General features: G+C 39.8%; 2 protein-coding genes across 4 annotated transcripts; both read right to left on the bottom strand.

The window, feature by feature from the left end:
* Positions 1–857: 857 nt before the first annotated feature.
* LOC148044902 (pro-opiomelanocortin A-like) lies at positions 858–6,656 on the bottom strand. The gene is given in 4 exon segments (XM_087717411.1): positions 858–1,289; positions 1,291–1,427; positions 3,189–3,585; positions 6,525–6,656. Coding segments are annotated over 4 exon segments (714 nt in total). The 3' UTR covers positions 858–1,241.
* A 21,931-nt stretch (positions 6,657–28,587) lies between these two features.
* Positions 28,588–46,554, bottom strand: POMC (proopiomelanocortin). Of its 3 annotated transcripts, none has more exons than XM_087719094.1 (3): positions 46,431–46,554; positions 32,669–32,825; positions 28,588–29,619 (listed from the first exon to the last, which is right to left on the bottom strand). In XM_087719094.1, exons 2-3 carry the CDS (start codon positions 32,798–32,800, stop codon positions 28,960–28,962), a joined length of 792 nt encoding a protein of 263 aa, XP_087575220.1. In that variant the 5' UTR covers positions 32,801–32,825; positions 46,431–46,554; the 3' UTR covers positions 28,588–28,959. The 3 variants fall into 3 exon arrangements, with proteins under 3 accessions (XP_087575220.1, XP_087575221.1, XP_013912782.1); XM_087719095.1 differs by having other exon boundaries at positions 32,669–32,822; positions 46,431–46,548; XM_014057307.2 differs by lacking the exon at positions 46,431–46,554 and adding an exon at positions 36,905–37,059.
* Between the last annotated feature and the right edge of the window lie 14,394 nt (positions 46,555–60,948).

The raw sequence follows: 60,948 nt of genomic DNA, 5'->3' as shown, positions 1-60,948 counted from the left end.
TCATTACTAGAGTGGAACACACAAAATTATGCTGATCATAATCATGTCCCTGGACCAATAAATTTTAAGTTGGGATATTTTTCTGTTAGTTCAAGCAGTAGTGAATAGGAATTTAATTCAGCCATTAGGAAGAACCCAAAGTCTCTGCACCAAAGAGTAAAATGACAAAGCTTGAATTTGGGACAAACTATAGAAACTATACACCACCCTCACTCATTCTGATACTGTGAAGTCTGCTATTCTCTATCTCTCATCTGCTGTAAAGTTAGACACACCCCCTCCCCCAAAGAAATAACAGAATATTACTATTATTATTATACTTAAAATGGTTATTAGGGCAGAAAACCGGTTGCTAAATTATTTGAATGGTTCTCCTTGTTGTACTCCATTTTCTGTATCAGCCTCTCCTTGGCAGTTTTGATGAAATTGTTGATAGATTTTTATGAAACCAAGGAGTCAAAACTTGTTATGTGGTTCTTTTGCTTGGTTCTCAAGCACATCCTCTTTTTCAGTCAAATTGTGTCCAGGTGGTGTATTCACAGAACGGTTCCCCACCACATTTAATAACCAATATAATGGAGGTGGTAGGGGGGAAGATAAATATTTAGAGATGGCATCTTAAAGAGATGGCATCCCTCGAGATATGTACCTAAAGGTAATTTGGCTTTGCCTGCTTTTTGGTCTACTCACTTCTGGACTAACTCCTGGCTTACAAAGACAAGTCCAAATATAGTTTTCCCCCTCCAAAAATAAGCCTTCTCTTAATTTGTCATTCTTTTTTTAATGATGAAAATTGCACTTCAAGTGACCAAAAGACAACTTCAGAGACTTGGTTAGTTTGCAAAAAGAATGTATTAGTAGTAGTATTTTATAACTTTAATCCTTTCATTTACAGTATTGTACAGCTGGTTTAAAATATAAAAATAATCTGTCCCTCTGAAAGATAACTACTCCTTTAGCTCTTCTTCCTGCTTACTTGCACACAATGGCAGATGTCCCCTTAAAGATCTGCCAACCACGCTCCCCACCAATTATTGGTATATTCAAAACCAGAAGGCAAACGCGAAAGTGTCTCCTAAGCAGTGAGTTTCTTATTTAATAAGTAGGAACAATGAAAATAAATGATATCCGTTAATAATATTATCATGAAATATGTCAGAGAAATTCCTATGTGAGGTGCCCAGACCTTTTTCCCCATGGCTACAATGCCAGGGTGGGGTTGGTCCTCATCTCCCTCACCCTTACTGGCCTTTCTTATAAGCAGTTTTGATGATGGCATTCTTAAAAAAAATTCACTAGAGGAGTGTGACTGTGCTCTGAGGTCATGAAGCCGCCGTAGCGCTTCTTCTTGGACAGGGCTGGGGCGTTCCACCGAAAGTGGTGCATCTTGTAGGCAGCATTATCGTTTTTAATTTTTCTCAACAGCGACAGCTCCCGAGGGACATAATTATATATTTTTCCACAAAAGAATCCAGAAACGCGATTATGCAAAAATTTCATAATAATAGTTTGAGAGTTGATGGCCAGGATCTGATTGTCTTTAAAGAAATACCATTTCAAATGTTAAAGGCAAGAAGAGACTATACCTTTCTAACTAAAGTGCTTAGAAATTATCAGATTCAATATAAATGGGAGGCTCCAGCTGGTATTACGGTTACATTTGAGAATCAAAGATTTCGTCTCAACTCTGTTTCGGAGGCTCGAGATTTCTATTACAAGACCTTGAAGGCGGGGCTTCCTGACTCACTTGGAAAAGAGGAGAGACAAGCCGAAGGAGAAGGCAAGCAACAGACCACATGGCTGCAAGATGGAGGGGGTAGCTTTTTCTCCCTCGGAGAAGCAGAAAAGCGGAGATCGAGGATTTAGACATTCTAAAATATTCGCCAAAGTTGTGGGGGTTTGCGACCTCTCTCCGGTAGAAAAAGCGGAATTTATTGGTGGGGTGATACTGAATGCATATATGTAAAATGAATGCAGAATGATATATGTTGTTTAAATTCTGTTAGAAGGGAAAGTTGGATGAGATTATTATAAAACAGAAGGTAAACTGATTCTTGTTGAAAGTATTATTTGAATATGTGGAATGATCCATGCTATTTAATTTTTATTAGAAGGGAAAGCTTGGTGAAATTATTTTGAGCTAGATTTTAAACTAATGTCTGCATATTTTGAATTACTGTTTGAAATTAAGGTTAAGAAAGATTATTTACGCTGTTTAAATCCTATTAGAAGGGAAAGTTTGATTATTCTTCTGTAAAGTAATATTTGAATATGTGGAATGATCCACGCTGCTTAAATTTTACTAGAAGGGATTATTTTTGAGCTAGATTGTATATTGATGTCTATATAAATTTGGATAAATGTTTATCTGAATACAAGGTTAAGGAAGAGGAACGGGAGAGTCTACAGGAGGTCGGGGTAGATAACAAAGAAGCAAGAGACGAGAATAAAATATAGATAGAATGACTTACACTATTTAAGCATAGATAAAGATGGGGGGCTGAGCTTAACACAAAGAGTTCTTTTTTTTTCTTTTTTCCTTTTTCTTTTTTTTTTGTTTTTCTTTCCTTCAATATATTACTTTTATTTTTAATCCATACGAACATAAGATACTTTAGATAGAAGGCATTGCCAGGTGTGGGCCCTGGGAAGTCGGGAGGATTAGGGATGGGGATTTATGGGGGGTGGGTGGGTGGGTATTAACATAGTCTCAATAAAAACAAGAATGCACTTATATACGGTTGTTTTTTTTTCCTTTTTTTTCTCTTTTCTTTCTTTATATTTTTTTCCCTTGGTTTATTTTATTTTTTATCAGATTATAATAAACAACACTTGAATAAAGGAATACACCAAGGAGGGAGGTAGAGGGAAAGAGGAGGGAGGAGTAAGGAAGGAGTAAGGGGAATGTAAGGAGGGCGTGTTGGGAGTAAGGGGAGAAGGAAGGTTTGAGGGGAAAGGGAAGTAGGAGGGGAGTGTTAGAGGGAGGAAAGGAAAGTTGGAGGGGGTAGATGGGGTGTATGGAGGATGGAAGTGTCAGGTGGGGTTGTGAATGATGAGTTGTGTTTTCTTTTTTATTTTGTTTTAATTTTTTTTTCTTATAGCAAATACTCTGTATATAAGTGATTGTAAAATGGAATGTGAAAATGAATAAAATATATATTCAAATTTTTCTCAGCTGCTTTTCTTAATGGTTTCACTGCTCTCATTTTCCTCCGGGGAGTCAAGTTCGGGATAACTCTCCTTGGATTCAACTGCTGTCCCATTTAGATAGACTCTGATGGGTCGCCTCTTTCTGCCCACTGGCTTTCCCCATCGGAAGTGCTCCATTCTATAGGACCTCTTGCCTTTTTGCTTTTCACGGGACTCTTGGTGGCTTTCTGAGTCTCCTTCCCAGCTCTCTTGGGTTTCTGAAGAAGCCGAGAAGAGATCTGCACCAGAGTCACCGGAAGGGTTCTTTATTTTGTTGCCTAAGCTGTTACGCTTCCCAAATTTCTTCCAGGGGATTTTCTTCTGCTGCATTTGACCATTTCCTGGATATACTGGAGACTCATTTGAGAGGCCCGTTGTGCAGGCCCTGAGGCACTCCTGCAATGGAAACAGGTGATAGGAAGGGAGATATTGACTTCAAAACTAACCCAGATTCCAGGACTGGCCCATGTTCCTCCCCAACCTCCCCACTGTCCAACTCTATTGCGAGCTCCACAGGCCGCTAGTGGACCACAACAGATACTGACTTCAAAACTACTGTACAAAGTTTCAATTCAGCCTAAAGCTCCTTCCTCCTTTTCTCAGGGTTAGTGCCTCAACAATGAGAGTCAGGCTCACCAGCAAATCTGCCAGGTGTTTGTTAATTTGCAGGCAAGTTTTTCTAAAGCTGAACTGTTTGTATTTAAATTTAATTCAGTCGTATTTAAAATCTTATTAGTGCATGGATTATGTGTTCCTTTAAAGTAGGAAGCAATTTGGGAGAAGGCTTTCATCTAAGAAGAGTTGGCACTTCCAAAAAGTTGACTGACTCTCACCTAGCCAGTCAAACCACTTTTTTCATATCTACTTTTGCATCCTGCCACCAAAGGAATTTCCCATGTGTTTCACTTGGTCAGGAACCAGCAAAAACTGCTTTTCTAAGTGATGATAGGTGGCCAAAAAAAGGGAAACTTTTTTTGGTTTTCTATTTCCCACTTACGAATTTCCAGCCATTGTTGGAAATTGGATCCTAGACTAGGTGAGATAAATGGTTTGAAATCATAAATGAAGTTAGATAGCAAGACAGAATTACTCCTGTCAATGCTTTACATCTCCACTGGATTCACAACCTGCTTTTGCTTCTTAAAGAACGTTCAGAATGTGGTCCTTCTCTCCTCTGTGAACATCCTGAGCTTCCAGACATCCCTTTCAGACTTACCAGCAGTTTCCACATTGCTGAAGCCCTCCCACCTCTAATCCATTATAAATGCCTCATGCCCCCACTATTTTCCCCAGCAAGAAATAGTTATTTTGATCTTTCAAATCTGCACAATTACTGACTTTGCTACTACATCAAGAAGCTCAGCCTTCCTGTAATTCAGGTCAGGGTTCTGTTTTCCTTTGGGAGGGTATTCTCATCATATACCTCCTCTTTCCGTGCTCAGTTTAACTATTTCATTTCCATGGGGAAAAAAGTCAGATGCAGTTTCAGCAATCAGTTTCCAATGTTCTAGTGTTGGGGGGGGGGGTAGCACTGCCTGACACCACCAGTTCGTTACGAGCTTCCCATAGGTTGCCATTTGGAAAGATTTTGCCACCATTCTGCTAACATTTGGGGTGTCCCTTGAGGTTTTCAAATACATGCAGGCTTGCCGCCATGCTGACCACAAGGGTACCCTTCCCTTCCCAGCATTTCTATCAGCTCTCAGATGTTTTTGTTGTTGCAAACCACCAAATATACACAACAATGTGGTAGAAGAGCAATATTTTTCTTTTAGCTGGAGACGAGGGACTTCAACTGATTTGTTCAGGTTCAGGAGGCAAGGTTCAGTTATCAGCAATCAAAAAAGGTGTCAATTATTGACATTTATTGGTTGGCATCTCGATGAGCTCTAGACATACAAAGATATGGATCTGCTGCGCATACTGACATAGGTCTGAAAAAGCTAATTTTTTCAGCATTTTTTGGCTTTAATTTTAAAATGCATTATAAATGCTTAATAAATGGAAAGATTGGTGGTCTGGAAAAGAAGATCAAAGATAATACAATAGGGAAATTAAAATCCTATTTATCAGCTATTCGGTGGGTAACTCAGCCTAGCTTGCTTCTGGTACACTCTTCTTCCATAGTCCCTTACATCAGTGGGTTTCCCCTCTGTAGCTGGATTATATCATCTGTACCCATGGACTACATTCCCCAATGAAAGGGGAAGATTTCTGGAAGAGTGGGGCTAAAACAGATGGATTAAACTTCAGCACAGCTTACCATTTTGCCTCAAATGAAAACAGAAATGAAATAAAAACAAGAGATGGAAAGTGTGTTCCCCCTCTCCTAATGAAGTATCACAGCACTCTCAGACTTCATGCACAGAGAAAGAGAAATGATAGCAGCAGCAGCAGCAGGAGGAGGAAAGATTAGATAGGTAGATAGATAGATAGATAGATAGATAGATAGATAGATAGATAGATAGATAGATAGATAGATAGATAGATAGATAGATGATAGAGTGAGTGAGTGAGTGAGTGAGTGAGTGAGTGAGTGAGTGAGTGAGTGAGTGAGTGAGTGAGTGAGTGAGTGAGTGAGTGAGTGAGTGAGTGAGTGGAGGGGGGGCAGGCAGGCAGGCAGAGAAACAGACATGGAATATGGTCTCTGACTGCAAAAAGTTTCCTTGTACTGCTAAGGATCTTTTCAAGCAAACATATTGCATCATCACAGTTCCCAATTTCACAACATTTTTAGAGACAGCAGGAGTGAAGACAAAAGAAAATGCTAAGAAGATGTACTAAGAATGGGGACAAAAGGAGATGCTCTCCACATGCCAGCCATCATTGCTGGTAAAATGTCAGGAGATCTGTTGTCTAGTTTAGGTCAGTAAACTCTGAAGCTCAACATTGCACTACAGATACTGGCCAGGGAAGTCTAGATCAGTATATAGATAATAAAGCATGATTTTTAAAAATATTATTTGATTTTAATTATGTAATGTGCCCTCAATCAGTTTTTTTTTAATAGCATACATGGCTCTCTATGAGCTTGGTTCTTTTCTTGCAGATGTTTCATTATCCTAACTAGTTAACATCATCAGTGCACTGGTGAAGTTACCTAATTTGGGTAAAGAAATGTCTTCAAGACAATAACCAAACTCGGAGAGCAGCAAGGACAATAATCTCCATACAAACATTAATAATCAAATTCCATACAAACATTACAAGGCATTTTCTTGGGAAAACCTGAATTTAATTGACAACCTTTTCATTGGATGGTCTAAGTTCTGTACCATCTCTTCCAAATACAGCCATCTAAGAAAAAGAGGGACCTAGGTGAACAGTCCACTTACCTTCATTTTTACTTCCGTGTCCATGTCCCAACACCAACTGTCATCCAAACAGCGGCTATGCACTCCTGCCACTGAATGGATGAGGAGAACTCCCATAATGGCCCAAAGACTACTCCACTGGGAGTTCAGCATCTTCACAGAAAGAAGACTGTTTCTGCTGAGACAAAAATATTGGCCACCAAAGAAAGCAAAGTAATATAGATTAAGGAGAGCCAGTCTGATGTAGCAGTTAAAGCATCACGCTAGAGATTGTGAGATTGTGAGACTGTGAATCTTTGTCCCGCCTTAGACACAAATCCAGTTGAGTAACTTTGAGCCAGTCACTTTCTCTCAGCCCTTTGCAGAAACTGCAAAATCCTAATTCCCTCCCGACTCTCAAAATTTCCACTACGGGTTCTCCAGAACCGGTCAGAACTGGCTGAATACCACCTCTGGTTTCCTAGAATATTTTTGCGTATTTGCTGCCTTGCCATGAATAGAGGTACAACCTTCATGAAAGAAGGAAGATCACTTGGTATGTTATTTTATCCAAAACCCAAGTCCCAATGGCTGAAATAAACGATTACTATGGTTTATGATACTATAACTATGTCCAGTACCCAACCACCCCCCCACCACTAAACCAGCTGCTAATTCTACAGAAACACAAAAATGAAATTTATTATAAAAGAAAAAGGGATGGAGCTAATCTTCTTGGGCAGTAGGCTACCTTCCCTAGACTATTTGTACTATTCCACCATCACCCTGTCACCTTCTACAAGTTATCTATAAGCCTATTTTCTACTTACATTTCTATGCACATTAAAAATTATTACAAATCTCCTCCAGATGTTGGGCAAGACTGTGTCATTATTCTTAGCAGGTATTTTCAAGAATGTTCCTATAAATAAACACATATGGTGCAAGGGAAAAGTGGTTTTGATTTTTTCCCCCTCTCTCATTTCAACATTTACATTTCAACTTTTCCCCTCCATTATTTCAAGGTCTGCTGAAACTTTCATAGAGCCATGTGGCTCCAAACAGAAAATGACTAGGCTGCTCTCCAGGGATGTCTGTCCTTCTACTACCAAGTTAGTTTGCTAGTTCATTCTAGAAGATTAATATTACAATAACAGAATGCCCGTTAAAAACTGAAATCTGAAGAACTTGATTGTATTCTGGAAGGAATTGTCTATTTGTGAGGTGTTCTTAGTGCATGCACGTAACTCTGAAATTTGTGAAGATGCTGTGGGAGAAACTTAAGTATGCCGGATCCGATGTGGGTCGGTCATTGGGACCAGAGATTTAATCTTCTGAATTTTCGGACTTTTGCTGGAGCTCCTCAGAGAACTCCTCTCTCATTCAAAAGTGTTCTCATCAGAATACAATCTTGTGAGAGAGAAATTCCCTGGGGATGGGCTCCAACATGAGCATAAAACTTGGAAGATTAAGAGCAGCCTAAGACTGACTCAGATTGGCTCCTGCAACATTATCCTGGGACATGTATATTTGCCTCCATTCGTGAGCTGTAAGGATCTTGGCAATTGAAGGAGATGCTGTCTTGAAGCTGTATAATTAAGAAATGAATAAGAAACTTACAGGATCAGTATCTGGAGAATTAAAGTGCAGCTAAGGGAAGAGTATTACTTACCTGTTGCTGCCACGAGAGTTCTCCCTCTTCTCTCCCTCTCTTCCTCTCTCGGTCTCTCTCCCTTTCTTCCTCTTAACAACTGCAAGGTTTCAGCTGCAACCCCAGCCCCTTTTTATACCACACAAGCTAGTCTTTAGTGCCAGAGTAACCTTCCGGACAGACCTTTTGAAGCAACAATAAAAGGGGAGGTGACCAGGAAAGCTCCAGGTGTACAAGAATGGGAGAGATTAGCAGGCATCCACCAAGATGTAACGTAGGGACAGGCTCACGAAAGACAGCTGGAGGTGGAGGGAGGATTAGCACCCCAATGTGAAGAGGACTACCAGAATTAGGCAGAGGAAAACTTCCCCCATTTTAGCCCCTTAAATTGGTTGTGCAGATCAGGAGTAGACAGGTGATTTTTTAATTAAAAACCAGATACCCCTTAGTAATAATGGTGCATTGGTTCATGGAAGTTTAACACACTTTTGCATGCATATTGCACACATCTGTTCAATACTATCTCTCCTTTTTTCCCCTCCCTTTCAAAATTGCATTTTGTAAAGTTCCTTTGCTCAGCTTGGCAAAAAAAAGAGAGCCTCAACTGGTGGTCCATATGGTAACGTTTGTGTACCACTCTGGTCAGATAGATTTCAGATGACATGACAGTAGGATGCCATGTCTCTCCAGCTACAGTCATCTTAAGCAATCCCCTCTAAAATTCCCTAGTTTTTAAATGATGCCTCCATCCCCCAAATTATAACTGCAATCAGCTCTAAAGAACTTTATGGATTTCCCTTCCTATTCATCTAAGGGTTTCCAACTTTTATTTTAGATTTCCTCAATAATCTAAAAGCACATTTCACTAAATGTTTAACCAAATTAGAGGGGTCTTTGTTTAGAAAACACCTAAAGAATTTTTAAGGAATATGAAAGAATATGAAAGATGCCTTTTTGCACATGAGCTAAATGGTCACTCGGGACAAAACAAATCCCCCAAAATCTTGCTTAAACTGAAATTTGAGGAATAACAAAGGACAACCCACCATGTTTACAAATATTTGTGAACTATTTTAGCATATCTATGTTAGAATAGTTTAAATTATTTAGAGTAATTTAATTTAAAAAAAACCATAAAAAGAAAACATCTACCTAATGCTTGGGTTGACAAAAATAAATATGATGATGATGATGATGATACCAACTAGCCTACAAGGAAGACCAAATGAAAAACAGGAAAAAAAACATGGCAAGGCAAACTGTTATGTAGTCAATACATAAATACTAGGCAAAACAGATAACAACATATCCTGGCAATGGCTAAGAGTAGAAAATTTGAAGAAAAGGGCCAAGGGGCTAATTCTGGCTACACAAGATGAATCCTGTAGAAAAAATGCATACAAAGTCAGAATTGAGGAGGCAACAGATGCCAAACACTGCCTCTGCAAAGACCCTGAAGAAACACTGGATCACCTAGTTTATCTGCGGCAAAAAGATCACACAAACTGACCCCAAACAAGAATATGTCAAAGTAGCAACAATGGTGCATTGGAAAATCTGTTAGAAATACCACTTGCCTGCAGGCAAGGACTGCTGGGACCATAAAATAGGCAAAGTAATGGAAAATGAAAAAACTAACATGCTCTGGGATCTCCAAATTCAAACAGACAAGCACCCTTTCACGTAACACCCCAGATTTAACAACTGTCAATAAGAAAGAGGAAAAAACCTGGATTAGTGGACATTGCAGAATCAAGAGACAGCAGAATAGAACAGAAAGAAATGGAGAAAAATCCAGAAAATAAAGACCTACAAATAGAAGTAGAATGACTGCAGCAAAAGAAAGCAAAGGTATTACCAATAGTGATTGGCATCTTGGGTTCAATCCCAAAACATCTGGAGCTTCTCTTGAACACCACTGGCATCTGGCTGACTGTGCAACCAATCACAATAATGTTAGGTTTACGATCTGGTTCTGATACTAATGGATTAATTGTGTAATCATAAGCTTGCCACACAGCCCAAACATTTGGCTCCCCAGTGTGAAGTATATCCTTTCCATTTTATCTCAAAACACTAGCAAAAGCTAGGGGTATTTTTTGTTTTCATTTTAGCAATTGAATGATGTATTTAATTGTCCTTTATTTAAAGTAGATTTAATTTTAATTTTAAATTGCTGGCCAGCATTGCTAAACAGTGACACATCGGCAAACATGGGTGGTGTGGGGAGTGTATCCCTCTATCATTCTTTTATCATTTTATGTATCTTCCAGAATAGGGATATTGTGTTCCCTACAAAGATGCATTTAGTGAGAAAAAAGGAGATGCCAGTTGCTTTGAGTAAATAGAAATGGGAAAGTGCAGAGATTCCAGAATGAGAGGATCCTCATAGAAGAAAAGAAGATTTAAGTGTGTCATTTATAGAGGGGTGAATTAAAAAGGATGTTGAAGGAACATCCTTCAACACAAAAAGGATTGCTAGGTCTATACGACTATAGATTTAGGTTAGAATAGGGACAGAAAGTTTGAAGTGTTGCATTTTGGAAATCTAAAGTAAACTGAGAGAAAAAAATAGGAGGTAGATCATTCATTAACAGAAGATGACAAGGATTTTTTTTTACTATGGCCCCATACAGTAAACTCTGTCAAATAGGCTTCATTGATGGAATATGGGGAGAATACATTTGGTTGAAACTTAGTAAAACTTAAGAATATTTCATTAATGGAACTATTTTGTTTGTTTGTTTGTTTCTTTGTTTGTTTGTTTTGTCAAATATACAAGATAACAGTTATAAGTATAAACATGAACATGAACAAAGGAAATGAATACAGATAAATTAGGACAGCAAGATTAAAAGGCGGTTGTACTTTAATCACACTCACAACCTGACTTTTCAAACTGCCCCCAGGCTGCTTGCAGATAACTGGCAGTAAAATACAAGAGGAGGCCAATTTTGTATATGTGATTTCACTTGTAAAGTTGCTTATTAGTCATCTTTTATCTTAAAATACATGAGTCATAAAAATGCTAACATATGGCTAAGACTCTTGCAGGCTATTATCACTGCTATTATCACGAAAGCTATCTGTAGGGAATTTATGCTAGTGGAAGATTCCATGCCAGCATTAGGGGCTTCCAATTTTAGCAGTCTGAACTATCTTGGGAAACTTTATGCTTTGATGGAAGGCTAGTCAAAATGGGCCCAATCAAAGGCCAAGCTATTGTCTTGACTTTTACCTTTGCACATCTCAACAGAAAGTAGTTTGGGTGTCTAACTGGTAGTAACAAATCAGTTTGAAGATCCAAGGTGGCGCAGTGGTTAAATGCAGCACTAAAGGCTACTTCAGCTGACTGCAGTTCTGCAGTTCGGCTGTTCAAATCTCACTGGCTCAGGGTTGACTCAGCCTTCCATCCTTCTGAGGTGGATAAAATGAGGACCCAGATTGTTTTGGGGGGCAATATGCTGACTCTGTAAACCGCTTAGAGAGGACTGAAAGCCCTATGAAGCAATATATAAGTCTAACTGCTATTGCTATTGCTAGTTTCACAAGGATGACATTCAGAGCAATAAAGAATGTGGATAAGGGAATGCAGAGATAGAGAACCACGTTTTAACCACTACGACAGTCTCTGTGCAAATTGTGTTCCTGCTATCCTGCTTTTCTTTTCTATCCTGCTTTAGCTTTTCTATTTCTGCCAAAGTTGAATAAACTGTTGAACCAAGAATATTGCATTAGAATTTAAATTTCTGTTGTTATGTGCCTTTAGCTGGCAGTTCTATATTTTTTCTTACAAATTAGCAAATTGTATTTTAAATCTGTCTTTCAATACATCTCAGAGTACACTTGGAATATTGTACCCAGTTTTTGTTGTTACAATACAAAAAGATATTGAGATTCTAGACAGAGTGCAGAGAAGAGCAACAAAGATGAACAAAAAACATATGAGGAACAATTGCAGGAATTGGGCATGTCTACTTTAACAAAAAGAAGAACTAAAAGTGACATGATAGTGTTCCAATATCTGAGGGGCTGCCTAACTCTTCTATTGGTCAGCTAGAGGAAGAGTGCATACTAGTTCAAGGTCTTCCAAAGTTAAGTGTAGCAAAGTTGGTGATATATTTCTGTCAGAAACTTTTTCCCCCAAGGATGTGGTTGGAAGATTGTGGCTTGAAAACCTTCTTAGTAATCATATCCTAGTCATGTTGGCTGTTGCTGATAATTGCAGCCAGCATTCAAAATGTTTATCTTCCCCTTGTCTAATAGCCCATCGAAACTGGTTCAGCATAAAAGCTAAATGGAGCAAGTAGGTACACAGGTTTCTGAACAGGAATGGTTAGGAGAAGAGTAATTGTTCCCACCCATTCCTCAGCTCATATATCTCAAAACATTCATTTGGTCCCATATGAAATTGTCTTCGGGATTAGAGCAGCCCTTTATCCCATTCTCTAGTATAAAATATGACTCACTGAGCAATTATGAGGAAGACTTCTCCTCAAGCAGCTGATAAGAGAGAAGGATTTTTGAATGAAGTAAAAGTATATGGAGTGCATTAGTCTGAAAACAATGGGAACATTGTGCATAAGATCACTCTCTTCTCGGAAAAATAAGGTCTGAAAGGCAAGATGTTGCCTTGTGAAGGAAAGAAAATGCTACGATCACACAGTACTTTCTAAGATTTTCTAAATGAGGCATTGCAACATTTCTTGACAATTACATACACAGTGTAAGTATTTAAAGAAGGAATTGGGCTAAGTTGCCTTTGACCTTGGCAATGTCAAGGCTTTCCAAATTTGCTGAATCAAAGATCAGGGCCCACCGGCACAAAATGAGCCATAGGACTCAATAGTCACACAGAGTCAAATGAAAAGAGGAATGAACTTGAAGGAGAATCCATAAATAAGCTGCATGGTGATTTTATTTTCCTTCCCCACTCTAAGATATAAAGTAGCATTCTGATTTTCTTGTCTACCTTGCTGCCTTAAAAGAATATGCTTCATGTTCACATTAATCCCTTATACTTTTCCTCAACTTTAAATTCTGCTAGTCAATTTATTTGTTCACAAAGAGTCATCCCTCATTACAACAAAGTCTTCCTTGTGTTCAAGCAAAAAGTAAATGAGCATGTTTTTTTTTTAACATAAAAGGATGATAGCTGTTAAAGGGTTGCAATAGTAAAGGTAAAGATTCCCCTCGCACACATGTGCTACTTGTTCCTGACTCTAAGGGGCGATGTTCATCTCCATTTCAAAGCTGAAGAGCCAATGCTGTCCAAAGATGTCTTAGTGGTCATGTGGCTGGCATGACTAAACGCCAAAGGCGCACGGAACGCTGTTACCTTCCCACCAAAGGTGGTCCCTATTTTTCTACTTGCATGGAACCGGTTCTAAATGGCACTGTGGATTTGTGGAACCTCTTCTGTAGAAGAGGTTAGAACTGGCAGGAACCCACCCCTGTATATATCCCACCTTTAAATTAATCTATTTTCTATGCAGACACGAGGCACTAACTCATAAAATAAACAGGCCCCAATTGTGCAACATGTTAGGCCACAGAAAGCAAAAACAACAACAACAAACAAACAAACAAACAAACAAACAAACAACCACGGTGTTCTATAACCAGGGCATCAAAGTTGGGAGGTATTTATTTATTCAACACATTGATATAAGTGTCCATCTTATATCAATCTCTAGACATCTCCTAACCAACAGTTAAAAGCATCAATCAAACCTGAATACATACCTCTATTTATTCAAACCACAAACATTAAGTTGGCATTAAGGTTAGATAGCCGTGAGGATGTTATTGTTCCTGTTGGGTGAGTATTTGATTTGTTCCTATGGACTAATATATATTTTTGCTGATACTGCATTTTTTTCCCTACTCTTTTACTACATAGTTAGTTGCCCGGAGTCATGTTTGCAAGTTGGGCAGCCATATAAATTGATTTAGTACATAAAATAAAATAAAAAATATGCAAGTGAGAAGTTTTGAACTGATCTGGTTAAGTACATTATGCAATCCAGACTCAGGGTATTTAAATGCCTGAAAATCATTGCAAAGATGTGGCCCAGGGGAGTGAGGATGTGATGATGCAGCCTGTGATGTCCCGTCTAACCTACTTTCCTATTCATATTTAAATGCGACTTTCTGCCTCTCTCTCCCCACATAATCTGTGGGGGGGGGGAGGTGCAATGATTTGTGAGGGAGGAGTGTAAGTAGAGAAAAGTATACAGGTAGCCCTTGACTTCCAACCACAACTGAGTTCAAAAGTCCTGTTGCTAAGTGAGACAGTTGTTAAGTGAGTTTTGCCCCATTTTACAACCTGTTTTGCACAATTTATTTCAGTGGTTCAGTTAGTAACACAGTTGTTAAGTGAATCTGGCTTCTCCATTGAGTTTGCTTGTCAAAAGGTCGCAAAAGGGGATCCCATGACCCCAGGACCCTGCAACTGTCATAATTATGAGTCTGTTACCAAGCCTCCAAATTGTGGTCATGTGACCACAGGACTTGCAATGGTCATAAGTTCAATTTAGATTTCAAAATTTTCCTAACTCTGTTGGTGTACTCTCGCCTGACAGTAGTTTTTATTTCTCCATGCTTGATGTTATCCAACTGCAGAATGCCTAAGTATTTGTAGGCTTCATTTTCTTTGCATTTAATTAATTGGCCATTGGGCATTTCAATTCCCTCACATGCAGTGATTTTGCCCCTTTTTATGGATACAGTGGCGCATTTTTCCATGCCAAACTGCATTGAAATATCGGTGCTGAATACTCGGACTGTGTTTGTCAGTGATTGGATTTCTATTTCTGACTTTCCATAGAGTTTCAAATCATCCATATATAATAAATGCGAAGTTTTTTCAGCTTCTTTGGCTGTTTGGTAGCCTAATTTCATTTTTTTTAAAGATTACTGATAGTGGGATCATCGCGATGATGAAGAGAAGAGGTGAATCACCCTGGAAAATTCCTTGCTTGATATTAACCATTCCGTAGTTCTCATTCCCTACTGCCAACTCAGTTCTCCACTGTTTCATTGCCTTTTCAGTAAAAGATGTAATATTTTTGCTAATGCCAGTTGTTTCTAAGGATTTTATTATCCAACTATGTGGCAATGAGTCGAATGCCTTTTTGTAATCAATCCAGACCATATTCAAGTTTGTTTTTCTGTTCTTACAATTTTCTAATATCATTTTATCAATTAGGAGCTGATCTTTTGTGCCCATGCTCCTTCTTTTGTTGCCTTTTTGCTCCACTTTTTTTTTAACTAAAGATACAATATTGCATGCAAATATATTGGAGAGTAAGGAAGGTATTGACATGATAAAGGTTTTGTTGATATGATGAAATCTTCTATCTTTCTGTAGTATCTTAATATGGGACACTGTAGAACTTCTGCCAGTGGTCAGCTGAATGGATACACTAACTGGGTCCCAGTCTGTTGTTTCTGAAAACCTTTTGGCTCTTATTTTTTTTTAAAAAGTACCAAGCAGCTAAGAGTAACTAATGAGGATGTCATGAGTTTGGAAGGATCTGAAACACTATAGAGGTTAATAATCTGGAAAGAACAATATGAGCATCCATAAGTCTTGAACAGTAAGATCTGGAACAGAGGAAGTTCCCTTGTAATGGAGATAAAAGTTGCAATTATTATTGTATATTTCTTATAATTATCATTCAAATGAACAACAGTTCCATACAACTCTTGCAGTGAGGTTAAGGGCAGATTTAAATTTTGATTAAATAAATAAATAAATGTAATACTCCTGCCTAATTAAATATCTGATCTTGGCTTTTTTTCATTAAACAAAATCCCAGTATTAAAAGTCCTAGGTAACTTTTGTCCATATTTGAGATTTCAGTTCACTGTTACAACCTAATGTTAAATCATTTCACACAGTAATGTTTGTGAATGAATGAATATCAGTGAAAATCACTGTAAATTACAGTGGAAATTCTCATGAACATTTTTGGGCAGGAAATCTAAAATCTGGACCATAGCGTTTTGGTTTCCAAGAAAGCATAAGAATTTAAACTTTATTTCTTTCTTGAAATAACTTTGAGAGCCCGGGTGGTATATGTTGGACTAGGATTGGATACAATTGGGTTCAAGGCAACCTTATCTATGGAGGAGGAGGTGCGTACGCGGAGCCATGCCAGCTGGGCAACTGGTGCTAAGAAACCGCCTCACAGCTTTTGAAGGGAGGAGGGGTGAAGGAGTTGCCTTTCAGGGACCCCAAAATGGCGGGAAACCAGCCAGAGTCTAAAGCTTTCGGCAGTTCCAGACAAGTGAGGCAGGGAGCAGAGACTCAGGGGCTTTCCCTCGCTCCCCTTGCAAGGGAGTAATAGGCGTCGTTTTTGCATGCCTGCCTCTGCTGGACTTTGTGCTCTTCTCAGCGTGCTCCTCGCAACTGCAATAGACGTCCAGAAGTGGCGGGGGGCTGTCGGGCTGGAAACCCAGGCCCCATTAGCCCCAAAAGCGGCTTCTGGACATCTATTGCAGTCATGAGGAGCGTGCAGATAGGAGCGCGAAGTCCAGCAGAGGCAGGAAGATTCTCAGCACTCCCCAGTCACTTTTACGGCTTCCTGATCCTCCATCGTTCGCTCACTCTTTTGCCTGCCCGGACAGCTTCGCTGCCACTCTAGCTACCTCCATCAGTCCATGCCCAGAAGCTGCAGTGACATCATCAAGATGAAGAGCGAGAGGGAAGAGCCTGGCGGGGAGAGGGCCCCACCACTGCTTAGGCAGGACTCCGAGGCCCCTTCGCTTCCAAGCTATTTCGTCTTGATAACGTCGCCGCAGCTGCTGGGCAAGAATGCACATAGGTAGTCAGATGCTGGCTGGGAAATTCTGGGAGTTGAAGTCCGGACATCTTCAAGTTGTCAAGGTTGGGAAACACTGATCTAAGCTCTCTCCCAGCTTTGAGCCACTGGATCTTAATGGGCTGTGATCCAACTGCATGGCAAACAAGTTGCAGGATCTTGCCTTCATCTATTGTCCCTGGTTTAAGAGATCAATCAAATACCAGAGGTTTTTTAGGTTCTGAAATATGATAACATTAAGAAAGCAAGAGGAGGAAACTAGTTAGATTATCATTCATCTTAATTTTTTTTTTAAAGTACACATCAAGGTAAGAGCAGTATGATGCAATAAATTAATTCCATTTTCTCAGTACAATATTTTTTATAGGAAAAAGAACTTTCTGTTTGGTATCATATGGAATTCTGATATTTAGTGAGCATGTTTTAAGATGATATACAAAATGTTTGATATGCAATATCCACTACCTTTCTTTTATGCTAAATGTAACATGAATATTGTCAAGATGAAGGTCATTTTAAATGTGGAAAAAAATCGTAGATGGATGAATACTTCTAGCTGGATCATAGATGGGAGACAGTGAAATGAATGTACATTTTATTGGCATACTTTTATCTATAGATGCAGATGCTGGTGAGTCATAAAAATTGTGTGTGTGTGTGTGTGTGTGTGTGTGTGTGTGTATGTATGTATGTATGTATGTATATATGTATGTAGGAATTCTGGGAGTTGAAGTCCACAAGTCTTAAAGCTGTCAAGTTTTCTAACCCCTGGGGTTTTTTTCTAAAGGGTTAGGGGTGCAAGGGTCTTGTAACTTGACAGCTTTAAGACTTCCGTGCTTCAAATGCCAGAGTTTCTGAGCCAACATTTTGGTTGCTAAGCAAGAGCGTTGTTAAGTGATTTCACCACATTTTGCAAATTGGCCACGTCCACCTAGTTACATGACTGCCAAGCCACTCCCACCCGGTCATATGACTGCCAAGCCACTCCCACAAAACAGGCCACACCTACAGAAGAGGTTCTAAAAAAATTTGAAACCCACCACTGCTCAGCTCCCATTCTAAGATATAAAGTAGCATTCTGATTTTCTTGTCTACCTTGCTGCCTTAAAGAATATGCTTAATGTTTATATTAATCCCTTATATTTTTCCTCAACTTTAAATTCTGCTAGTCAATTTATTTATTCACAAAGAGTCATCCCTCATTACAACAAAGTCTTCCTTGTGTTCAACCAAAAAGTAAATGAGCATGCTTTTTTAACATAAAAGCAGGATTGCTGTCATGTGGTCATGTGGCTGGCATGACTAAATACCAAAGGTGCACAGAACACTGATACCTTCCCACCAAAGGTGGTCCCTATTTTTCTACTTGCATTTTTACATGCTTTCAAACTTCTAGGTTGGCAGAACAAGTATCAGGCGCTCATTCCGTTATGCAGCGCTAGGGATTCAAACCGCCAAACTGCCGACCTTTCTGATCGACAAGCTCAGTGTCTTAAGAGTAAGGAAGTTATTGACATGATAAGGGTTTTGTTGATCTGATGAAGTCTTCTACCTTCCAGTAGCATCTTAATATGGGACACTGTAGGACTTCTCGCAGTGGTCAGTTGAGTGGATACGCTAACTGGGTCCGGTTCTTTTCTTTCTGAAAACCTTTCAGCTCTTTTTTTTTTAAGTACCAAGCAGCTAAGTATAACTTATGAGGAAGTCATGGTTTTGGAAGGATCTGAAACACTATAGAGGTTAATAATCTGGAAGGAACAATATGAGCATCCATAAGTCTTGAACAGTAAGATCTGGAACAGAGGCAGTTCCCTTGTAATGGAGATAAAAGTTGCAATTATTATTGTATATTTCTTATAATTATCATTCAAATGAACAACAGTTCCATACAACTCTTGCTGTGAGGTTAAGGGAGGATTTAAATTTTGATAGATAGATAGATAGATAGATAGATAGATAGATAGATAGATAGATAGATAGATAGATAGATAGATAGATAGATAAATAAATGTAACACTCCTGCCTAATTAAATATCTGATCTTGGCTTCTTTTCATTAAACAAAATCCCAGTATTAAAAGTCCTAGGTAACTTTTGTCCATATTTGAGATTTCAGTTCACTGTTACAACCTAATGTTAAATCATTTCACACCATAATGTTTGTGAATGAATGAATATCAGTGAAAATCACTGTAAATTACAGTGGAAATTTTCATGAACATTTTTGGGCAGGAAATCTAAAATCTGGACCATAGCATTTTGGTTTCCAAGAAAGCATAAGAATTTAAACTTTATTTCTTTCTTGAAATAACTTTGAGAGCCCGGGTGGTATATGTTGGACTAGGATTGGATACAATTGGGTTCAAGGCAACCTTATCTATGGAAACTCTCTGGATGATTTGGAGTCACTAGTCTCATTCAGCCCAAAATATTAGCTTCATGGAAATTTCCATTCTACAGCAGTAATTGGTCCCAGATTTTTTAATATATTCTTTAAGCAAGCAGATTTGAGATTCCTAGATTCAAAAATTGTTGTGGTGTAATGCACAAGGAGCAGGAGCAATTCCTGGTGTCCTGCCAGCTTTCCCATAGACCTTCTTTATGGGAAGTTGGAAGAGAGCATTGGAAACCTTCCTTCCTTCCCCTCTCCCTTGCTCCCTCCCTCCCTCCCTTCCTCCTTCCTTCCTTCCTTCCTCTATCCATCCACTCCCCTGTCTTCCCCTCCCTCCTTCCCTGTTCCTTTCCTCACTCTCTTTCTGTATTAGCCTATTAAGTACTTTAGCTGCTTAAAGAGGGTGGTGCTATTCAGATCTGGCCAGTGTGATTTTGACCAGAATTGTCAGTCATTGTATAAACCACAAGTGTCTAATGATTATTATTGAGTAGGATCTTTGGGGATAAATATTGGATTTTGTTCAATATTCCAAAAATGTGTTTCAATGATTTTCAGACATAGAAAAGCGCATACCTTATTTTCACCCATATAACCCGCCCACGCAAATAACCCGCCCACGCGAATAACCCGCAGGTTTACAAGATCGTGTAAAATGTTTTCCGTATACCCCGCCCACTTATATAACCCACGACGAGTAAGGGAGAAGGGAAACTGCTGAGATCGGGGGAAGAAACGGAGGAGAAAGCCTGTGCCAGCTGGGGAGGAATTGGACGGCAGTTAATCTGTGTAAAAATTTTTCGTATGCCCCGCCCACTTTTATACCCCGCGGGGGCGTGCTGTGTATGTAAAAAACGCATACCATAATTACCATAATCCAGATTCCATCAGGCATTCATGTAGAAGATGATGGTTTTTCCATGTCTTGATCAGATGTCTTTCCCTTAGCTGTTGGAAAAATGGTTGGAAATAGTTTGAAATAAATTGGTATGGTGCAATCATTCAATTATCTTTCTGCACGAAATACCATTCAGTGTAACCTTTGTATATGGTTTCTACTTAGGAGAAGAGAAGGATATGAATGGATCTAATAACACTTATTTATCAGGTTGGTTAATGAACTCACCTTCATAAAGCAGCCACAGGTTCCTCTGGTAAATAATATGGCACATTATCCTTCCATTGTCCCTCCTTCTTCCTCCAAATGCTTCCTTCTCTTATAATAGTATCATTTCTATTAAATCATGCCAGCAATATCTGAAAACATTTCAGATTTCCTTTCTATTAATCAATGTTTCAAGTATGCTCAAACCAAGGTCACAGTGCTTCCTTTCAGAGGCAATTTCTCATGTATTTGTACGCAGTGGTGAAATTCAAAAAGTTTCCCTACCAGTACTGTGGGCACATGGCTTGATGAGTGTGGCTTGGTGGTCATGTAACCAGGTAGGCGTGGCTGTACTCACACACAATGGCCCCTGCAACAAGCAGGAACCTCACAGACAATCAGGCACAGCTGATTGTCTCATGGCTAATCATCGGAACTTTTTAAAAACTTTTTAAAGCATTTTTTTACTACCAGTTCAGGTGAACGGTAGCATCTTTTACCACCGGTTTGAGTTGTTATAAAACGGGAGACACAAAAATAGAAATGCAAACATGCAACCACAATTCTGCTTTGAATTAAAGGGTTTATTATTTCATGATTAGTTCAAACATGAAAATGCCAGATATTTACATCAATACTTCAGTAAGACTGCACTTACATAGGTTGGAGTTGCAACACGGGTCAGAGATAGCAGCTAGGTCCAGTGAGGAGCAGCTACCAATGGTGTCGACATGATCACAAGCCTTCATTTTTATACCTTTTTTCACATACCGTCTGTTTCCCTAGAATATTACCCAGATAACTTCCTCTTCTGGCAGAGCCCTCCTCCATTTACCGTACTTGAATGTACCCATCTGAGATCTGCTACCCTCTGCAACTTTCACTTCCTTGTTCTTTCTTACTGACTGTCACTGACCGTCACTCTCTGCAAACACCCGTGTACATTTGTTACTTTCAGTTCCTCATTTCCCACTATCTCATTCTTCTTGCTATAAATATATCGATATAAGTACAAACCTTGCGGAAAATGCAGACACATTAGAAATATTAGTCTGGTACACTTTGCAATTACATTAGTTTAAACTTTGGTTCAGTGAGGCCTGCAAGCTCACTCCTAGGCCTATTTGCTTTGTTTGCAAGCTGAGGTAAAACAGACGCCGTGTTGCGATAGAATCGTTTAATAACAAGTCGATGTTAGAACAAGCAACAAGCAACAACAGGGGCCGCCTGACGGCTATTTATATGACAGCTGTCAGGCAGGTAGCCAATCCGAAAGCAGCAGTTTCTGCGCCCGCCAACAGGCGCGCTGGAACCAATCAGGGAAGACCGGGCGAGTTCGGCCCAACTCCCGATCGTAGGTCGGAGGACTTAACACGATTACCTGCAACTTTCCAATGGATGTTTTCTCCCCTCACATGGTGGACTGTCCCAAACCGGTAGCATTTCACCCCTGGTTGTATATCTGTGTGTATGTCTCCCTCTATGTGTGTGTTTGGTTCTCAGTGAGACTCATGGGTAGAGTCAGAAAACGAAGTACTTGATGAGAGACCCCTTTCCAGGTGAGTGTTGACTCACTTCTCAGTCCAGGCCAACAGTGCCTGATTCATTCTCAGAAGACAAATGTGATGACCTTTACATTCAAACAGGTAATTTACTTGTTGCATGTCCTTCCTCAGGAAGCTGCAGTGACGAAGTGGAAAAGCAGAACCATCAGAAACTCCAAATAGAAATATTCAAAATGAACTCCTGTTTTAGAAAGAAGGAATGCACATATGAAAGCCACCAGCTGCTGCAGAGGGAAGCCAAATAATATTTAAGCTTAATAATATCACGTCGTAATGCAACCTTTTTTTTTTTTTTTTTGCTTACAGTCCTGGACGCACCTTATGGTGCATTTTTCAAGAACATTTGGATCATAACAGGTATCGGTAAACCCTTTAAACTGCAGGTGATAGGACCTAGCAAAACTTGGCTGTTTTTGCAAAAACCCAGAGTCAAAATAGGGTCAAACTTAGTTTGTAGATTGTTTGAAAGCAAGCTAGCTTGCAGGCCCATCTAGGAAGAAGACAATGGCTTTGTATCATTGCCATGAAAACTGCATGAATGTAGTTTTAGTTGTTAATGAGGTTAACTTTACATTTAAGTTATTTATAAGATAATATGATGATGCAACTGTGTCTTTTACTTTACTTAGTCAGAAAATCAACTAGGAAAACCCACCCCACTCTTATCACATAGAAAGAATACAGAAGAGAGGTTGCATCTAGCCGATGGGTCAGTTGGTGAATTCTAATTCAATTAAGCAAAATAGACTCTTTAATTTAATAGACTCTCCCCTTCCCTTCTCCACCAACATTAAAGCATGTGATCACGTTTTTCTGTTCAGGGCTCAAGCCATGTGGTCCTGTCCACCATTAAAACCATCTTTCCAAGCAGCCTCCATGTCTCCAGTGTCTTTTTCCCCACTTGGAGCCGAACCCAGAAGGACATTTCTTCCAACAGAGCCTCCCCTCCTCCTCGATGCATGGAGGCAGGAGGCGGCAGTTTCATTTGTTGCCTGTGAGCTCCCGGGGAGGGAGGGGGCCAGCAGCCAAGCAAGCGTGCCAGGATCTGCTGGCTGCCTCCAATGTGTAATTTACTCATGAGTAGGGTGGTCCGCAGCTGGCAGATTGCTGGCTTGCTTGCTCGGCTGCTGCACCCCCCCCCCCTGCCCGGAGCTCACAGGCAGTGAACAAAATGGACCCTCCAGATCTCCTGCGTTCAGCTCGGTGCAGCTTGAGTTGCTGCTTTCTTTGACCTTTTTTTCAAAAAAGGTTTACAGCATATTTTATTTCCCATCTCCAATCTGAAACATAAATTTGCGAAGCCACGCCCACAAAATAAGCCATGCCCACAGAACCGTTAGTAAAAAAAATTTGAAACCCACCCTTGGTCTCAGCTAACAGGTTTGGTTAAAGCTTGGACTGCTCTTGGGCAATCCTTATTGTGGCTTAATGGCTTTGCATGGTGTTGGATCTTGAGTGAGGGCTAATCCTATCACTCTGCCTTTCTTTCAAAATATCCTGTCTTGAATGGATTATCAAATCTGCATTTCTAAAAGCTGGCCTCAGTATCTGCAGGGGGCAGGGAGATTGTGTCCACTTTCTGTCTTTTAAGATCATGTTTCTCCATTTCTCCTTTAAGGAAATATAATATTTTGGCTTTTTAATATCTCCCAAATATTTCATTCTCCTGGGGGTTAGGTGCTGACTTTCTGCACCTCCAATCTCTTTTTTTCAGTGATAGTCACAGAATGGCTGCTATTATCTGAAGAACTCTGACATCAAGAGATGTAATGGAGTAGTTTCATATACCTGGAAAGGTGGGGTCCATTACACCTTCAAGAAGATCTACCTCACATTTCTAACTTTTTCTCTTGAAGAAACTGAGATTTCATCTCAATTAATGACAAACTCCAGCATCAGATGGCTACAACTACAGTCTCTCCCTATTGAGATGTCACTGTTAGCCATCTTCATATAGGCGTCCCTAAGAACCCTTGATGACAGTACACCCATGCAATAATGCAATGATGTATGGAATGCAATTGTGGCTTCTTATAGACATCCGCAGCTTCTAGGGTAGGATTTATTCTTTTATTTTATTGTTGTTTTATTAGCAAGGCTAGTCTCGCTAGCAGAGATAACTAGAGGTTGTATGGTTGATTGGAGGTTGTGGTGGCCTAGAGTTAAGAAAAACACTACCAATGGTCCACTGGCTGTTGAGATTTCTAGGGAATTATTACATCCAGTGCTGTTAAATTGAAGTAAGCACTGACAGGCTGGGGAGAAAGATGGGGAAAAACAATTCATCTCCCTTAAGAAAAAGTGCACATGCTTACTTACAGTGCCATCTGCTGCCAAGCAAGGGGAATTGCTTCATAGGGGAGCGGAATGGCAGATAGACAGCTGACCTAGAAGGATAGGATAGGATAGGATAGGATAGGATAGGATAGGATAGGATAGGATAGGATAGGATAGGATAGGATAGGATAGGATAGAATAGAATAGAATAGAATAGAATAGAATAGAATAGAATAGAATAGATCTTCTAGTCCAACCCTCTGCTCAGGCAGGAAATACCATTTCAGACAAATGGTTGTCCAATCTCTTCTTTAAAACTTCTGGTGTTGGAGCATTCACAACTTCTGGAGGCAAGTTTGATCAGACCAGGGGGGGGGGGTGGCTGGAAGGGTGGCTGGGGAACTCCAAAGCAACTGGATACTCTAAAGGGATGGTATTCCCACTGAGAGCGCTAGTGCTAGGAATGCCTATGTGAAATGCTCTGACATGTCTTTAAAGAAGCATTCATTCCTCTGGGCCTTTGGAACTCCAGCAAAATATGCCTGATTACCCTTCAGTAATCCTTGGTCATTGCTGAGTGTTCCGGGTGGTGTACAGAAGCTTTCAATTCAATATAGAGCATCTACCATTAGTCATTAATGGGTCCTATTCACTGCAAAAACAGTGTCAGTTTTCTCTTGCATTACAGCAACTTTAATGTTCATTACATGGGTTTTGGAATTGTATTCCCTTAAAATTCATTTCCTAAAAATTGTTCTCTGGTTTTGCATGTTTGGGATGAGGGGTCTTCTCCTTGGTGTATTCTGATATCTGTTCCATAAAAATTGGTTAAACGTGCACAGAGAGTTCCATGTGCTTCCCAAAAGCTTTTTGGTGTGTCTTCCTGGCAAAAGGGCTGCTGGAGGGCCGCTTCTATCCACAGCGCTGTGGGGTTTTCTGACCCATCCCAAATAAGAACTCGGTGTTGGGTTCAAGAATCGTTGTTGTGCATGTCAATGGGGGGAAATAAAAAGGGGGAAGCGGAAATCCCTGGCTAAGGAAGAGAGCGTGGAAGTGGACGGTCCCGTCTAGGGCTGTCATGAAGCCCCCATTGAGCTGCAGTTACCCACCCACCCCAATACCGAACTGATCCCGCCTCCCAATTTCTCCGCTTCTCTCTGCTACGAATTCTCTCCTCTTTCAGGTGAAGTCACAAAGGACTCTGCCTGGAGACCGATGACGCTCAAGCAGAGAGAATCCCCATTGGTGCTGCCGCTGGTTCTGGCCTTTCCCGCCTCCAAAGTCCGAGATCAACAACCACAGATTCCTCATCTGGGGCTGGAAGCATGTGGCTGGGACACACGCACATACACGCGCGCGCACACACACACATACATACATACATTTAGGTGCTGCGCTGGATGCGAAGAGGGTGGCGTATCCATAGCCAAGGAAGACTTGGGAAGTCACAGAAACTCCCCAATCCGAAAAGAAGTTACAGAAAGCAATCAGCTAAACAAGGCAGAGGCGGAGAGGATCTGCAGGGATCTAATCCTGCCGGATTCTCTCCCCAGCTCCCCCGCCCTTCCCGGGGAAATCCTCCCCTCGGCTCTCTCGGGAAAGGCGCAGCTTCGCTTCATGGGGGGGGAAATGCTATTTCCTTCTTTCAAACACGCGTCTCTGTTGCTCAGAACGCCAGTACGAATCGGCTCCTTCAGACTTCCCGCTCCTCCACCCCGATTGTGTAGGGATCTCCCTCTTTCTTTCTGTGGGCCAGGATCCCCTCTTTTCCTTCCAAAGCAGCCCCGAATGAAGATCCCGGAATAAAGTTTCGCCGTTTCTCCTCCGCTTTCTGCTCTTTTCGGAGAACTTCGATAACTTTGTGATAAAGGTATCCTCTGATACCCATTATTTCACACGCCTCTCATTACTTTCTCCATCGCCAGTTGTTGCTGACATAGTCGGGGGGGGGGAGAGAATCTGGCAGCCCCTGTTAGTTTCTTAAACTGATGTGTCCCGTCCCGTCCTCCGTCCCCCATGCATTCCTTCCAAGGTCCTTTTGGCTGGAGAGGCAGACAGGAGCTAACACCTGCCTTTTCCAGAGGTGTCTGTGGATGGAAGCCTCCCTGGTGCTTTCTAGGTCCTTGACAAGCTTCTTTTAAATGTAGGTTTTCTGGTCATGAAAAAGAAAGTTGAATGTGCTGGTTCAACACCAGTTTATATTTGTTTGAAAGACTGTTTGAATCTTATGCTGCACAAGAGGTCAATTTATATTGGGAAGGAAAGTTGGGTTCTGCCAGCTCTATGTTTCTGATTTGGCCATTACTAAGTGAATTACCAGAAGGGGTGTGTGTTTATACTCCAGATGATAATGAGTTTCTTAGAGCCAGGCTTTTACTGTTTTTACTACTTTTATTAATTTTTCAACTCTACACTGTTGCCCTGACTGGTTGATGTTCTCAGATCCAGTTCCCTTGGGTTTTGCTGTGCAATACACCATGGGATGATTGGCATAATTTTGTCTGTTCCATTCTTGTTTTGATAGCCCCGGCTGCTTCTTTGGGATGCCCCTGGACAAGAGAACTGAAAGTTTATCAGTCACTTTCCCAGCCATGCCCTTGCAGCATACCATTGCTCCTCCAGCTTCACCTTATGACCTTCTTCTCCCATGTTCCCTAGGGCTCTTTTATTTTCCAGAAAAGGCACAAGGGAGCAGTTGCCTTAGCAAGAGCGTTGGGAGAAGGCCCTCCTGTCACTGTCTCCCTCCTTTCCCTTTGTGTTTGTCATCTGTTAAGCAACTTCTTGTTGTTGTTAGTGGCAAAGTCGTGTCCGACCCATAGCAACCCCATAGACAACATTCCTCCAGGCCTTCCTGTCCTCTACCATCCTCTGTAGTCCATTTAATCTCACGCCTACTGCTTCAATGACTCCATCCAGCCACCTCATTCTCTGTTGGCTCCTTCTTCTTTTGCCCTCAATCGTTCCCAGAATTAAACTCTTTTCCAGCGAGTCCTTCTTTCTCATTAGGTGGTCAAAGCAACTTGATCGATCCCTAAACCTTCCATTCAACCTGTCCCTTCCGTTTTCATCCCCACTTTAGAGAGAGTGATTGGCAATTGTTTCCATACCAACCTGGGATGCTTGGTGGCAGGGAAAAGACATCGATTGCTCTCCTTAACTTCAGAAAGAATCTGGCTGCAGGGGGCCTTTACTGACTAACCTTTTTAAAAAAGAGGCAGAAGCATTTCTGAGGAAGTGAGATAGAAACTCACAAAAAGCTTCTGCCTTTTGAGAAAATTTGTTAATTGGAAATGGTGCTACCAAACTCCTCATTTTTTGACACTGCAGACTAACATGGCTGCCTCTGCTCCAATGTCTCCTTAATTTGATGCTAAAATAGTAAAAATAGTGTTGGCTATCAGCTTCATTACTATTATGCTGATCATAATCATGTCCCTGGACCAATAAATTTTAAGTTGGGATATTTTTCTGTTAGTTCAAGCAATAGTGAATAGGAGTTTAATTCAACTATTAGGAAGAACCCAAAGTCTAAGAGTAAAATGACAAAGCTTGAATTTGGGACAAACTATAGAAACTATACACCACCCTCATTCTGATATTGTGAAGTCTGCTACTCTCTATCTCTCATCTGCTGTAAAGTAAGACACCCCCCCCCCCAAAATAACACAATATTATTATTATTTTATACTTAAAATGGTCATTAGGGCAGAAAAGTGGTTGCTAAATTATTTGAATGGTTCTCCTTGTTGGACTCCATTTTCTGTATTAGCCTCTCCTTGGCAGTTTTGATGAAATTGTTGATAGATTTTTATGAAACCAAGGAGTCAAAACTTATGTGGTTCTTTTGGTTGGTTGTCAAGCACATCCTCTTTTTCAGTCAAATTGTGGCCAGGTGGTGTATTCACAGAACGGTTCCCCACCAAATTTAGTAACCAATGTAATGGAGGTGGGGGGGGAGGTAAATATTTAGAGATGGCATCCTAAAGAGATGGCATCCCTCGAGATATGTACCTAAAAGTGATTTGGCTTTGCCTGCTTTTTGGTCTACTCACTTCTAGACTAACTCCTGGCTTACAAAGACAAGTCCAAATATAGTTTTCCACCCTCCAAAAATAAGCCTTCTCTTAATTTGTCATTCTTTTTTTAATGCTGACCCCATTTGACCTTGCTTCCCTGCCTGCTGCAAGGCTGAAGGCTCTGAAATGATGAAAATTGCACTTCAAGTGATCAAAAGACAACTTCAGAGACTTGGTTAGTTTGCAAAAAGAATGTATTAGTAGTAGTATTTTATAACTTTAATCCTTTCATTTACAGTATTGTACAGCTGGTTTAAAATATAAAAATAATCTGTCCCTCTGAAAGATAACTACTCCTTTAGCTCTTCTTCCTGCTTACTTGCACACAATAGCAGATGTCCCCTTAAAGATCTGCCAACCACGCTCCCCACCAATTATTGGTATATTCAAAACCAGAAGGCAAACGCGAAAGTGTCTCCTAAGCAGTGAGTTTCTTATTTAATAAGTAGGAACAATGAAAATAAATGATATCCGTTAATAATATTATCATGAAATATGTCAGAGAAATTCCTATGTGAGGTGCCCAGACCCTTTTCCCCAGGGCTACAATGCCAGGGTGGGGTTGGTCCTCATCTCCCTCACCCTTACTGGCCTTTCTTATAAGCAGTTTTGATGATGGCATTCTTAAAAAGATTCACTAGAGGAGTGTGACTGTGCTCTGAGGTCATGAAGCCGCCGTAGCGCTTCTTCTTGGACAGGGCTGGGGCGTTCCACCGAAAGTGGTGCATCTTGTAGGCAGTATTATCGTTTTTAATTTTTCTCAGCTGCTTTTCTTTGTCCATCTTAATGGTTTCACTGCTCTCTTTTTCCTCCGGGGAGTCAAGTTCGGGGTATTGCATCTCCCAGGAAAGGTCTCTTCTGAACTCCTCGGGATAACTCTCCTCGGATTCATCTGCTGCCCCATTTGGATTGACTCTGATGGGTCGCCTCTTTCTGCCCACTGGCTTTCCCCATCGGAAGTGCTCCATTGCATAGGACCTCTTGCCTTCTTGCTTTTCACGGGACTCTTGGTGGCTTTCTGAGTCTCCTTCCCAGCTCTCTTGGGTTTCTGAAGAAGCCGAGAAGAGATCTGCACCAGAGTCACCGGAAGGGTTCTTTATTTTGTTGCCTAAGCTGTTACTCTTCCCAAATTTCTTCCAGGGGATGTTCTTCTGAATATCTTCAGAGAGAGGCTGCATGTGACCATTTCCTGGATATACTGGAGACTCATTTGAGAGGCCCGTTCTGCAGGCCCTGAAGCACTCCTGCAATGGAAACAGGGGACAGGAAGGGAGATATTGACTTCAAAACTAACCCAGACTCCAGGACTGGCCCATGTTCCTCCCCAACCTCCCCACTGTCCAACTCTACTGCTAGCTCCACAGGCCGCTAGTGGACCACAACAGATATTGACTTCAAAACTACTGTACAAAGTTTCAATTCAGCCTAGAGCTCCTTCCTCCTTTTCTCAGGATTAGTGCCTCAGCAATGAGAGTCAGGCTCACCAGCAAATCTGCCAGGTGTTTGTTAATTTGCAAGCAAGCTTTTCTAAAGCTGAACTGTTTGTATTTAAATTTAATTCAGTCGTATTTAAAATCTTATTAGTGCATGGATTATGTGTTCCTTTAAAGTAGGAAGCAATTTGGGAGAAGGCTTTCATCTAAGAAGAGTTGGCACTTCCAAAAAGTTGACTGACTCTCACCTAGCCAGTCAAACCACTTTTTTCATATCTACTTTTGCATCCTGCCACCAAAGGAATTTCCCAAATGTTTCACTTGGTCAGGAACCAGCAAAAACTGCTTTTCTAAGTGATGATAGGTGGCCAAAAAAAGGGAAACTTTTTTTGGTTTTCTATTTCCCACTTACGAATTTCCAGCCATTGTTGGAAATTGGATCCTAGACTAGGTGAGATAAATGGTTTGAAATCATAAATGAAGTTAGATAGCAAGACAGAATTACTCCTGTCAATGCTTCACGTCTCCACTGGATTCACAACCTGCCTTTGCTTCTTAAAGAACGTTCAGAATGTGGTCCTTCTCTCCTCTGTGAACATCCTGAGCTTCCAGACATCCCTTTCAGACTTACCAGCAGTTTCCACATTGCTGAAGCCCTCCCACCTCTAATCCATTATAAATGCCTCATGCCCCCACTATTTTCCCCAGCAAGAAATAGTTATTTTGATCTTTCAAATCTGCACAATTACTGACTTTGCTACTACATCAAGAAGCTCAGCCTTTCTGTAATTCAGGTCAGGGTTCTGTTTTCCTTTGGGAGGGTATTCTCATCACATACCTCCTCTTTCCGTGCTCAGTTTAACTATTTCATTTCCATGTGAAACCAAGTCAGATGCAGTTTCAGCAATCCGTTTCCAATGTTCTAGTGTTGGGGGGGGGGGTAGCACTGCCTGACACCACCAGTTCGTTACGAGCTTCCCATAGGTTGCCATTTGGAAAGATTTTGCCACCATTCTGCTAACATTTGGGGTGTCCCTTGAGGTTTTCAAATACATGCAGGCTTGCCGCCATGCTGACCACAAGGGTACCCTTCCCTTCCCAGCATTTCTATCAGCTCTCAGATGTTTTTGTTGTTGCAAACCACCAAATATACACAACAATGTGGTAGAAGAGCAATATTTTTCTTTTAGCTGGAGACGAGGGACTTCAACTGATTTGTTCAGGTTCAGGAGGCAGGGTTCAGTTATCAGCAATCAAAAAAGGTGTCAATTATTGACATTTATTGGTTGGCATCTCGATGAGCTCTAGACATACAAAGATATGGATCTGCTGCGCATACTGACATAGGTCTGAAAAAGCTAATTTTTTCAGCATTTTTTGGCTTTAATTTTAAAATGCATTATAAATGCTTAATAAATGGAAAGATTGGTGGTCTGGAAAAGAAGATCAAAGATAATACAATAGGGAAATTAAAATCCTATTTATCAGCTATTCGGTGGGTAACTCAGCCTAGCTTGCTTCTGGTACACTCTTCTTCCATAGTCCCTTACATCAGTGGGTTTCCCCTCTGTAGCTGGATTATATCATCTATACCCATGGACTACATTCCCCAATGAAAGGAAATTCATTGATTTCTGGAAGAGTGGGGCTAAAACAGATGGATTAAACTTCAGCACAGCTTACCATTTTGCCTCAAATGAAAACAGAAATGAAATGAAAACAAGAGATGGAAAGTGTGTTCCCCCTCTCCTAATGAAGTATCACAGCACTCTCAGACTTCATGTACAGAGAAAGAGAAATGACAGCAGCAGCAGCAGCAGCAGCAGGAGAAGAGATAGATAGATAGATAGATAGATAGATAGATAGATAGATAGATAGATAGATAGATAGATAGATAGATAGATGATAGATAGATAGATAGATAGATAATAGACAGATAGATGGATGATAGATAGATAGATAGATAGATAGATAGATAGATAGATAGATAATAGACAGATAGATAGATAGATAGATAGATAGATAGATAGATAGATAGATGATAGATAGATAGATAGATAGATAGATAGATAGATAGATAGATAGATAGATAGATAGATAGATAGATAGATAGATAGAGTGGAGGGGGGGCAGGCAGGCAGGCAGGCAGAGAGACAGACATGGAATATGGTCTGACTGCAAAAAGCTTCCTTGCACTGCTAAGGATCTTTTCAAGCAAACATACTGCATCATCACAGTTCCCAATTTCACAACATTTTTAGAGACGGCAGGAGTGAAGACAAAAGGAAATGCTAAGAAGATGTACTAAGAATGGGGACAAAAGGAGATGCTCTCAAGATGCCAGCCACCATTGCTGGTAAAATGTCAGGAGATCTGTTGTCTAGTTTAGGTCAGTAAACTCTGAAGCTCAACATTGCACTACAGATACTGGCCAGGGAAGTCTAGACCAGTATATAGATAATAAAGCATGATTTTAAAAAATATTATTTGATTTTAATTATGTAATGTGCCCTCAATCAGTTTTTTTTTAAATAGCATACATGGCTCTCTTTGAGCTTGGTTGTTTTCTTGCAGATGTTTCATTATCCTAACTAGTTAACATCATCAGTGCACTGGTGAAGTTACCTAATTTGGGTAAAGAAATGTCTTCAAGACAATAACCAAACTCGGAGAGCAGCAAGGACAATAATCTCCATACAAACATTAATAATCAAATTCCATACAAACATTACAAGGCATTTCCTTGGGAAAACCTGAATTTAATTGACAACCTTTTCATTGGATGGTCTAAGTTCTGTGCCATCTCTTCCAAATACAGCCATCTAAGAAAAAAAGGGACCTAGGTGAACAGTCCACTTACCATCATTTTTACTTCCGTGTCCATGTCCCAACACCAACTGTTATCCCAACAGAGGCTGTGCACTCCTGCCACTGAATGGATGAGGAGAACTCCCATAATGGCCCAAAGACTACTCCACTGGGAGTTCAGCATCTTCACAGAAAGAAGACTGTTTCTGCTGAGACAAAAATATTGGCCACCAAAGAAAGCAAAGTAATATAGATTAAGGAGAGCCAGTCTGATGTAGCAGTTAAAGCATCACGCTAGAGATTGTGAGACTGTGAGACTGTGAATCTTTGTCCCGCCTTACACACAAATCCAGTTGAGTAACTTTGGGCCAGTCACTTTCTCTCAGCCCTAGGAAAGAAGCAATGCCAAACTACTTCTGAAAAACCTTGCCAAGGAAACCGCAGGGGATTGTCCAGACAGTCTATAAGAATCAGACATAATTGAATAGAAGGAAAAATATGGGTTTGTAAGTAGCATGAAATGATGGGGTGCATGAACTATCAAAGGTTTAGTCCAGATTTATCCTAAGCTTACTACCTAGTCCTGGTTTACTTCATTTCTTCTATCTGTATTATTGATGGATAATACTATATTGCCTCAAATAAGGTTTTTTCCCCCAAGGATTCTAGGAGTATCTCTTCAGAAATCTCTCCCAAAATGTTAACTCCTGGCTAAAGTAGCAAAGTCTTTCTAGCACATTCTTTGGTACCTGCCTACTTATTTTAGGTAAGAATAAGAGCTTGCAGGCTGCAACACTAACAGCCAGTCTCAAGCATAATACATTTCCATTAATGTCTTCAGACTCATATAGACCCTGGAGACATTCGTGGAAAAATAAAATAAATGGTTCAGAGTCAGCAGCCCTGTCCTTTGTTTAAATATGGTAAAAGATTATCTGACACGATTTTTATGACAATGTCTGTCATATGCTATCAGAATTCAAGATGTGCTTGCTGTATTTGTCCTAAAAGGCAGATAACCACTGCTTTAAATGCTAAACAATTCTAGCATTAGAGGTTGGCACTTGTAGAGATATGCATATTCCCTATTCTCTAATACAGCCAACCTCAACTCGCTAACATTATATTTTCCCACTAATTTGCTTAACCTCTCCCACATAGGCTATGCTGACACATCTATGGTAAACCCTAATAAAGTAGATTTGCTTCTGCCTTATCCTGTTGCACAAGTCCAGCCACCATGCTTGGCAACCACAGTGGAAGTATGGGAACACAGCCAAACTGTGATTTGTTCAATAAGCCATTGTTAAAACAAACCATTCCTTAGAGTAACAATGTGTGAAACTAGCCAATGGTGCTAATGGGTTTCCTACAGTGGTGGGATTCAAAAAAAATTACTACCAGTTCTATGGGCGTGGCTTTGTGGGCGTGGCAGGGGAAAGAAACGGCAAAATCCTAATTCCCTCCCGACTCTCAAAATTTCCGCTACGGGTTCTCCAGAACCGGTCAGAACTGGCTGAATACCACCTCTGGTTTCCTAGAATATTTTTTGCGTATTTGCTGCCTTGCCATGAATAGAAGTACAACCTTCATGAAAGAAGGAAGATCACTTGGTATGTTATTTTATCCAAAACCCAAGTCCCAATGGCTGAAATAAACAATTACTATGGTTTATGATACTATAACTATGTCCAGTACCCAACCACCCCCCACCACTAAACCAGCTGCTAATTCTACAGAAATACAAAAATGAAATTTATTATAAAAGAAAAAGGGATGGAGCTAATCTTCTTGGGCAGTAGGCTACCTTCCCTAGACTATTTGTACTATTCCACCACCACCCTGTCACCTTCTACAAGTTATCTATAAGCCTATTTTCTACTTACATTTCTATGCACATTAAAAATTATTACAAATCTCCTCCAGATGTTGGGCAAGACTGTGTCATTATTCTTAGCAGGTATTTTCAAGAATGTTCCTATAAATAAACACATATGGTGCAAGGGGAAAGTGGTTTTGATTTTTTTCCCCTCTCTCATTTCAACATTTACATTTCAACTTTTCCCCTCTATTATTTCAAGGTCTGCTGAAACTTTCATAGAGCCATGTGGCTCCAAACAGAAAATGACTAGGCTGCTCTCCAGGGATGTCTGTCCTTCTACTACCAAGTTAGTTTGCTAGTTCATTCTAGAAGATTAATATTACAATAACAGAATGCCCGTTAAAAACTGAAATCTGAAGAACTTGATTGTATTCTGGAAGGAATTGTCTATTTGTGAGCTGTTCTTAGTGCATGCACGTAACTCTGAAATTTGTGAAGATGCTGTGGGAGAAACTTAAGTATGCCGGATCCGATGTGGGTCGGTCATTGGGACCAGAGATTTAATCTTCTGAATTTTCGGACTTTTGCTGGAGCTCCTCAGAGAACTCCTCTCTCATTCAAAAGTGTTCTCATCAGAATACAATCTTGTGAGAGAGAAATTCCCTGGGGATGGGCTCCAACATGAGCATAAAACTTGGAAGATTAAGAGCAGCCTAAGACGACTCAGATTGGCTCCTGCAACATTATCCTGGGACATGTATATTTGCCTCCATTCGTGAGCTGTAAGGATCTTGGCAATTGAAGGAGATGCTGTCTTGAAGCTGTATAATTAAGAAATGAATAAGAACACAAAAAGCAGCAAACAAGAAGGGAGAAAAAGAAACTGAAATGTGCATAGAAGGTTATAGTTGCTTCAACAGTGAGATGGGTGGCTTGTAAATTTAGTAAAATATTTTTAAAGTGGAGAGTTTGCCAAGTATTCCAGACAGCCAGGACATTCCTCTTCCATGGTGAAACTGCAATAGAGCAAGAAAAAAGGCCCAAATGGAGGACCAAGGCTGTTGTGAAGAGAAGACGGCTCATTGGAGTCAAGGATATGGTTCCTCACGGAGGTTTTTAGTTAATAGGATCTATGTTGACTTTCATAGCCTCCTTAGGCAGCTCTCATGGATTTCAATGAGACTTTTACAGAAAAATTCTGCAGGAGATTGGGTCCATGGCATTTAGGACAAGAATGGTTAGGCACCACCAAGAGAACCTTGTTAGAGATTGAATTTTCCCTCGTCTTCCCATACTATTGCCATACTGTTACCACGTTCAGGGTCTTACCACGTTCAGATGTGCAAGAATCTTACACACATCCTCCATGTAATAACAAAATTGGATTTTTTTATCTCCAAAATATTGGAACTTTTGATTTGCATAGCAGCTCCATGGAACAATTACTCATTATCAATGTCAAAAATGTGCATTCTCTTTCTTCAGTGAATTAGATCCCCTTTAAGATATCTTACATCCTCATATTTTCCTCCACATGTGTTTTAGAGCAGGAGTCACCAACCTTTTGGACCTCAGGGACCACTAAATTCATAATTTTAAATCCCACGGACCATTAATATGAACTTTTAAAAAGATAAATAGTATTTAGTGCAATATAAAAATGCAAATATTTTTTTCTGTGGACCACCAAAATTTTCTTATGGACCACTGGTTGGTTACCACTGTTTTAGGGGATAACAATTTCCTAAAAGCAAAATAAAGCTGTTATTTCTCCTGGTTGCAAAAAGCAAGTTTTTAAAAAACTATATAAAAAGCTATATAAAACTATATAAAAATAGTTTTAGTCTAATAAAAATTAATAGTATTTTAAAAGAACTGTCATCCCATTCTTCAATATGGATTTGAAGTTGGAGAAAGGATGGGTTTTATTCTTCAACAGTTACATAACTACAAAGTCCCCTTTCTCAGAAGATTTTAGTTCCTGCCCTGTTAAATTATAATTATTCAACCCACTTGGGATACTGCATTCGCAACAGCCTATGCAGGCAGAACTACTAAAGAATTAAGCAGAGAGCAGAACTTGTCTACAAAAAGAGCAAGCAAAACTATACATGTGAAATAAACTCTTACCACTCTTCACCTGGCTGGGAAAGAAGCAAATAAAAGCGGATCAGATCCCTTCTAAAGGCTACCTGCAATATGATAAAAACTTAGAAGCAGGACATGCCATGGATGGCAACTTGTTTCATTGCCTTCAAAGCTACCTCCTACCTTGCCCTTGTCTGAGTTTTTCTCTTCTTGATGTTTGTCAGCTGGGATCTGCACAGCAGAACTTTAAAGACAATGCTTCTTTACCTACACTTGAAAGAAAATGAATAAAGCAAGCCTTGCCATCCTTTCAGATAGAAACTTACGGGATCAGTATCTGGAGAATTAAAGTGCAGCTAAGGGAAGAGTATTACTTACCTGTTGCTGCCACGAGAGTTCTCCCTCTTCTCTCCCTCTCTTCCTCTCTCGGTCTCTCTCCCTTTCTTCCTCTTAACAACTGCAAGGTTTCAGCTGCAACCCCAGCCCCTTTTTATACCACACAAGCTAGTCTTTAGTGCCAGAGTAACCTTCCGGACAGACCTTTTGAAGCAACAATAAAAGGGGAGGTGACCAGGAAAGCTCCAGGTGTACAAGAATGGGAGAGATTAGCAGGCATCCACCAAGACGATGTAACATACGTAGGGACAGGCTCACGAAAGGCAGCTGGAGGTGGAGGGAGGATTAGCACCCCAATGTGAAGAGGACTACCAGAATGAGGCAGAGGAAAACTTCCCACATTTTAGCCCCTTAAATTGGTTGTGCGGATCAGGAGTAGACAGGTGATTATTATTATTTTTTAATTAGAAACCAGATACCCTTTAGTAATAATGGCACATTGGTTCATAGAAGTTTAACACACTTTTGCATGCATATTGCACACATCTGTTCAATACTATCTCTCCTTTTATTCCCCTCCCTTTCCAAATTGCATTTCGTAAAGTTCCTTTGTTCAGCTTGGCAAGAAAAAAGAGCCTCAACTGGTGGTCCATATGGTAACGTTTGTGTACCACTCTGGTCAGATAGATTTCAGATGACATGACAGTAGGATGCCATGCCTCTCCAGCTACAGTCATCTTAAGCAATCCCCTCTAAAATTCCCTAGTTTTTAAATGATGCCTCCATCCCCCAAATTATAACTGCAATCAGCTCTAAAGAGCTTTATGGATTTCCCTTCCTATTCATCTAAGGGTTTCCAACTTTTATTTTGGATTTCCTCAATAATCTAAAAGCACATTTCACCAAATGTTTAACCAAATTAGAGGGGTCTTTGTTTAGAAAACACCTAAATAATTTTTGAGGAATATGAAAGAATATGAAAGATGTCCTTTTGCACATGAGCTAAATGGTCACTCGGGACAAAACAAATCCAAAAAAATCTTGCTTAAACTGAGATTTGAGGAATGACAAAGGACAACCCATCATGTTTACAAATATTTGTGAAATATTTTAGCATATCTATGTTAGAATAATATTAATTATTTAGAGTAATTTAATTTTAAAAAGCCATAAAAAGAAAACATCTACCTAATGCTTGGGTTGACAAAAATAAATATGATGATGATGATGATGATGATGATGATGATGATGATGATGATAAGACCAACTAGCCTACAAGGAAGACCAAATGAAAAACAGGAAAAAAAACAAGGAAGAAAAATAACAAAAAACAACGACCTGCAAATAGAAATAGAAGTAGATGTAGCAAAAGAAAGCAAAGGTACTACCAATAGTGATTGGCACCTTGGTTCAATCCCAAAACATTTGGAGTACCTCTTGAACACCACTGGCATTGGCAAAATCATCATCAGTCCACTCTAGATGTAAACTTTACTTGGAACATCTTTTATCTTGTGATAATACTTTTAGTACCATCAAAAAACAACATCTGCCTTTTCAAGGACCTTGGAAACGATTCGATAGATGTATAAAAATGCCAATTCTAACCTAAACATCTGGCTGACTGTGCAATCAACCACAATAATGTTAGGCTTACAATCTGGTTCTGATACTAATGGACTGTGTGTAATCATAGGCTTGCCACACAACCCAAAAATGTGGCTCCCCATTGTGAATCATATCCTTTCCATTTTATCTCAAGTAGAAAATACTAGAAAAGCTAGAGGTATTTTCTCTTTTTGTTTTAGCAATAGAATGATGTACTCAACTGTTCTTTATTTAAAGTAAACTTAATTTTAAATTGCTGCCCAGTATGTATAGCTAAACAGTGACACATCAGCAACGGGGGGGGGGGGGGGGATTGTATCCCTCTATCATTCTTTTATCATTTTATTTACCTTCCAGAATAAGGATATTGTGTTCCCTACAAAGATGCATTTAGCAACACAACAGGAGATGCTGGTTGCTTTGAGTAAATAGAAATGGGAAAGTGCAGAGATTGCAGAATGAGAGGATCCTCATATAAGAAAAGAAGATTTAAGTGCTGCCATTTATAGAGGGGTGAATTTAAAAAGATGTTGAAAGAACAGAAACAAAAAGGGTTGCTGGATTTAGACTAGAATAAGGAAAGAAAGTTTGAAATGTTGCATTTTGGAAATCTAAAGTAAACTGAGACAGAAAAATTTGAAATGGATCATTCATTAACAGACAGTGGCAAAGATTTGGTTATTATGGCCCCACAGGGCAAAGTCTATCAAATAGGCTTCATTGATGGGAGATGGGAAGAATTCACTTGGTTGAAACTTAGTGAAATTTAAGAATATTTCAGTAATGGAACACAGAGAATATTGATTATGGAGTGGTATAATGCAATCAGATATGGATGATTAGGTGGAGGTGGGGGATCTTTTAGGCAAACATCTAATGGTCCTGTCTAGCTCAGTTATTTATTTATTTTTTTGCTCTTCTTACTTAGTTTGCAAGCCTGGGGTCTCATTCTGTTCTTTCCTTCTTTGTTTCTTTAAAGCAGTGGTAGAAACGAAGAAGTGCACCAAGAATTTTGACACTTTGGAAAAGCAGAGAATGCTATCCTTTCAAAAGGAAAAATGTGGTTAAGTGTAATATAAACAAAGCCAATGTGTAAATTTCAAAGTCTTTTGCCTCTAGTCACATCCAGATTATAGGGTCCTTGAGGAAATCATTTCTTTCACGATGTGAGCTAACTACCTCCTTATTCTTAAGACCATAGACTGCTAAAAATCACAAGCCAGTAATCCAGGAACCATCTTGAACGGAACACAATGCCACAGTACCTCCAGAGTTTTGCTGGGGGTGGGATCCTAGAGATTTGGTTTTTTGAGAATCAGAATCTAGGACCCTCAAAGTCCTTGTGGGTGACTACTTACCCCATCTTCTTTTCAGATTTTAAGGGGCACTTTGATTTAAAGATTGATAAAAATAGATATGGAGAAAAAATCATACCACAGTACAATGCACCTAACAATGCCTCTAACATTGTTTTCATTTTCCCAAATACCAAAACAAACCTTATAAGCTTTCTTAGGGCATAGATGTGATAGGCAGCTACAACCTAGCTCCTTGTTTGGAAGTATGCACACCAGTCCAGAAAAAGGTCAAAAGTAAGCAAGACTAGTAGAGAGCCTCCTAAAGGAGGGGAGATCTGAGAGACTGTCAGATGGAAAGCTAATAAACTGGTGCATAGTCATTTTTTGTTCACCTCTCATGCAACCATTCTATGAATAAGCAATCTCCATGACAGCCCAGAACTGAGAGTGCCCAAAATATGTTCTCAGAATTCCAAATGTTCTCATCAACCCCCAAAGGGTGAGAGTTGAAAGTTGAGTCTTTAGTCCTCAGATTCTTTTTCTTATAAAGATCTGAATGGCATAAAATTGAAGTACCTAAAGCAAAAAAAAAAAAAAAAGGATTCAGGGTGATTAAACTTCCCCGGGATTCAGTCCAGAGGTCTCCAGTCCCGCACATTGGCCAGGAGAAAACAGAAGGATGGGGGTAAATATCAATTTTATCCTCTCCTATAAAGGACATATAGTTTCTGAAAGCGATATTCACTCATGGTCCTCACGGGAGGGTGTATTAAATATCTCCACAGCAAACAGGAGCTGAGAGAAGGGAGTTACTGAGCAGAAAATGATTATAAGACTCTCATTCTGGAGGAGGTTTAAATCATCGGCTAATTAAATGTCTTAATTTTTTGTTGATGTTTTAATGGCATTATGTGCAAGTTGGACCTTAGCAACCTTAGCAAATAAAGCAAAGCAGCCTTTCCCATCCCAATGCTCTCCAGATGAGTTCAATTAACATTTTCAGGCAGCATGGGTGAAAGAAGCAGGATTATAAGAATCTTCCAAATCATGAGGAGGACATCAGGCTGCGAATGACCATTTAAGGGCCGCAAGAGCCCAAAGCTATGGAGAAATGTACTGTATGTATGCACAACAGATAAATAAACAGGTTTTTTAAAGAAAAATACCTTGTAGAAGATAAATTAAAATAGAAAGCAGGGGAACACATTAAAAGGGGGTTGTTCTTTAATCACACTCACAACCTGACTTTTCAAACTGCCCCCAGCCTGCCCGCAAACACACGGCAGTAAAATACAAGAGGAAGCCAATTTTGTATATATGATTTCACTTGTAAAGTTGCTTATTAGTCATCTTTCACTTTAAAATGCATGAGTCATAAAAATGATTACATATGGCTAAGACTCTTGCAGGCTATTATCACTGCTACCTTGCACCAAAAAATTTCCCATAACCTTGGAGATAAGTTGAAATTTTAGAATGAAATGATAATTTAATTTAACTGACACTGATTTTCAGAGATAGATGGCTGACTGCTTGAGACTATTCCCTACAGAAACTATCTGTAGGGAATTCATGCTAGTGGAAGATTCAATGCCAGCATTAGGGACTTCCAATTTTAGCAGCCTGAACTATCTTGGGAAACATTATGCTTTGATGGAGGGCTATTTGGATAGTCAAAACGGGCCCAATCAAAGGCCAAGCTATTGTCTTGACTTTCACCTTTGCACATCTCAACAGAAAGTAGTTTGGGTGTCTAACTGGTAGTAACAAATCAGTTTCAAAAGGATGACATTCAGAGCAATAAAGAATTTGGATAGGGAATGCAGAGATAGAGAACCACGTTTTAAGCACTATGACAGTCTCTGTGCAAATTGGGTTCCTGCCCTCCTGCTTTTCTCTTTATTTAGCTTTGTCTGTCATCCTTCTGCTTGATTGCTTCTATTTTTAAAGTTTGGACAGAAAAGACCAGACAGATTTTCCTCTTTAGTCCTACTTCTTACCCCTTACTACTTATTTTTCTGATGCCTTGACTACAATTGTCATATTATTAATGATGTTCCCTAATTGGCTAATGCAACTCTGAAAGCAAGCAATTAAGCTCAGACAGCCCCAAGGTCTCCACAATTTAGTCAATATTGGGGGGGGGGGAAATTATCATTCATTTCTTCATCTGCAAATATATATTTATCCCTGTCACACAATATGAGAAATATGTACATATTAAACTTTTGACTTAACACAGTAATTGTTTAAGATCAGTAATTAATTCAAGGCCATGGTTTGTTATTGGCTGACTGGAACTGTCTTCAGCTAAACCAAAAATGACTAAGATGCTGAGCTTGAGCAGAAAGGTCGGCACTTTGGCAGTTCAAATCCCTAGCGCTGCATAATGGAGTGAGCACCTAATACTTGTCCCAGCTTCTGCCAACCTAGCAGTTCGAAAGCATGTAAAAATGCAAGTAGAAAAATAGGGACCATCTTTGGTGGGAAAGTAACAGTGTTGCTTGCACCTACGGCATTTAGTTATGCTGGCCACATGACCTTGGAGATGTCTTCGGACAGCGCTAGCTTTTTGGCTTGGAAACAGAGATGAGCACTGGCCCCTAGAGTCGGAAACAACTAGCACATATGTGTGAGGGGAACCGTACGCTTCATAGTATAACAGTCGATTATCCAATGCTGGATAATAAGTAAATTAAAAATTTGAACTATTGCTTCCATGATTGAGTGTTCAAATAAAGTTCAGGATAGGCGTATTCAGCACCCTAAACCTGGCACTATAATGTCCTTCTGGTTTTTTACTTAAATCCATTTCGCCTAGAAAAATAACCCAATCAATCTAGCTACTGGAGTAGGGGGCTATTATGAAGGTAGATTGCATGCTAGACTGGAGGCAATAAAGAAAATAAAATACTTCAACCCATTAATGCTGCTGAAAATAGAAAAGGTATTTGGCTCAAGAAGCTGGTTGAAGAGATTGGATATGAAATAAAGGCTTTTATCTCCCCAATTGCCTCTCAAAAAAGTTTAGAACCCCAAGCTGGAACAATCCAAAAACCTTGAAAGAAAGTATAGTTTTGTTTCAGGAAGTCTTCTATTTCTGCAAAAGTTGAATAAACTGTTGAACCAGGAATATTGCCTTAAGTTTTCAATTTCTGTTGTCATGTGCCTTTAGTTGGCAGTTCTTTATTTTTCTTACAAATTAGCAAATTATATTTCACATCTGCCTTTCAATACATCTCAGAGCATGCATGAGAATATCCCCCCCCCTTTTTTTGGTGACTTATATTAATTTGAAACTGCAAGCAGATCAGCAGCAGCTTCTGCCAGACACATTGTATTTTTTCAAAAATAAAATTATTATTTGCCTACAATCTGTAGTTGAACAAGTTCTCGGTTGAACATCTGCGTTTTGAATACATAAAATTTAAAATGTTTTATGGTTTGTTAAAAAAACAAAGTTTATTTTTGTTTATCTCATATGAGATTGTTTTATCAGCAAGAAATGGCTGAATCCTCTAGTACAGGTCTTGACACAAGGTCAGATTCATTATAAACATTATTTCCTCTTTTTTCCCTTTGATTTTTTAGCTCTGACATTAGCATGGGGTTTGAAAATACTATTTCATAGGTGACAGCTGTTGCCAGGTCAAACCCTGTCCTCTTCCAATCTTTTCCATATACAAGAGACAACTAGACTGGCACTTGTAACTTATTCTAACACTGCTTGGAAGTATGCCGTTTTAAAAAACATAGAACAGCTTCATACTACAAAGCCCTCTCCACCATCAGAGCTTTGAGAAACAGGCTGCAAAAAATCGAGATGATTCACAGAGGTACTAAAAGAAAGATAAGATTCTACATTTAGGTAAGAAAAACCAAATACACAGGTATAGAATAGGCGGTACCTGGTGTAGAAAGTTAGCACACACCCCTATCCTAGAAGAATGAAATATCCTAGGATATATTAAGAAGGCAGAATATTATATTTCCCTGGATCAGAATGGAGAAACATGTTTTTAGGCAGGAAACAGGCTCACTCTTAATAGCTCCCACTTTCTTAATGGGCCATTAAGATGCCCAAGCCAGTCTATTCTACATAATAAAGAGTTCTCCCCTTCAGCTCCAGAGTGATGGGATTAAGGCATGATAGTATTAGCCCTTTACCCCACTCAACACATGGCACCTGGAAACTCACTTGGACTCAAAACAAAACCTAGAGAGTTGCCCCTGGATGGCCCCATGGGAGTCTGACAACCAATCAGAATACATTTCTTACACAGGAACAGGAAACAGAGAGGTGGGGCCGAACAGAGAGTATAACACCAGGAACTTTCAGCCCTCATTTCTCTTCTCTTCTTCTTCACTCAACATTGTAGCATGTGATCACCTTTTCTGTTCAGGACTCAAGCCATGTGGTCCTGTCCACCATTAAACCATCCTTCCAAGCAACCTCCATGTCTCCAGTGTCTTTTTCCCCACTTGCAGCTGAACCCAGAAGGACATTTCTTCCAACACTGCCTCAATAGAAGTAACTGTGAGAGGGATCTTTAAGTCCTAATGGACCGTCACTTAAATAGGAGACAGCAGTGTGCTGCAGTTGCCAAAAAAGCCAATGCAGTCCTAGCCTACATTAACTGACTGAAAGAATCAAGATCACAAGAAGTGCTAATACCACTTTATAATATCTTAGTAAGGCCACACTTGGAACATTGCACCCAGTTTTGGTCGCTACAATATAAAAAAGATATTGAGAATCTAGAAAGAGTGCAGAGAAGAGCAACAAAGATGATTAGGGGACTGCAAGCTAAACATATGAAGAAGAATTGCAGGGACTGGGTATGTCTACTTTAACGAAAAGAAGAACTAGGAGTGACATGATAGCAGTGTTCCAATATCTGAGGGGCTGCCAGAAAGAAGTGGGGATCAACCTAGTCTCCAAAGGACCTGAAGGCAGGACAAGAAGCAATGGATGGAAACTAATTAAGGAGAGATCCAACGTAGAACTAAGGAGAAATTTCCTGACAGAACTATTAATCAGCAGAACGATTTGACTTCATAAGTTGTGGGTGCTCCAACATAGAAGTTTTTAAGACAACCATTTACATGAAATGGTATTGGATTTCCTGCTTGAACAGGGGGCTGGACTAGAACACTTCAAACGTCCCTTCCAACTCTGTTATTCTGTTATATTAAAAGACATACAGAAAAAATAATTATTATTTGCTTATACTGAGTTTCATTCTCCTGGTTGTTTGCATGCCAAATCTGATAGCCCTAAAAGATCTTTATTTTTATTATTAGGTTGAGTGTGGCACAAAATCATAAAGTCTTCTAACTTACAAATTAACCATTTTCTCTTAGCTGAGATGCTACAAACGTTGAAGCTAGTAAGGAGAGCAGGGTGCCTGGGTAAAGGCCACATGTTGTTGACATAGTAGTGCTGTAAAAGTAATGGGGGTATTGGATTACTCAGCCACGTAATTGATGGCATTTGGGAGAAGGGCAACATTAATTTAAGAGAAAGGCATTGTGTGTAAATAAACTCCACAATCCTGATGAACTTCGTGCATTCAGTTCAACTCCAGCAGATGCAGAATATCTCAAGAGACAACAAGAATAATGAGGGAAAAGATTGTTTACACCATTGATAACCTAAGGCTCCCAAATCTGTGGTAATAATAAGAAATCTGTGGTAACCATTATATCTGTTAAGAGCTAGAAAAATCTGTCTTTCAGTCTATTAACAGTTTATCCAGGCTGGAATCTAAAAAGATTGTAAATCTGCAGGATTCCATGTTGGTTTGTCTTTTTTAAAAGGTTGGAACCTTCCATTTTCAACCTTTATTTGTCCACATGAGATTCTGCCATTCTCTCTCAGCGACTCCCATGGGCCTCTCTGCTAATTATTAATAGATCATAGAATAACAGAGTTGGAAGGGAACATGGAGATCATCTAGTCCCTGCTCAAGCAGGAGAGTTTATACCATTTCAGACAAGTGGCTGTCTAGTCTCTTCTTCAGTGACAGGGCACCCACAACTTCTGAAGGCAAGACACTCCACTGGTTGATTGTTCTCACCGTTAGAAAAATGGGTTGCTTCTCTCTTTGATTAAGTTCCATTCATTGGTTCTTGTCTTACCTTTTAATTAATTAATAATTAGTTCTCCTAGACAGAACAATAAATCAGTGGAAGAAAAAAAAACTGGAAAACCATTTGTCTGAAATGCTATAGGTCTTCAGCTTGAGAATGATATTGGACTATAACAGTGGTCCCCAACTTTAGTGGTTTAGCAGCCTGGGGGAGGAGAGGACAAGGGAACTGGGCCAGATGAGTAGCAAGCCGGTGCACATGTGCGCAATTTGACTTGCACAAATGATGGGCCGAGGCGCATGCATGCAATTGCTCACCGGCCCTCCATTTACACAAATAGAGCTACACACGCAAGTCAAGCTGCAGGCGCATGATCCAGCCAGCCACTACATGGCCCAATTCCAAATAGGCCACAGCCTGGTAGTGAGCCACGGCACAGAGGTTGGGGACCCCTGGACTAGAAGACTTCCAAGGTCCCTTCCAACTCAGTTATTCTGTTACATTTTGCCCCATATCCCTCCCTATTGTCTGGATCCACTTGCCCAGTTTTCTCTCTCCCATTTGCCTACCTTGACTTCCAGCCCAGGATGTAGGGTTCCTTCTTTCTTCCTGCTCTCCAACCATGCCCTATCTTGGATCCACATTTCAGTTGTCTTCAGTCTTCCTCCATCTTTCACTATTAGAGTTGCTCTGTTATTATAAGATACAAGCACCGAAGAAGTTTCACATTATACGTGAGTGTGTATCTCTGTGATTGGGTTGGGAATACATATACAAAATGAGTGGGACTTTGGTTACAACACCACACCCACCCCCTTCCAGATTCAGACCTCCTTCTCGAAGACGCCTCCGCACCATATTTTCCCCTGCCAGTTACTATCTAAAGCCAGAATACAGTACATCATCAACCTTTTGTGCTTTGAATAATGTGTCATAGATTTCACTTCAAAATATAGAGGGATCAAGAAAAAGAAAAGTTGGCATGGCCAGGAGAAAAGCTAAAAAGGATTTGATTTACTTTAGACTTCATTTAAAGTCTTTCTTCTTTGATCACTTAAGCATCCTTGGAATGCTCGAGCAACCCGAATTGTGCCCTGTCTCCATGGAAGTTAACTTGCCTTGTCTTCAGGTCATGATTTATGGAGCCTTGTCCTGCTATTTCCCACACCACAAAACATCTGGCAGCCACAAAACACCACCAAAAGAATAGGAATGAACCATTATAATGACAGTAACTCTCTGCAAAACATAACCAAGGACTGGTTTTCATTGAGGATTGCAAGGGAAGGACCCCATTATGAAAGCCCCTTCCCCCAACATCGCACAGATAAAAACTGACAATCTGTGAAATTATGTAGTACAATTTCCTATCGATTTTTATCCCTACCTAAAGGCCAACCTAAAAATGATCTTTAAAAAAAAAAAATCCTTGCAAAAGAATATTTTAAAAGGATAAAAATATTCTTCTAGTTACAGGTATGTTACAAATCCTAGCATGAAGGGAGAAGAAGATTAATCACTAGGTCTTTAAACTTAATCTGATATATGTTGCAAGGGTGTTTTTAAAAACACCATTTTAGATTTTGTTAAAGAGCTTATTTCATCGCTGCTGCTTTTAATTGCTAATCTGCTATTTGCCCGGGTTGTTGTGATTTTATTATTTTATTAATATTGATTTTTTATTAATGCCTTATCAGTTATATACACATTTTATAGATAAATGCATAAATAAAAATGATAAGATCTGAAAAACAGTCTATGTAAAGATACTGAGAAACCGAAAGCAGATACAAATTAAAGCAATTTAAATACATTAGAAGTTTGTTGAATATATCTTCTGACATTTTCCTGCATTCAGCTGATCTTTGCAATGAAAGGAATCCTCATGAAATTTAGAAAACTCTTCTCCAAAATGCTTAAGAGTTATATTTTTACTGGGCAGAGAACACCTGTTTGCAAGAGAGGCTGAAATTTTTGATTTTTTTTCTTCTCCCATTTCCCCCCAAATAAAGTATGATATCTTCTAACCCACATAAAAATGTGGGTTTGAAATAGGCTGGAAGCAATGGCTGATAGAGCTGAATGGCACCAGATTGTGAAGGTTGTGCTACAAGACAGCACAATATTGCTTTCAGGATCTTTCCAGGGGTTTTGTAAGCTTCCACAGAGAGCAAACTAAATCTTTACAAAGCATCACATCACAATACCTTCATTTGAAGTGATAGTATTACAAAGTCCATCTACAGCTAATTCTTCAAGGCTGGCAGGGTGGACCCATCAGTCTCCTAAAAACTGTGTGATCATATTTTAATTATGTCACTGGGAAATATGAGGAAGGATATGAGTTCCCCTACCATTATAGCCAAAAGTAGGGGGAGAGACAGCATTGGAGAGTCAACTGGGCAGGTAAAGAAAAGTGGGAATAAACATTTTGTGTCTATCACTTCTTCTGATTCCCATTCCTCTCCCTATCCAGAGGTTCGTTACCTGGTTGCTTGCCTCAGGGCAACTGATATTGATGTTGAATGCCAGGTCAGTACAGAGTAAAGTATACAATTTTGCAGTGATGGCTAATCTTTTTGTCTTCACATGCTGAAACCGCACTTCCGACCTGTTAGCTGGAAGGAACAGATGAGGCGGGAGGCAGCTGAAGTAAGTGAACAGCGATTTATTTTAAAACAGCAACAAACAACTATGTACAGCGAATTCAGTTAATAGGACTGCTTCGGGCAGCCCGCGCTCAGCCAGCCGCATCTTAGCCAATCAGGCGTGGCTGGGCTGTTGACAGCTGTCAATTGTAAGTCAAGGACTTGCGGCTGGTTGTAAGTCGAGGACTTTAGGACCAGTCGCAAGTCGAGGACTTAGCAACCCCCCCCAGTCCGTTTTGGGCTAGCAGGCCTCCCTGAAGCCTCCTGAGACCAAAAACTAGCCATGGGAGGTGGGCGCACCCCCTCTTGTGCCCAGTTTTGGGCCTAGCAGGCCTCCTTTGATCCCTGAAGCCTCCTGGGACCAGAAATGGGGCACGAGCATCACATTTTGTATTAATATTTTTGGAAAATAAAAATGTAAAAATGAGCTTCACACTGCTTTCCTTGCTTGCTATCAGGGTTTAGTCTGATTTGCTAGATTTGTAATTCATTGTAAATTCTGCCTGATTAGAGGTTTTTTAGAACTCAATTTTAAAAGAGTAGTTAGTGCATCAGTTATTCTTAATGTACAAAGATGTGAAATTGATTAACAAGAAATTACAAGAAATTAACAAGAAAGCCAACACAGTTCTAGGCTACATAAGCAGAGGGATAGAATCAAGATCACGTGAAGTGTTAATACCACTTTATAAGGCCTTGGTAAGGCCACACTTGGAATACTACATTCAGTTTTGGTCGCCACAATGTAGAAAAGATGTGGAGACTCTGGAAAGAGTGCAGAGAAGAGCAACAAAGATGATTAGGGGACTGGGGACTAAAACACATGAAGAACGGTTGCAGGAACTGGGTGTGACTAGTTTAATGAAAAAGAAGGCCTGGGGAGACATGATAGTGTTCCAATATCTCAGGGGTTGCCACAAAGAAGAGGGAGTCAAATTATTCTCCAAGACACCTGAGGGTAGAATAAGAAGCAATGGGTGGAAACTAATCAAGGAGAGAAGCAACTTAGAACTGAGGAGAAATTTCCTGACAGTTAGAACAATTAATCAGTGGAACAACTTGCCTCCAGAAGTTGTGAATGCTCCAACACTGGAAGTCTTTAAGAAGATGTTGAATAACATTTATCTGAAACAGTATAAGGTTTCCTGCCTAGGCATGGGGTTGGACTAGAAGACCTTCAAGGTCCCTTCCAACTCTGCTATTGTATTATTATATTATTTGTTCTGGGTATATCCATGTTTATAAACATATTCAAAACTAAGCTGTTCATGGATTGCCTCAGGAAATTGAAATTCTATTTGTAACTACTGAATATTATTTGATATAATCTGCCATTATGGTATGTTAGTCTATTATTGCTTTCAACATTTTTTTTTTGTTTAGAAAAGGCAACCTAAGGAGAAATCTATAAAAAGCATGGATTGATAATTTTTCTCATTTGGAAGATGCTCAAATGGCCTTGGTTAGTAGTTGCAGAGGATGACAGCTCAATTCTCTCTAGACTCGTTTCTTCCAAAAGCTTCTGGCTCCATATTTGGACTATATCATGAAAGCAGAGTCTTTCAGAAAGTTATCCTGTCGTAGAGGGTTCCACAAGATTCTGGAGCTATGACTAAAAAAAAATATCAGCTTACCAACTTGGACAAATCTTTATCAGAGGAAACAGAACAGAATGATATCAATTAGGAAACAGCTATATGGGTGTTCTGTCTCATCAGTTTGAGGCCTACATCTCTCATGGCAAACTCAAACTCATTTTCTTAAAGCTATTTTCCCTTGTAAAAAAATGTGTCCCACCAGATAATTTTTAATTCCCACCCTCGACAATTATAACTCTTCCCCCCCCCCCCCATATTCTATGAAGGTCACTCCTATACAGAGGTGGGCTGCTACAGATTTTCCTGGATTTGGAAGAACCATAGCTAATGCCATATTCGGTTCGGAGAACCTCCAAATCCCACAACCCTGGCTGGCTCCACTCCATCCATCCCTTCCACCCCATCCCGCTGCTCCCAGGTGTCTCCACATGGCCCGTTTTGGATGCGAGGTAAGTGCAGGCCCCGCGTGGAGGCTTGGGGAGGGGGGAAATGGGCCTTCCGGAAGTTCCAGAATGCCAGAAACAGGCCTGTTTCCGGCCTCCAGAGGGTCTCCGGAAACTGGGGAAGACAGTCCCCCCACCAAGAGTTGAAGAAAGCCTCCGGAGTCAGGGGAAAGCAAAAATGTCCCCCACCTCCATGGTGCAGGAGGTCTACTAGGCCATGGCCACCATGGCCACGCCCACCCACCATGGCCACACCCACCGAGAAGAGAACCCATTGTTTAAATTTTTTAAGCCCACCCCTGCTCTTTATACCACCAACATTTCATGTAAATGAGCCACAATAATCTTTGTACCTGGTGGATTCAAAATTCAAGGAAGATGCTCAGATCATCTCCTGTGTGGCCATGATGAACACAGAAATAACCACTTCTGTTTTATTCATCATTTTGCGTTAATAGGTTAGCTGTCATGTTTTATATATATTATAGATTGCAACTTTTTAGAGTTACACTTGCACAGGTAATTAACACACCATTATAGTAGTGTATGTTCCATTTTTATCTGTTATTTTACATTTGTTCTGCTAGAATTTTATCTCATCTGTATTTGAATTTGCTTTTGTCTTGTATTTTTTCAAGTTTTACTAATCAACAATTTTTCATTCCTAGTCAATAATATTTCATTTCGTATATTCAAGTACTTAGAATGTACATACATATAAAATATAAAATAAACTAATTAATATTTTGTAAATTCAATGTAGCAAGTTAATTTTTTATAGTCAGAGTTAAAGCATTAAAATCTGCAATACAATATATGCAGGCACAACATCTCCCTTTATCATAAAAAATTTAAAAACTGACTCTGGTGCTTCTCCTACTTTCCTTTGAAGGAAATAAACTTTAGCTACTCTTTATTTTCCAAGATATGTGGCAGGTAGCATAATTGTGAGGGATGTGGTGGCTCAGCGTCTAAGATGCTGAGTTTGTCAATCAGAAAGGTCAACAGTTCAGTGGTTTGAATCCCTAGCATTGCGTAACGGAGTGAGCTCCCGTTACTTGTCCCAGCTTCTGCCAACCTAGCAGTTCGATAGCATGTAAAACAGCAAGTAGAAAAATAGGAACCACCTTTGGTGGGAAGGTAACAGCGTTCCATGCCGGCCACATGACTACGGAGACGTCTTCAGATAGCTCTGGCTCTTCGGCTTTGAAACGGAGATGAGCACTACCCACTAGAGTTGGGAACAACTAGCACATATGTGTGAGGGGAACCTTTAACTTTTTATGACCTGGTTAGCCTTCTGGGCTTGGAACAGGGGTAGGTTCCAGCTGTCGCTACTGCCGGTTTGCTCAAGGACGTGACGCGCCTGCATTTGATGCGCAGTGCAACAAAAATTGCTCTGTGCATGCACAGAAGGCAAAAACAAGATGGCGGGACCTATGGCACCTCCAAGAGAACCCAGTTCAGGGTCATGACAGGCCTGGGTTCCTGCCGGTTCCAGTAACCCAAGCCACCAAATTACTACGGTTCAGCCAAACTGGGCCGAACAGGTAAGAACCCACCTCTGGCTTGGAAGCTAAACAGAGTTTATTCAGTAAGGGAGAGAATATTAGATCAAGGGACCTAATATGAGGACCTGCACATACTGAACAGGTAGTTCTCGACTTACATAATTCATTTAGTGACTGTTCGAAGTTGCAACAGCACTAAAAAAAGTGACTTGTGACTGTTTTTCACACTTACAACCATTGCAGTATCCCCATGGTCACATGATCAAAATACAGACACTTGGTAACTGACTCAAATTTATGATGGTTGCAGTGTCCCCGGGTCATGTGATCCCCATTTACGACATTCTGACAGGCAAAGGCAACAGGGAAGCAAGATTCACTTAACAACTATTCTACTAACTTAACAACTGCAGTGATTCACTTAATAACCATCTCGCTTAGCAACAAAAAAGTTGGGTTCAGATGTGGTCCTAAGCCGAGAACTAGCAGTATTCAATGGGAAGGGAAGAGAATGGCAAAATACTTCAGGCACTATTGTCAAGAAAATGGCATGGTTGCATTCATGTGGTCAAATACTTGCCTCAAAAGTATCTGTAGCGTTTTGCCTTTTGAAAGAGATAAATGTCCTTGTTTGCCTGTTTATTATGATGTTATGTTATGATATGAAGCATCAGCTCTTCTTTTTCCCCAAAAAAGCAATGTGACACATAAAAACAGAAGGAACTTAAACAAACACTTGGGCATAAGTCCAGGAGAATATCAACAATGAAAAGGTCATTGGATTAAAACTTTTTTTATATCTCTTTTAAGACTACATCTAGTTGGAAAAACAAGTGTTTAATGAGCTTGGCAAAATATCACTTTGGTTGGGCTTGACACATACAAGCTAGGATGCGACAGCCGGAATATTCTGTATCCAAATATTTCCACTTCCATTTCCTTTCCAGTATTGAAAATAAGCTCTGGCATTTTCAGTTGGAAGGACAGAAAAATTACATTGTTTTTAGTGATATAATCATTTTGATTTATTTATTTTTCATTCTGGTTTATATTATGTCTTTCATATAGGACTTCAAGCATTCAGAAGGTAAGTAAGAAGGCAGAAAAAATTCCCTTAACTTGATTTTTTTTTCCCCCTGCAAGATCTGGAGCTGTTTGCATTCAGGGCAATTCTGCCACTGATGTCAACTTCTCAATACGGAAGCTCACAGTGAGGCCACCGGTTTGAATTTTTTGCTGCTGGTACTTTTTCTCTTGATAACCAGAAAAAAAGAATTTTAACAAAAGAGTGAAATACACTTTTCAGGGCTATTTCTGATCTCCCACTAATCTCCCACCAACCTCCCACTACTAATAAGAATCTCACTCTCATTTTTTAGGAAACTTTTAAAGCATGGCTTTTCCCATTTGGCTTTAGAGAGTAACATAAGAGTGGGAAGTATATCTGATTTGGGATCAATCAGAGGGTCTCCATGTTAGAAGATGCCATAGTTTCTTATAATTCTTTGATTGTGTTGAATTTCTGTTAATAAGGTTTAATGAGGTGTTCGGCAATTTGTGCTTTTGATGTAAGCTGCTTCAAGTGGCACAATTGAAGCACCATAAAAGCAGTTGCAATGTATAAATAAATATTTCTGATTATATTTTGCCTCCGATCCAATGTTTCACATGCCTTACTTTTCAACTAATTTGATGATTGGAAAACCTTTGGACAGTTAACCAGAAGCATTACACGCATACCACACACAGAGACACACACAAATACCATAATTTCCAAGCAGAACAAGGGGTGGGGAGACAATATTAAGATGCCATACATGTTACAAAAGCCAACATTTCTTTTCCACTTTTTTCTGGCACCCCAAGCATATTGGAAGGCTTTCATGTGCTTTTTTTTTCTTTTTTTTCTCCATGGAAATGCCCCCAATGTTTGAAACTCAAAAGTTTTGTAAAGTAAGACTGCAAAAATAAGATGTTCAATAGGACCAGTTGTGGCCCTTGTTTTGTAGGTTGCCCACTTCTGTTGCCCACCTACATGTTTATATTACTCTCTAAAACCATGAAGAGTAGAATCTTGTTTGACTTTAATCTATTACAATTTGTTTTGCGCTACGCACTTACAAAATCAGATTCCAAAATACTAGAGTGTCCATTAGTGGTGATTTAGGCAATTAAGTAAGATGGTGAGTAGATAAAAGAGATAGACAACGTCTGGTCCTTGACCTTTCTCAAGAATTTTTCCATTTGACTAAAATTCTCAAAGAGCCATTACATTGATTTCACTTATTTTCCTTTTCTTCTGAATCCTGCACAAACAACTCAGAGCACAGATGAAGGATGGCGAAATATCCATTTCTGTTTCCCTTGAGAGATAGAATCACCAGCTTAATTTAGCTGAAGTGGGTAGTTACCAGCATGGATGTAGAGGAAGGACCTTGATCTCAACATTGCATTGTGAGTTGTTAATTTAAAGCAGGAAGAAATTGCTGGACTAAGAGCTTTTCTGATTCTCGTGGCCTATTTGTGCTGCACATCAGCCATTAGATTTCATTAGTTTAAAGGTAAACTATGAAAGTTGGAGAAACCAGCTAAAAATCCAGAAAGTTGGAGGTCAAATCTATTTTGAAGCCTAAGAACAATATGACAAACGTGTTGGGAAAGGACATAAATTAGCTCCTTTGAAAGACTGGACTCTGGAGATACAGTTCTTCCTTTTAAGAGAAAGGTGGTAGTAATGGATTTTATAGGGTGGGGAATTTAACCTAATCACTTGCAATTAATGGAGGCTGATCATTAATCATAAAAAGAAGCAGCTTTGGAACTCCCATGCTGCTTAGGGCAGTCAAATTAACTATGCCTCCATGTGTATCTCTTTAAGTAATACATTAAAAGTGAAATATGTCAGATGTGATTAAGTCTCTAAAACCCTATCTTGGGATATAATGTTGTCCATCACAGATGTTTAAATACTCCAGTTAAAATGGTTGGTGTCTAAGATGATTCTGAGCATTCCAAATAAAACTGAGAAAAAAAATATGTAAATAATAATTATCATACATATACTGTGTGTGTGTGTGTGTGTGTGTATGTATGCTGGTCTTGTTGTATTCGGGTCTTTTCCCGTGTAAGATTGAGATTGCCTTGGCAACGTTTCAGCGAGGTCTCACTCGCCATCTTCAGGCTGGGTTTTGGGCTTAAAGTGTGATCAGAGCTGCAGTCTTTCTAAAAATCTTGGTTTGTGTGTGTGGAGTGCTGGCTTTCTTTCAGTAAGTGGAATGATTGATTGTGTGGTTGTATCATGATTGGTAGCTTGGTGCTGATTGGTGCTGGCTGTGTGTCTATTGTTGTTTCGTGTTGTAATGGCCTGGGTGGTGGATGGAGCTCGTTTGTTGACTAGGGCTGGTCAATACTGGACATCTGGAAACCATCCCTAGTGAACAAACGAGCCCCACCCACCACCCAGGCCCTTACAACACGAAACAACAATAGACAAACAGCCAGCACCAATCAGCACCAAGGGAAAATGGTTGTTGCAAATAGGGAAAAAATATGCCTGGTGTTTTTTTTCAATAGGCCAACTACTTGGATACAGATTTGGGGCACTGAAATTCAAGTTCTGTAATGAAGGCTTTGGCCACCTAATGAGAAGGAAGGACTCACTGGAGAAGCCTAATGCTGGGAAAGATTGAGGGCAAAAGAAGAAGGGGACAACAGAGAATGAAATGGCTGGATGGAGTCACCAAAGCAGTAGGCGTGAGCTTGAATGGACTCCAGAGGATGGTAGAGGACAGGAAGGTCTGGAGGAATGTGGTCCATGGGACCACGGTGGGTTGGACATGACTTCGCAACTAACAACAACAAATGACAGCTTTCTACTTTGTGGATTATGATCTTGTACTGATGAAGTGGTTTATGCATCCTATTGACGCTATGAGCTGTGCCATTGGAAATGCCTGTTGTTGAAAACTCTACTGCAACAAGTCATAGCTAGAAGTTCAAATTACATATTCTCTTGTCCTTCCCTCAGAGGAGGAAATGGCAACCATTCCAGTAGCCCACCAAGAAAACCAAATACTATAGACATTCATAGTCAAGACATCAACATGATCCTGAAAGATGAAATATTTTGAGCATCAAGAAAAACAAATAATTCAATAATAAGTGAAATAAAGCCAGACTGTTCAGTGGAAACAATAATTATTAAGCTAGATGTTTTAGACATAATGAGAAGGCATTGATGCTTTGAAAAATTCAAGCTCGCAATAGTTAAGATGTCTAGATTCTATCACTGATGACTTAAACAGGAGCTTATAAGAACTCAAAGAATGTATTTTTGATAGAAAATCCTGGCTAGGTGATATTCCATTATCACGATTAGTTGGAAATGACTGAATAGCAATAAACACATGAAAGAAATGATTTTTCAGAGTGATGTTGAAGGAAAGAAGATCACACTATAAAGAGCAGAAGACTGTGATACTAAAAGTTAGGGAAAAAAGCTGAATCACAGGGATGAGCAACTAGCATTTCTTTATGAATATGTGCCCCCTCTCAAGTTTTAGTACAGCCCCTCGAGTAATTCAACTTCTCATTCAATATAGAACAGGGGTGTCAAACTCGAGGCCCAGTGGCCAGATCTGCTTAGATCTGGCCACAGGGCTGCCTTGGAAACAGCAAAGGACTGGCCCGTGGTGCCTCTGGCAGTGAAAATGGAGCTCAGGAGGGCCATATGGGGCCTTCCAAGCTCCGTTGTCACGGGTTTTTAGGAGACTATCGCAGCCGAAAATGGAGTTTGTGAGGCCGTTTTCTCTGGCAGAGCGCTTGGGCTGCCACAGACACCCTCAACACTTGAGTGATGTCAAGCTAGCCATGCCCACCCTGGTCACATCCACTCCAGCCCCCCCAAGGTCAAACACAACCCTGATGCGGCCCTCAATGAAATCGAGTTTAACACCCCTGATATAGAAGATCCACCTATACAACAGAAGGAAACTCTAAACAAAACCACTCATAGATCAAAATCATATTGAGGCATTAACTTTATTAACATACTGGAGACTTACACAACAGTTTCCAATTTCTAAATTTCCTAACCCTTTTCTTTCTTGATATAGGAATACAGTAATCCTCGACTTATGACTACAATTGGGCCCAAAACATCTGTGACTAGGCGAGACAGTTGTTAAGTAGGGTTTGCCCTATTTTACAACATTTCTTGTTAAGTGGATCAATGCAGGTGTTAAGTTAGTAACACAATTGTTAAGTGAATCTGGCTTCCCCATCGACTTGGCTTGTCCAAAGGTCAAAAAGGGTTATCATGTGACCCTGAAAACACTACAACCGTCATAAATATGAGTCTGTTGCCAAGCATCTGAATTTTGATCATTTGGGAAGGTGCAACAGTCATAAGTGTGAAAAATGGCCATAAGTCACTTTTTTCAGTGCTGTTGTAACTTTGAACAGTCACTAAATGAACTATTGTAAGTCAAGGACTACCTGTAGAGTCTCCTTTACTCCATTTCATCTGCTACTGGCCAAGTTTATCCATATAATGCTTTTTTTCCCCCTCTCCCTCTAGCTCTCTTTCTTCTCAGAATTTTATCCACTTGGTCTGATGAAAACAAAAATCTTCAAATGTAGAAATTTGAAAACATTCAACCAGTTCAGTAATCATAAATTGGCTTAGATATTAAAGGAGACGTCTGCATCAGCTCCTCTTCAGCTGGGTACCCTTTCAATGTGCCAGACTACAATTCCCATGATCTCTTATCATGACTGTCATGCTTTCTCTGAAACGATTTATTGTGAACTTGTGATGCAGATCCATAGATCAGGAACCGTTCCAAACTGCAGATGGGTAGACCATAAAATATTTTAATTTGATGTATTCAATTTAGGTACCACCCAATTCCAAATTTACTATGGGTGGATTTTATTAATTCTACTGTATAGTGCAATATTAATGCAGTATCAGGGGTTTTCAATTCAGTTGTATAGAATGTGAAGGATGTGTGCTTTTGTTTTATTTTTATAATTTTTTATGTATGATGTACACTGAAGATGGCATTTAATTTCAGTGTACCAGGTAAAATGACAATAAAATAAACTAACCAATTAATACATCAGCAAAACAAAGAACTGTATTCTAACTGCTCAATCCTGAGCGGCATCTGAGCTTCAAATAGAAAAAAGGAAGGAAGAAGAAGGAGGATTGTTGTAAAATAAGATGGGTTTATGGGATGGTAAGAAAGCAATTTCAATTATATTGTCAATTGTAGGGGAGAAAAATTGTTACAAATACATATTAATAACAGTTATGAGATCATATAATTGTGAATGTATATATGAGAAATAAAAATAAAAAAAAGAAAAAAAAAGAAAAAAAAGAAAAAAGGAGTACCATATTTTTCAGACTATAAGACGCACCTTTTTTCCTCAAAAAAGAGGCTGGAAAACTGGGTGCATCTTATACATCGAATACAACATTTTTTGCCTCCCGAAGCCCCGCTCCCTTCACCAAAATGGGTATGCATACCCTTATGGAGGCTTTCAGAGAGCTCCTGGGGGCTGGGGAGGGCAGAAATAAGCAAAAAAAGGGCCGTTTTTGCCCCCCCCCCAGCCCCCAGCAGCACTTTATAAGCCTCCATAAGGCTATGCATGCAATTTATTTGACAAAAAATGGGCCCGTTTTTGCTCATTCCCCCTCCCCCGGAGCACTCTGCAAGCCTCCCCAAGACTATTCATGCCTTTTTAAAAAACGGGCCTGTTTTCGCAAAAAAGCGGGCCATTTTTGGAAGCTTTGCAGAGTGCAAAAACATTTCTTTTTCCTTTTGGAAAGCTCTTTAACTGATTGATGAAAATTACTTTGATCAAGTGCTGTGCCAGCAGAAACAAAGATTTAGGTGCTGCAGATTGTCAGCGATTTCCTTCTCCATCACATGGATAAATACACCTGGAAACATCTACCTACCTACCTACTTTCTCTCTCTCTCTCCCCCCCCCATCTATCTACTGTATTTCTCTCTCTCTCGCTCTCTCTCTTTCTATTTCTCTCTCTCTATCCTTCTACCTACCTACCTATCTACACACTCTCTCTCTCTACCTACCTACCTACTGTATTTCTCTATCTCTTTCTCTCCCTCTCTAAAAAATACTCCGGTGCGTCCTATACTCCGAAAAATATGGGTATATCTTGTCTCTTTAAAAATCTATCATAGTGATGGTTGGAAGTGATGAGAGTAGGAAATTACACTGCAACCTATTGTAGGTTGGGGAAGATCTTCATCATTTTTGTAGCTTGTATCAAATCTCTTTGAATTTACTGGATATAGACCCCCTTCCACGTGAGTCTTGACTCACTCTCAGTCCAGGGCAATAGTGTCTGATTCATTCTCAGAAGACGAATGTGATGACCTTTAAATTCAAACAGGTAATTTACTTATTGCATGTCTCCTCAGGAAGCTGCAGTGACGAAGGGAAAAAGCAGAACAATCAAAAACTCCATATAGAAATATTCAAAATGAATTCCTGTTTTAGAAAGAAGGAATGCATTGATATGAAAGCCACCAGCAGCTGCAGAGGGAAGATAAACAATGTTTAAGCTTAATAATATCAAATCATAATGTAACTTTTTTTTGCTTACAGTAACACACCTTACTGTGCATTTTTCAAGAAAATTTGGATCATATCAGGTACCAATAAACCCTTTAAACCTCAGGCAATAAGACCTAGCAAATCTTGGCTGTTTTTGCAAATAGTCAGAGTCAACATCAACTTAGTTTGCAGATGGTAAAGATGGGCCTACAAGCTAGATTGAAAGTAAGAAAAAACATTTAGGAAGAAGACAATGGCTTCTGTAGCATTGCCATGAAAACTGCATTGATGTAGTTGCTAGAAGAAAAATTCAGTGGTTAACTTTACATTTAAGTTATTTATAAGATAATATGATGTTTAACTGTGTTGTTTTTTTACTTTACTTAATCAGATAATCAACTTGGAAAATCCACCCCACTCTTATCACATACAGTAGAAAAGATAGAGAACAGAGGTTGCAATGGGTCAGTTGCTGAATTCTAATTCAGTTAAACAAAATTGACTCGTTAAAACTCTGGGGAAAGAAGTGTAGAATTTCTTTATGGATTTTTTGCTAAAAAAAATGAACTTGTGATATATGGCTTTGACCATTAGAAAAGGTAGAAGGGTAGACAATAGAAAGAAGGAAAATTTGTTGTAACATTCAAGTGGGTAAAAGAAAAGTGTAACTGCTGTTAAGAAAATCAAAAACTACTTTTCTTTTCTCTTTTTTCATTTACATTACTTTCCCCCCTTACTTTTCTCTTTCAAAATTTATAAAAAATTAATAAAATTATATGTACAAAAAGGAAAAAAAGTGTCAATTCCTCAAGGCAGCAGCACAGCATTCTTCATTTGGCAGTCAAAGCTCACATCTACATAAATATATTCTTTATAGGGCCTTTTTTGCATGCATAAAAATCTCCCTACACCCACTGTTTGTGGGAGACTTGTCTATTTATAAAATGAGGTTCTCCGAACCTTCCATAATGTTAGCTATGGGTTCTCCCGAACCCAGGTGAACCCATAGTGGCCCACACCTATTTCTAGTGTTAGACCTTTTGTAGGATCCTCCTCCCCAGTTTTGATTCCACTCTTGTATTCGACACCTTCTCTTCAGGTAGATCCACTGGTAAACCAGATAAAAAGAAGAGCTGAAGGGGAAACTGTCTGAACTCTTACCAATACAACTTAAGAAAAAAACCCACAGTCTTATCCTTTCAGTATTCCACTCTTGACCTTATCTAGAGAGGGAAGGAGAGGCTTCACGGTTTTATGCTTGTTCTAGGCACGGGTTGGAAGGGGAAGTGGCAGA

The sequence above is a fragment of the Thamnophis sirtalis genome, unplaced genomic scaffold, assembly GCF_051295495.1.
Source record: "Thamnophis sirtalis isolate CommonGarterSnake01/CBP01778 unplaced genomic scaffold, rThaSir2_p1.2 scaffold_6, whole genome shotgun sequence".
NCBI lineage: Eukaryota > Metazoa > Chordata > Lepidosauria > Squamata > Natricidae > Thamnophis > Thamnophis sirtalis.
This window is presented reverse-complemented; position numbering and strand designations above follow the sequence as displayed.

Bases quoted from the DNA above. Each gene is read 5' to 3' on its own strand.
- POMC (XM_087719094.1), bottom strand. From the start codon at position 32,800: ATGCTGAACTCCCAGTGGAGTAGTCTTTGGGCCATTATGGGAGTTCTC. The intron at 29,620-32,668 runs GTAAGTGGACTG...TTTCCATTGCAG, and splicing joins ACACGGAAGTAAAAATGATG to GAGTGCTTCAGGGCCTGCAG.